The 72089-nt window shown below is 35.6% G+C and overlaps 6 protein-coding genes across 11 annotated transcripts in view; 4 read left to right on the forward strand and 2 right to left on the reverse strand.

Annotated features, from left to right (window-relative positions):
- vstm2b (V-set and transmembrane domain containing 2B) overlaps window positions 1-4424 on the forward strand; it is a 15407-nt gene extending 10983 nt beyond the window's left edge. For all 3 annotated transcript variants that reach the window (XM_088938933.1, XM_088938934.1, XM_088938935.1), the window contains one exon: window positions 3600-4424. In XM_088938933.1, the coding sequence (XP_088795059.1) occupies window positions 3600-3688 (89 nt within the window). In that variant the 3' untranslated portion in view covers window positions 3689-4424. The remainder of the gene's footprint in view (window positions 1-3599) is intronic.
- A 31170-nt stretch (window positions 4425-35594) lies between these two features.
- Window positions 35595-39419, forward strand: pop4 (POP4 homolog, ribonuclease P/MRP subunit). Of its 2 annotated transcripts, none has more exons than XM_088939218.1 (7): window positions 35595-35674; window positions 36102-36154; window positions 36520-36743; window positions 37211-37300; window positions 38130-38191; window positions 38363-38464; window positions 38562-39419. In XM_088939218.1, the coding sequence occupies exons 1-7, from the start codon at window positions 35668-35670 to the stop codon at window positions 38696-38698; spliced, it is 675 nt and encodes a 224-aa protein (XP_088795344.1). In that variant the 5' UTR covers window positions 35595-35667; the 3' UTR covers window positions 38699-39419. The 2 variants fall into 2 exon arrangements, with proteins under 2 accessions (XP_088795344.1, XP_088795345.1); XM_088939219.1 differs by having other exon boundaries at window positions 37223-37300.
- A 6914-nt stretch (window positions 39420-46333) lies between these two features.
- On the forward strand, window positions 46334-48248 carry plekhf1 (pleckstrin homology and FYVE domain containing 1). Its single transcript, XM_088938731.1, has 2 exons — window positions 46334-46479; window positions 46845-48248. The coding sequence occupies exon 2, from the start codon at window positions 46866-46868 to the stop codon at window positions 47682-47684; it is 819 nt and encodes a 272-aa protein (XP_088794857.1). The 5' UTR covers window positions 46334-46479; window positions 46845-46865; the 3' UTR covers window positions 47685-48248.
- A 13054-nt stretch (window positions 48249-61302) lies between these two features.
- LOC148817202 (protein C19orf12 homolog) lies at window positions 61303-65188 on the reverse strand. Of its 2 annotated transcripts, none has more exons than XM_088939164.1 (3): window positions 64551-65188; window positions 63260-63448; window positions 61303-62484 (listed from the first exon to the last, which is right to left on the reverse strand). In XM_088939164.1, the coding sequence occupies exons 2-3, from the start codon at window positions 63417-63419 to the stop codon at window positions 62219-62221; spliced, it is 426 nt and encodes a 141-aa protein (XP_088795290.1). In that variant the 5' UTR covers window positions 63420-63448; window positions 64551-65188; the 3' UTR covers window positions 61303-62218. The 2 variants fall into 2 exon arrangements, with proteins under 2 accessions (XP_088795290.1, XP_088795289.1); XM_088939163.1 differs by having other exon boundaries at window positions 63260-63455; window positions 64551-65186.
- A 111-nt stretch (window positions 65189-65299) lies between these two features.
- LOC148817203 (tumor protein p53-inducible nuclear protein 2) lies at window positions 65300-71800 on the forward strand. Of its 2 annotated transcripts, none has more exons than XM_088938648.1 (4): window positions 65300-65430; window positions 67667-67835; window positions 68914-69058; window positions 69702-71800. In XM_088938648.1, exons 2-4 carry the CDS (start codon window positions 67712-67714, stop codon window positions 69928-69930), a joined length of 498 nt encoding a protein of 165 aa, XP_088794774.1. In that variant the 5' UTR covers window positions 65300-65430; window positions 67667-67711; the 3' UTR covers window positions 69931-71800. The 2 variants fall into 2 exon arrangements, with proteins under 2 accessions (XP_088794774.1, XP_088794775.1); XM_088938649.1 differs by having other exon boundaries at window positions 65322-65477.
- Window positions 71801-71837: 37 nt separating this feature from the next.
- Window positions 71838-72089, reverse strand: part of LOC148817204 (uncharacterized protein F13E9.13, mitochondrial) — a 7931-nt gene continuing 7679 nt past the window's right edge. Inside the window, exon 6 of the mRNA XM_088938650.1 lies at window positions 71838-72089. This exon is cut by the window's right edge and continues 985 nt beyond it. The gene's annotated coding sequence lies outside the window, so the exon portion shown is untranslated.

Below are 72089 nucleotides of genomic sequence, written 5' to 3' on the forward strand. Positions count from 1 at the left end.
TGTGAGCCAAGTAATTCATGGGAAAAACAAAACTGACAGAATTATATCAAGCAATACAACTCTTACACCCGAAGAAGGCTCCAAACCCAAAATGTAGTGTTTTCTTTCTTTTCTTTTCAGCATGGAATACACCTACTGTATAACTTATTATTTTATGTAATTGGAATGATATTCTTACATTTTTCATACTTCTTTGGCATCATATTTTAAAATATTAGCACATTTTAAAGTGACAGGTTAACCAGTATCTTCAAATTCCTTTGCTGCTTTATAGTTATATAAAATATAGGAAAAGACAGTATTTTGAAAAGCCAAAGTCAATGCATTTCCCTTTGAGCAGAAAAAATGTTAAATTAAAAGTCTTTAATGTAAAATTCAGCTGATACAGTATACTTATTTTTTCTTGTATAGAATATAGGATATGTCAATATTTTTGGACAGTTAAATAAAAATGTCACATTTCAAGGTTGCATGTAAACTTAATTAATGTGGAATAGCTAGGAAATACAATTCCCCAAGTGATTGAACTTTCAATAACAGTATAATATTGTTCAAGTTATCAGGAGTCAGCAACTTTTGCAAAAAGTGTTTTTGATAAATTCGTAAGACTCTCAAGTGTTTTTGCAACATACCCTGCAAATTTCATTTAATGTATTCAGCAAAGCAATGGTTCAGGTCACTTAATCCCACTTACTACATACATAATTTCAACACCCACTACTAATTTGATAATCAATAACAAGAACACTCCATGAATGGATGGCAAGGAAGGGATTTTGAAAGGTATCCCAAGAGCTGGTATTTACTGCATGCGTTCACAAAGCATACCTCACACAACAGAATTAAATCAGGTTTGAATCCACCTCCAGCTGCCCAGGCTCAACCTCCTTCTTTGACTTTATCTGGTGAAGGCAGTGGCACCACCGACCACCCCACCCAGGGTGTGCAACTGAACAGTCAAGCACACCTTTGACAATGGCATGGAGTGCAGGTTCTTGAAGGTTAAAGGTCAGAACATTACAGCTGGACAATCAAAGAAGCATGGGTTCCCCTGACTAAATTATAGAACTGTATGTTCAATCATAATATGTCCTGCAATAGGTAAGAATTAGAAATTGCCTATCAGCAATGGACAGGACCTATATTAAATTGCAAAAAACGAAGCTCAAAGTTAGGGTTTATTTAGATCCTCGAAGATTTTGTTCTCCCCCTTCTGCTTTGCTTTTTTCTGTATTTTCTTTAATTTTGGGTTTTCTGTATGAATCTCAAACATGCTATACACCGACATACTGTATCAATGCAACAATGAAGTTTAATAATGAATAATGAACTTTTTACAAGAAATGATCAATAAATAACTCAAAAGTCCCTAAAAGCAGTACAGTATAAGAGGAGGTGGGCTTGGCATCCCAAAAGGAATGATTGTATCTGCCCAGTGAAGCTGAAGATTGAGTGCATCACCAGGGCTAAATGATAGACATAGGCCATCAGTTTTGACTGTCTCAGGGCTCCTCAAATAAACACCTGTCATCTCCGTCTTAGGGAAGCGTTTCAAATTAGCTTCTGCATTGAGTGCAGTCATCACCACGAGCCTCCCCTGCATTTCTGTAGCTGGAGGTCAGATCAGCGGAGCAGTGAAGAAAACGAGAGTGTATTCTGGGCTGTTGCATTCAGTTCCATTTCTCTGAGGCCTCCAGAGAGTTTCTTTGTAACATTTAAAGAGCCATTAAAGATTTTGACATGGTCCCAATCTTGGCATAGTAAAGACAACATCGCTTATCATGCAATTGTGGATATTTACTGCAAGGCTTAAAAAGCACAACAAATGATAACTGGAGTGCACAGATATGCGTAACACGTATCAGAAGAGACTGTAATGTTTACTCTTTTGTGACTTTGAGCAGTCCAAACACCGAATGTTAGTTCACTTAATGTCAGGAACAGAAAAGCTCTAGGTTTGTTGTAAAATTACAATTAAATGTCTCAGAATGGCTCCATCTGTTTCTTTTTCAATTTAAGTGAAAAGCTTTTTATTTACTAGAAATGTTCCAAGCATTTTTAAGCATCTTCAGAGACAGAAATCTGACATACAGTACCTACAATTCTTTAATTCATTTTTTGCATTGATACATCCCAAAGGGTCCCAAATCACTGTAATATACTGTGGGAGGAGGCTGACATCATCCACTACTGAAGTGCAGCTTCACCTAGGTGACATACAGCAGCCATTATGGGCCAGCAGTCCAAGAGCAACACAGCAGATTCAATGAGAAATGACTGCACCAGGTGTGTTTAGGGGTAGCTTCAGAAAGGACGAATTATGCAAACCCAGAGGGGAATTTAACACCCTTACTCTTCTATCTCTGAAAATAAAGGCATGTTTTTGGTTTTTAATTTTTAAATCTGACGTTAATTAGGAATTTTGACCAAGTCATCCTGCTCTTTAGGTATTTTAAGTTACTATTTTTCAACTACTAAAACATTGTACTGAGTTAAGTAATTTATCACCTTTTTTTTTTTACTTTTGTGGGGTACGAAACAGTGAATATTTTACATTTTAGCACGAAGCTATTAAAAGACATTTGTGATGTTTAGTTTGAACATGTAATTAATACTTTTCTCAAAATAAATATGAATTTCACAGTTGTATATATAATTCATATGACATTCATTTTTGATTATATAACTGAACTAAAGATAACTATGAAAAAAAGGTTGTGAGTCTTAAATTAAATCTTGGATTGATTTCAGAGCAGCAGACTTCATTGTGAAAAGATGTGCAGTGAGACAAGTTTTAAATATTGCGTGTATTAAAATAAGGACTTCTGATTGTAACATATTTTGTAATATCCATCCATTTTCTAACCACTTCTTTCAGTTCAAGGTTAAGGGGGAGCCGGAGCCTATCCTAGCATGCAACGAGTGCAAGACACAGTACAGCCCTCCAGCGCAGTGCAGACACACAGACACACACTCACACCTAGGGCCAATTTTCCCAGAAGCTGATTAACCTACCAGTATGTTTTTGGGACTCTAGGAGAAAACCAGAGCATCCGGAGGAAACATAGGCAATCACAGGGAGAGCATACAGACTCCACACAGATAGCCTCCTGGTCTGGGATTGAACCCAGGGCCCCAGTGCTGCAGGGCAGCTGCAGCACCATGCTGCCCACAATACTGTCCTATAAACATAAAAACGCATTGAATGCCAATCAGCAGTTTCTGAATGCCGATTGCTCTGTAAGCAGTCTCCCCCAAAAAACTTTGCATCGTTACCGATAAAACAGTTTTGTTTTGTAACTGAAAAACTGAATTACGTAATTTCTGCTGTAACGTATGAAGCTTGTAGTGTCTCAGAATTTTCCATGTATGGGTCAAATGTAATACACATCAGATACAGACTGATGTTTTGTTTAATAATATTTGAAATTGTGCAAATAAAACCTAATGAAACTTTCAATTTGGAGAGCTGTGACAGTGTCCCTTGGTTGATTAGTAATGCTTGATTCCACCTTCTTCAGCCTTCTTCAGGTGTCTACTTGTTCCCAGTGAAGTGGTGAATGATATGTTCATTGTTTGTTTCTTTTTTGTTTTTACAGGTTGTGGAACCATTGCGACCACAGAGCCCTTCTTGTATTTTTCCCTTCTGATCTTGCATAGGCTTCTTCCCTTACTGGTGAATCACTGATAGACTTCAGCAAACAACAGTCTTCAACCTTCTCACTTAATGTACCAAACAAAAAGGGAAATACTGTATACTCATATGGCACACCACTGAGGAAGTTAACCATAAAATTAAAAAGTAAGTGAATAAATAAATAAGAAACAATCTCCTAACTTGGACTGATTGAAGACCCTACCGTCTTAAAGCTGGATGTAAATGGATTTTATGAAGCATGACAAAAAAAAAAATAAAGGAATCTATGTGAATACAAGCTTCACAATTGTTGGAAATCTAGTGTTACACACAACCAACATCCACAAAAAGATGCATCGAGTTTCCAAATAACAGTGTCTGGCCCTGCAGTGTGCATGGCGTTCATTATTTATGTTATTGTATTTTTTCTCCTTTGTAAAATCGATCCTTCTGCTTTATCTTTTTTGCACGAACTGTTGAGCAGTTAGCCATTCTTTTGCGTTTCAAAGAAAATGAAGCCAGTGTTGAAAGCCCCATCAAGGAGGACAATATTTATGTAGATCAGTGTAAGAAGTTTGTTTATTTCTTTTAAAGCATTTTACATTATATATCAAAAATATGATCTTCTTATATATTTTGATTAAATGAGGCACACCTTACCATAGTTACTAGCCACCTTCAATAATGTTTATTTTTTATTAAAGATGGTGATCAAGGTATGACATTCATTTATAAACAGTATTGGTATATTGCCAACACCAGTTGAAATAAAGGTTTTTTGAAATAATCACATTTCTCCTACGTGTGTAATTTAAAGATCAAATTAAACAATGAAAATTTGAAGTTTCTTATGTTTTGTATCTACTCTTCAATTCTCAGCATCTTTATTAGCATAAGAAAGTACCAGGCAAAAGTATTCACCCCCTTCCATTGATATCACATTTTGTGGAACTACAAATAAAAAACACATTCTTTGTGTTTTTCAATTTTAATCAAAATAAATTCTTATGCTGAACAATTTTATAGTTTAAAGGAAATATATGTCAGTGCAAACAGCAAAAAATTAAAAAATTATAATATGTTGATTTCCTAAGTACTAAATCCCTTTGGTACTGTAAATCTGAATGGGTTCAGGTACACAAAACTACTTTGTTAAGTCACACAATTAGTCAAATGGCTTTTGTCTGCAATAATAATGGTTCACATTATTTCAGAATACGTACACCTGTCTCTGTAAGGTACATCAGTCAGATAGTCAAGATTCAACCATGAAGACCAAGGCTCATTCAAAACAAGTCAGGCATAAGATTGGAGAAAGGCACAGAACAGTAGTGAGAAAAAAATACAAAGACTTTGAATATTCCTTTGAGCACAATGAAGCCGATCATTAAGAAGTGGAAGCAATATTGTACCACCCAGCCAATTCTCAAAATCAAATTATCCTTCCAAACCAAGCAGCTGCACAAAAGGAAACTGACTTGGGATGCCACTATGAGGCAAACAGCACCTTTGGAAAGCTATGGAGTTCAATGTTGAAGATGGGAGAAAACCGTTTATACAGTAAGTCAACAATATCCAAGTCACTTTCACAAAGCTGGCCTGTATGGCACATTGGCACGAATCCCAAATCCTGCATGGAGTATGCAACAAAGCCTTTAAGTGATACTGCAAACATGTGGTAAAAGGTTTTATGGTCAAGCAAGAAAAAAATTAAACTTTTTGCTATACATGTGAAGCGTTAATTCTGGCAGGAACCCAACACTTTGCTTCACCCAGTCAACACAATCCCTTACTGTCAAGTTTCTTGGAGGCAACATTATGTTATGATCCTGCTTCCCATCAGTAGGGACTGGGAAAATAAATGAAGGACAAAATATAGAAAAGTCTTAGAGGACATCCTGCTTCAGTCTGCTAATGACCTAAAACTGGGAGACAAATTCACCTTTTAGAAGGACAATGACTCAAAGCATGAAGCCAAAGCTACACTGGAATGGCTTAACATGAAGAAAGTGAATGTTCCATCAGTGGCCCAGTCAGAGTACTGTCTTGAATCTGATTGATCAACCCAACCATGGCAAAAGTTGAAAATTGCCATTCATTAATGATTCCCAACCAACCTGACGGAGCTTAATCAAGTTTGCAAAGTAGAACTGGTGAAATTTGCACTATCCAAAAAGATAGCTTTAATCAGCTTTAATCACTGCCAGAGAAGCTACCGCCAAGTACTGAATCAAGGGAGTGATTACTATGCAATCTATATATTTCAGTTAGGGATTTTTCTTTGCAGTCTGTATACATCATTTGTAAACACAATGGATATTCCTCTTTGGAAGGGGGGGGAATACTTTTGTATTTATTTTCAACAACAATAATCTATTTAATCTTATTGCTAATTCTTCCAACAAACTGTTTGAATTCCTCATATGTTTGTCATATAAAATCAGGGGTGAAAAATAATTTATACTGAATAATTTAATCCAATTATTGTTGGTCATCACAGAAAAAGAAGGTTTTTTGACCATTTCAGTTTACAAAATGGCATTTGTGCAAAACACTACAGAAAAGTTATTATATAAGTTGGAAGCTATTTATTGATATAGTCACAAACTGTTAATGAAAATGTGTGACATGAACTCCCAGATAAATTCAACACTGCAGATGTTTGTCACCAAGATATCTTGCATCTACCCAATGGAAATTGTAATAGGACTAAATGGTTTATAATGTAATCTATGCTTAAGTTCATTTCAGTATTCTGTTGTCATAGTACCAAATGTAGTGTCAGAAGGATTTTCACCTATCTGCAATCACCATCTAACATGCTGTTGTTTGGTTGATTCTCAGCTTCTTGCAATTCAGGTGTCAAGTTTAGTGACTGTTATGCTCTCTACCAGCAATGCATCCACAGATGGCCCCAGTAATTTGACATAAATATGTTAGCACATGTGCTCATGTACTGTGTTTGCCAAATAATTTATTAAATGTCTATTAAATGCCAGCTATACATCCAATTTAGTGCAAATGTTTTACATGTGGTATATTACAATATTAATACTATCATTTAAGCAACTGTTTCAATGAAAACAGTTTCAAAGAACAGAATTCATACACTGTTGTGCAAAAGTATTAGACATTTTTTCTGCTCTTTTCATCCAGCTTTTTCCTTCTTTAAACAGAAAAACAAAAATCTAAGCAATCGTCTAATGGAATTTTACCAATTTTGTGTTAAGCTAACAATTCTGATACAACTGTATTTTGTAGTGCAAACGTAGCTTTCTAGCTTCATGAACATGTAGAAGGGAACAAAGCTGTTAATGACAAAACACCTGATAGCGAGTCACCAGTTAGATTTGCTCCAAGTGGGAAGCTGCATCCACACACAAGCTGCTAAAGAAGGTTAATTCCACACTAAAAAGTGAAAAGAAAATAATGTTTCAGGAGCCTTCTTTAGCTGCATGGAGACTAGGTATTTAGATTTGATTGATAATGTGATTAGCTTCTACAACACTCCATATTGGCTGTTGTTGAATGGTTTCTGTGGAATTCTAATTGTCTTGTTTTTGGAGAGTCTGATGAATGTAAATTGAAGACTTTTAAATGAAAATAACACGTTTGGTTTGTTCACCCAAACTAAAGTGGATGAAGAGCAGTCGTAGTTTTTGAAATAGGAGGAAACACTGATGGACACTTTGAATGAATTGCTGATGCTCATTATATATGTACATTTTAATTTTTGAATAAGACTTTTGCACAGTACTCAGCAATTTAAAAAGGTTAATGTAAATAAATCAGAAAGAAACCAAAGCACAGTAGTCAGTGCATCTTAATACATCATTTTTTATGCAGTGAACTGTGATATATACTTTGCTTTACACTTAAACTGGCAGAAAACATTGGAAATTGTTCTGGAACACTCAAAAGGAAGCATGTCCAACTAACCAAATAAACACAGTTTAGCATTGGTCTTAGTTTAATTTAGTTAAATGCATTTCCTTTTGGATGCACTAGAAAATAACTTTTAAGTTAATTTTATTTCCTCCCTAAATAAACTGTGCATGTTCAGATGTTTAACCCTGAATCTTGTTTCAGTCTGTATCTGTAGTAGGAATTATACAAGTAATAGGTTTATTCCATGCTGAAAAAAAGAAGAAAGAGAACACAACGTTTCGGCCGTGGAGCCTTCTTCAGGTGTGAGAGAGACAGGGCAGTAGGCAAAGGTAAAGTAGCGGGAGAACAAAGGTTGGGAGGGAGGAGGAGTGAGAGGCGGGAGCAGGGGACAGAAAGAGAGGCCAATCAAGAGGTGTGAAGTCAGAATGGGTGCAGAGAGGTGTGAAATGAAACTTCCAATGAATGGAGAAAATTTAAAAGAACAGTAGTCTGTCGTTAAGGGAAGGGAGAAGGTGTGATCCTAGCTGCAGAATAATTTTAGTTTCGGTGGTCTTTCTGATGTATGAGTTTGGAAAACCGTCTTTGAGAACACAGACGGAGAGATTAGAGTGGTCGTGGCCGTCAGAGGTGAAATGAGAAACAATGGGCTTGGAGAGATCTTTAATCTTTACAGCCCTGACGTGTTCTCTGAAACGGTCTCCGAGTCTCCTTCCTGTTTCTCCAATGTAGATGGCTGGGCATTTACTGCAAGAGATACAGTAAACAAGGTTGCTGGAGGTACAAGATGCTGTCTGGGTGATCCGGAATTGTCCTGAGGGGCCTTGAATGAGTGTGGTGGTGGCTGTGTATTTGCAGGTGATACAGCGAGCTCTGTTGCAAGGGAAAGTGCCTGGTGTGGATGGTTGTTGAGGGCGGTCAAGGGAGCTGTGAACAAGGAGGTTACGCAGATTAGGTGGTCGGCGATATGAGATGATAGGGCGATCAGAAAAGAGGGCCCCAATGGAGGGATCATCCTGTAGGATGGAAAAGTTGTGGTTAATGGTCCTGGGGATAGGAAGTGTGTTAGGGTGGTAAGGAAGCACCAGAGGAATGCGGTTGTTACGGCGGGAGTTCCTGATCAGGTTGATGGTCCGGGGGGTGTTTTTGGCTCGGGCAAGGGCCATGTCAATCACACTGCTGGGGTATCCTCTGTTGATGAAAAATGAGTACATTTCGAGGGCTTGGTTCTCGAAGTCGATGTCGTCGCTGCATAATCGTCGTAACCTAAGGAACTGTGAAAAAGGAAGAGAGTTTTTAGTGTGGTTGGGGTGAAATGAGCTGTACAGGAGGTAGCTGTGTGAATCCGTGGGATTATACTGTATGTGAAGCCACTGGTAAATGTTAAGAATCAGCATTGAGTGCTTAATGTGAAAATTGATTATTAGCTATAACTTTAAATCTCTACAAAAGGGAATTTAATTGTTTATCCGCTTTAAGCATGACTTGTGTACTCGCCCTGTCAGGCTTGTCTGGAGAAACAAAGATATGGGGAATTATTTGAAAAACAATTTTCCTCTCAGATTCCTACTGTTCATGTAGAACACATTATTGTTTTCATTAAAACACAAAAACTATTGAATAGATAAATAATAAGACTACAAAACCTTAAATGAATTGAAAAGAAAGCAATGTAAGAGTGAGGAGAGTTGTATTGCTTGATATAATTCTGTCAGTTATGTTTTTCCCATGAATTACTTGGCTCACATACTGTATATACACATAGAAGAAGGCTCCATAGCTGAAATGTTGTGTTTTCTTTCTTCTCTTTTCAGCATGGAATAAATCTATTACTTGTTCCTATATACACATATATACAAATCCTCCAAATTAAGTTCATTTAATAACACAATTGAAAAACAGTATTAGGACAGTTTTTTCTATTATTATTTATTTTTTATATATTTTTCTATTACTATTATTATTTTCTTCATTATGGTATCTAAAATCATTTTCTTGAGAAATGGCAGCCATGGAAAATAATGTATTTGATACTGGATCAAGTTTAGAAAATATAATTCAGGGAAAATACTCTAAAGTGCAAGCAAATTTCCATAATACATTAGTGGTGTCATTTGAAAAGGATGTGAAAGGAGAAAACAACTTGTTGAGTGATGATTCATCTGAATCTCTGGTTAATATATGAACACACGTTACAAATCAGTGCATTAAGTGGTCACACCGTGCATTCAAACATTTCAAAATGAGTCAGAAGTTAGGATATTTATGTCACACTTCATGAAAATATTTGTTTTATTTACTTATACATCATTAGACATGAGTTTGATACAAACAACGCTATTGCACTCCATAGAGTATAATGTTGATCTGTCCAAGTACTTTTATCTGACCACATACTGTATGAAAAGGTCAGGTCAAAAGTAGAATAGAAAGATCAAATACCTGCTAGTCTGTTTTCAGTTTCAGACTGTTAATGACACAAAATACTTGTACTATCAAGGATATTGATTAAGCATCTTGAAAGGGACTAAGAAAATAAAAACTATGCATGCAATTTAACTAGTTACTCTTTAGCATGCATGAAATATTTTATGGTTGAACTTGGTCAATCAGCAAAGAAGAAAAAAAAGATTGACCAAATCCTTATATTAAATTTAACACATGGTTATGTTTCTCCGCAACTAGTATTACATGAAAATGCCCTTATCCACAAAAAATAAAAAATGTCTTGCACCTTCCAGCCACACCATAGTTTACTATTTTTTTAAATGATGTTGTGTGATCTGGATACAGCAAACATCCTCCGCACCCCATAAAAAGGATCTGAATGGTCAAAGCCTCTCTCGGCTTTGACCATTCAGAAACAAATCAGAAACAAATCTGAACGGAGACCTACAAACCACCAGAGTTTAAACTGAAGATTAATAAATAATTCAAGTTACAGTATTTAGAGAAAATAATTACTTAAAATGTACAAATACATCACTCTGGAAACCCAGAGTAGCTTCTTTAAAATGACAACCAAGTCAAATTTTCCCTTAACATCAAAGCTTCTAATATCATAAGATGTCTTTAACACTTTGCCTCTTAAAGATTAAATTGATATGATACACAGAACAAAATACTATACTCACTAGATTGCTTAGAACAATCTGTGGTGCATAAATTAAGAAAAACATTAAAGAAAAGCAGCTTTATGTCTATTTCTTGATCAGTTCACCTCTTCAAAATGAAATCAGTCTGCAGTTTAAGGTTTGCTTAAAACCACAATCACATTAATGCAATTAGTTCCACACAGACTGCATACATATATTTTTTTATTTTCTGCTTTACATCTGTGGGTGTAAAATACTGTGTATACAGTATGTAAGGCAAGGTATAAGCAACTGATTCTGTTGACTACAGTAGAGCAGTGCTTCCCAAGCCCTGTGTCTGCTGGTTTTCGTGCCAAATGAACTCATAATCACTGGTGCTCACTGATGCATTTAATTGATCTGCTTCATTGTTTAGGCTTAGTGTTTCTGCACTCAGTCCTTGGTTTCAAACATAACCTGCTTCAAGCATATTGTTTCTAAGATCCTCACCATACTGAACATAATGCAGTCTTTCCTCAGCTTATTAAGAATTTGCGCCATATTTCTGTCTTAATAGGTGATTGGTTTATGATAAACAGACACAGGTGGGGATTTAATCAACTCAAGCATTAACACAATAAGCATTTTCCTTCTGCAGATGTCCAGGTGCTTATTTTTCAGCTAATGCACCTGAATGAGGGGAGTTCTAAAACTAAAAAATTGGAGCAGGGCTGATACCAATTGCAAATCCAATTCAGTATTTTAAAAGGTGAAAGCAGATTTAATAATATGCTTCTAACGGAAAATTGAAATCAATTATCCCACAATTAAGAATTCATCTGGAACCAAATCCAGAAGACGCAGGGGTCCCCTAGGACCAAGGCTGGGAACCACTTGAGTAGAGCATATGAATTTGCCATTAAATTCTTTGCTAAACAATTACCAAGACTAAAGACCTGCCAGATTATCCCTGTGATGTATAGACCTCCCACACCACGATATTGTGTTGTGCAAAGAGAGGGATTTTATGCAGATGTTGATTTGAAATCCAAACTGTTTTATGATTTTTTGGGAGGCCGAAAGCATCAGTTATCATGCCCAGGACCCGGCAAAGGAAGACAAACGTGCCTGGAATACGCAGTACTTCATGATTTGTTTTTCTGTAGGGCTGATGGGTAACTCAAAGACATCCATTGTTGTTTGGCCTGGCTGGTGGGTTGTCTGTGACATATGAAGTTTAATCCTTATGTTACTGATCTTGTTCTTCATATCTCAGGTTTAAAATATGGATCTTTCAAGTAAAGATAAATTACATCACAAAACTTAACTAAACATACTGTAGTTGCCTAAATTGTTATGCCAAACATATGCAGCCATGTTAGATGTAAAATGTGAGCTAAATTCATTTATGTCTCTTTGTGTTCATCAGTGACAAACTAAACCAGCATCATACAAATGAGAACCAGAAGAAATCAGTCACTCCATATCACTGTGATGGACACAGTATGACTCAATGTGTATCCATGTAGGGTCCAAGTGAAACACACAGAGAACAAGGCCGAAAAGACACCACAACAGCATACTGCATATATCAGAAAACTTCTGCTTCATTAGTCAATGTGAACTTTGAAAGAAATAAAGAAAAACAGTAAAGGTCTGTTTACCGTTATTATTGTTTACTGGTCCTGTTTTGTCATGAAACTGTATTTTAAACAATAACTTCAACTCTTTTTGCATAGCCTTGAACACATATATAGTATATTATATTCATTGCATAATTTTTATTGTGCTTGAAAATGCAGAGACTCGCAGACAAACAATGATTTGATTTTACTTACAATAAAATACAGAAGAACTGTCTAGTTGTTTAAAGATCACCTCCTATCACAGACAATGAGCTGTGTGTGTAGAGTGAAGTAAATGCAAAGCCACAATCAAATTCACACATCAGTTTTATGAAGACCTTGCAAGCTTTCTATGACAGACCAATGACCAGTATTAAATTCAGTGAGCTTGAGCCCTTCATAAGTTCTTTTATAACCATCTGATACTTCCTTTGCACCATCCACTATAGATGAAACATGCATCATTTGAAAGATCAAAGAATATCTCCAACCATCCCTCAAAAATACTTTCTCTTCTACATGCATATTCAATATAATGAGCATCAAAGGAACTTTACTTCTCAAAAGAAACTTCTAACTGAAATAAAATTATAAATTGTTACCAGGAAAATGATAAAAACAAAACGTAGCATGTGCACTGACATTTTACTGAATCTACAGGATCTACAGGATATCTGCTGTGAAAGTCACAGGCAAGTAGTGTACGGCCATCACTGGAAGAAATACAAGCTGTACATCAGCAACACCTTCTTTGCACTAGGTCTCAGGTGCTGTCCTGTAGAATTCTGTCCTCTCAAAGATCCTGGCCAAGTATGTGCCTTCTTCAATCATGAAAGATAAAGCAAATTAAAATGACAACAATAAAATAATTAATAAATATCCAAGTTTTTCAAACTTGTTTTTAGAGAAACATACATGTGTAACTAAAGGGATAGCTCAGTGTATATTCAAGCTATAGCCAGCAGGAACAAGAGCTGTGGAACAAAACACATGAATCTACCCACATAAAAATTTAAGGCTCTATGCACCATCAGTGAAAGTTTAATTATATGCAATTAAAAGTGGGAGTCTAGAAAACAATTCACTTGCATATAAATATGTATATTTTGTTCTCTGAAACATTCATTTGTATAATTTATGCAACCAGTGCAGGCATTATACACATTCATTGATCTCAATTGCAAATCTACTGGAATCCAGACAAACTCATTTCCAACTGTTATTACACAGGACATTTGGTTGGCAAAATGATATCTTCTTCTTCTCAGATGTGAAAGGACATTAGTGTGTTTCATGATTTGTAGTTAATTTACATCTAAATCTCTAGCAATTTCTTTCTTTTATTCAGTTAGTTTGCTTGTGTTTTACATTTATGTACTTGGTACGATTTCTCCAGATCTCCAAAGACCTCTCAAGATCTCAGAAAATACCACTTGCTGAAAGAAAAAATGGTGTACTAAAATTATAGTTAACTGTCACTATATTTTGTATATGGTGCATATGATGTGTTTCTAGGGCAGAGCATCAATAGATATACTGCTATGTGAATAACCACTTATAACTGTGTTTGATTAAAATGAATTTGAGCACATTGTGCACTGTTTACATTAATGCTTGTATGAAATCAATACTTCAACCTATATGGCAATTACAGACCACAATGATTAAATCCATATCTAACTGTGTCATTATTTGTACAGTTTATTAAGAACATAAATATGGAAGAAAGGTTGCAATCCAGAGCAAGACGCTCAGTCCATCTACCTTGACCTGGCTTGTTCATCTGAAGATCTCATTTTTTCATGTTTCAACTTCAGCAGCATGGCTGGGTGACTTGATCCAAACCCCCACAAACATTTATGTAAAACCTTCGTCTCATTTTTAAAACATTTCTTTTTTTTTGTTGAGTCCTCCAGTTGTCTCACTGTGTTACTTTGTCAATGCCTTTAAGGACATTTTATACTTGAATGAGGTCACCTCATACTCTCCTCTCTTCAAATGAGCTTTTTTGTAAAGAACATTTCTTTAAACTCAGTGCTGTATTTTTTTGTTCGTCTTTGAACTGATTTCAGAGCAGCAATATATTTTTATAACACATATATTATTAATAGCTTTTAGAACACAACTTTTCTGAAGGATTTGCATGTTTCAATGAGCATTTTCCTAAAGAACTTCATAACACTTAGCTGAAGGCTTTTGTATAATATTAAAAAGAAACAACTTATTTGTGTTTGCAAAATGTCATTCTTTTTTATTTTTTCAGCAGCCTCACAAATTCATAAATAAACAATCAAAACATTTAATCAAGTACAGACCTGTTTTGCCCAGATTGGAGCTTATTACTGCAGTACAGCCCTTTCTGAAAACTAAAGTGGTGCACAACGTTAAATACATTGAAGCATAAAGTATATGCTTGTTTCTCAGCTGGTATTTTGGGCAGTTTTGACAGTTTAAGATTTATATTTTATTATACTCCTGAACTAGCATAGTGAAATAATAATTATTTTAATTTTCTTTATTTAACATTGGGTATCAATAAGCATTTTGTAGTTTTTTTAACTTGCATAGACACTATATAGAATATTTTGTCAAATAATTATGTGGTGGTCTTGATATCACTTTCTCAGTACGAGATAGTACTGAAAACGTACAATGAAACCTTTTCTGACCTAAGTTTTAGTTTGTATATAGATTTTGAACTTTTTGATTTCTCTAAAGAAAGGAAACTGTAGAATTTCATGTCAAGGATTTTCTTCTATCACAATTTTCAGTAACGAGCAGATGTGTTATCCTTTATGGTTTGTTAGCTATAAGCTAACATGCTTCTATAAGAAAGAAACGTGGTCTGGATTCTTCAGGAACATAATAAGCTCCAGAGATTTAACTCCCTAGCTCCTCCACCAATTAGTTTATTTTCATCCTTCTCCTTTATATCCTTACTCTAATATCACCTATTGTTTTCTAATGAAATATATCAATCTAGACTAAATCAGTATTTTTTTTTCTTATCGCAAGTGTTTTCATTTTCTAGGCAAAAGAACTATATGCAGTTTTCTTTATCTAGTACATTTTTTCTTCTAGGTTCTTATGTTATTTTAGATAGGAGGTATAACATTTTAAAAATTGTTAAACGTTATTTAGATTGTAATCTGTCATTTTCTCTATTCAGTATGATAATATAATTCTGAAAAGAATAAATAATGAATAATGTGTTTAACATTAAACAAAGAAAGGAGTTTTGAGAAAATTAAATCACAATAATACACCATATAATAATATTTAAACTTGTATTAACTATCTTTATATGAATGTTTAGGATGTTTGAACCTTGCCACTGGTTATAGCACTGTATTTTATGTATCATTGTACCACTAATCTTTTTGAGAGCGGATAATTTTGTGTATTAATACCAATATTGTATATGCATAGCTATAATGCTTTTTTATTTATCACTACTGTCTTCAGGACTTGCTTCTTTAACGTTTCCTGGAAGGAAAAGCAGAGGATTGCAATAAAGTCAATTTCTATTTAAAAACAAAAAATATGGAGCAGCTTCACCAGCACGCAGCTGATGTGCTTGCCCACACACACCACCCCTTTAAAGAAATGATTATAATCTTCCTTACTTCAAGCTGAATAGCAGTTTGATTCAGGAAATGGGTTACATAGGCAACCATTTTCTGATTTTACTGCATCATTTTGAAAATGCATTTCAAATTATCTGTAGCTAGTTATCTATAGAAGTGACTTCCTAGGTAATCAGAGAAATTAATTTGGCAAGGAGAGGAATGCGAATGAGTCACTAATCAAAAGGTCGATTTATATAATGCTGGAGTTCACTATAGCATGACAATATCATTCTAATGCCAATGAGAAGCCTAAGGGAAGGGTAATGCTTAAAAAGCATTTTTCATTTCAAAACTGCAGAATATCTCTTACTCTGGTGTAGGCTTTTGTGGTATCTGCCATGCTCTCTTTAAGGTGCTTTAGTGCATATTTTAGTAATCCCAGATGATATTTGATATCACAGCTTGATTTTACTAAAAAATGAAATATAAAAAATATGGATATAACATTGAAGACCAATCCTGTTATGCTAAAACCCTTGGATAAAATGAAGCTGTGGATCAAAACGATTACAGTACCCCAATCTAATGTCACCTTTGGTCAAGCATTAGCACTGCTTTCACACAAAGAGATTTACTGACCTTCAAAGGGGCAGCAAAACAACAATATATGCAAACACAAGCAATGATGCAAATATTGTGTGCAAAAAATGAAAAGGGGTGTATTTTTTTAATTAATAATTTTTTTTTAACATTCTCTGAATTTGTGACACTGCAGCAGAAATCCAGAAATCAGTGTTTTTAATCTGTTTCATTAAGAAATCTTTGCCTTTTTAAAAATATATGGCTTTTTAATTGATTTGTCAAGCAATGCCAATAATCTAATGTAGTAACTACATATTACTGAGTGGTTTGTGGGACTCTGTTATTTACAGAAGCAAAGCTCTTATTCACAAAGTGGCCACAGTGGTGGATGGAAAGTATGTAAATTACCTGACTTTTTGTCTCTGCAGATTTGTTTTTACCTTTTCAAATTCCAACTCAACTATTGCATTTTTCAAAACTACAACACGGTTAAATGAAAAAAAAATACGCAGTTTACTATTCCATGACTTTGTTATTTTATCATATTTGTAACTTCAACATTTTAGCTAGACAACAAAGATCCACTCTTTATTTATTATTTGAAAATTCCCAAGTGGAACAAGAATTCTGAAAACAGTCAGCATTGATAGATCTAACCAGGCTCTTTTTGGAAGCAAAAATATTGACCACCGCTTAAAACACTAAGACACACTTAAACTTTGAATATATTTTGTTATTGTTTCCACTATTTCACACTATTGTTAAACACCTCACAAATCCTCAATAGTATTTTGGTATTTATATTATTGTTAAATTTAACAACATTCCCCTGTCTGACTCTTAAATTAACATTTATCGAGGAACACTGGTAATTTGCAGTCTGTATGGGTGAATTTTCCAAGCATGGGTTTTGAGGATTGGCTTTTTATACATCCATCTATTTTCTAACTTCTAACTTCATCCAATTCAGGGTCATGGGTAAGCCAGATCTCAGCAAGCAACAGATGTAAGGCAGGGTACACCCTGGGCACACACAGACACATACAAGCACACATTCACAACAGCTCCAATTTTCTCATATGCCAACTAACCTACTGTACCAACGTGTCTTTGGATTGTTGAAGGAAACAAGAGCACCAGTTTGAACCCAGGGCACCAGCACTGCAAGGTAGCAATGCTAACCACTGCACAACCCACGTTTTATATAACATTCAATTTCACACTTTGACCTGACACATATAAGATTTATACCACAAATCTTTGCAAATGCCAAGTGAAATGAGCTCACAATAGCATGAACAATATGAGCAAGTCAGAAGAAATGTACCTTCATTAAAGAAAACATGGTTCCTCATGAGAGGCAAAGCCTTGTTTGACTGCAAGAGCTGTTGAAGTTCCTAATTTCTTTAGGAAGCCAACCTGGAGAAAACAAAACTGCTTTGCTTAAAAAATGTATTTCAGATAGTTCACTTTAGACAGTAAGTATTATCCAACTAAGTTGACTTGTTGTAACGAAGCATTCTTTCAGGAGCGGGATCCGACGGAGGGGTATAAAAGGGGGTAACGGGACCAGGCACTCCGGTCCCGGACCCAGAAGGTCAGGACGCCGTAGAAGCCGATGCCGCCGAGTCGCTCCTGGACTCGCAGGTAGGCGGGCATCGGGGAGTCCATCATCCAAAGCTGAGCCCAGATTGGCAGGAACGCCTGGCTTCTATAAGACGGGGGGCAGGAACCGGAGGCAGGTGCGGGGGATGAGTATAGAACAAGGAAGGGCTGGAGCCTCCTTAAGAGGAGGGGATTACGAGTGTGACACTTGTAAAGGATAATCAAATGTTTTCCAATTCTGCAAGTCTTGTGGAAAAAAATAAAATATTTACTTTCGATTTCTCTTTAATGCAACTGTCCAGTTTTTTCCAAGTCCTCTTTAAGCCACTATCAGCATAGCTGTTTAAGGACAAATACATACCATAGTGATAAGAGTCTAATGACAGTAGTACCAGAAGTACAATCTAGATTTAAATAGAACAAAGGGTTGGTCTTATTTAAATATTTAATGGAAACTTTACCTAATAAGAGTTTAAGAGCTGTCCACAAGTGCTAATTTTGACTTTACATGCAAAGAAGATACAGTCCTTTATTTATAGGATTCTGTTTTTTAGCATTGTGAAACTGTGAGAAGTTATCGTTATTAATGAAAATAATTAACATGCATGCCCACAATACATATCTACAATATAAACATAGAGCACCCAAGAGTTTCCAATGTTTGTCTGCATTAGATAATTAGATAATGTAATTATCTAAGATTTTTCAAAATACTTTCTTCCCTGTTTGAAATGTGAGCATAGTTGTAACCAGTGTGGTATTATAAAGAAAGAAATATACACTCCCTTGAAATGGTTTTTGGATTGACTTCAGAGTTAATGCTACATAGTTCTTGGTTGTGAAAGTCAATATCAAAAGGAAAACAGTTTACAAATTAAGAAAAGAAGCTTTGGAAGCTTCAAAAGAAAGCAGATATATCAAATTCATCGGTTAAGAAAAAAAGTATACATTAACAAAAGCATGCAAACAAACTACAATAATATCAAGAAGGCTTTAAACCATACAGTTCCCCTTTATTACCTTTCAAGCAATAATGCATACGAAGAAAGAGGCTTTGTCTGGACTTAACTGTCAAGGATCTCCGAGACAGTAAGTTATGCAGAAAACAATTAAAGCTAAATTGGGCTCTGTAGGGTTGTTCTTACAAAAGCACTGTTCAGACCTAATCAACACTCATGAAAGCTCTGCCTTTCTTTTCTCCTGTACTTTCTCATCAGCAGGAACAACATGCCACCTACCAAAGCATATAATGAGATCTAATACGAAAGGAGCATTAATTTGTTTTCATTTTTATGCTTCTATTAAAATCCCAAGTCAGCCTGTAAAGGTTTAAACAAAGCTTGTTTCAATTTCCTCTAGCCCTGTGCAGAATTCATTTAGTCCCTTTAACAATATTATCACTGTTAGAAATATCTTGATTTTCTTACACTGTCATAGTTACAAATGCTCTCATAAGGGAAGAAAATAGGTTGAGGGTGAATTTTCACTTTCTACATCATGTCTAGTTAAGACCACAAAATGAGTGACTGCTCACGATTAAAACATGTTAATCAAAGGTGTAATGTGAGCAAATGAAGAGTTCCAAAGGAATAGATGTGTTATTCACACTCGTTTATCATGAAAATGTGACACAGACATCTATTAGCAGGTGTTACTTTAAAACAGAAAATGCATTTTTATCTTAAAAAAACAATTTCTTTGATGGTGTATTTTACATTTCATAACGAAGCAGTTATTTCTATCGGAGAATAGGAAAATGTGCAAATTAAATTTTTACATGAAATATGAGGGGGTTTGTAGAAGATGCTTTGATTTAGATTTGAGATACTTGGCATGAACAATTGCTGATAACAAGGACACAAAGGATAATAACATCCCAGACTTAATCAGATGACTTAACCTTGTCAAAAATTCTCTGAATTTTCAATTTATCAAGGTTGAGAACCATGCCAGAAGTACTTCAGCTGATAGCTGTGTGCAGAAAATCAGTTTTCTCCATTCCCACCCAGAACCAGAACATCAGAAAAGCTGATTTATCAAAAATCACAAACTAGATGAGACCATTTGGTTTATTGATCTTAACGTCTGTTTCTCTATAGCTGATTCTACTGGGAGGAAACTCCAAAGAATCCTCCCTTGAAAATATACAATCTCCTGTAATCTAATCAACCATAACATTCACATTTTCATTAGGTGGGAGGAAACCAAAGAGCACGGAGGAAACCTCTGTCGGGTACCCCATCCTGAAATGGAATGAAAGACCCTGGGGCTGTAAGGAAGTAGTTAACTACTATGCCGCCCACAAAAAGATGAGACTCAGCCTTTTCTCTATTCCTCTTCAGCAAATGAAATGACAGTCAGAGCTAGCTTGTATTGCAGTAATCCAAAACATTTTATGCCACAATTGGTTTGCAGCTCAGACCTTCCAAAGATTTTTTTTTATTTATGAGCAGATCTCTGTTTCATTTCCCAAATAAACTTGAGTCAATGAGGTAAATATGAAACAACAATAACAGAAGAAAGCTCTTCTAATTTCTCATCTGTCCCTTAAGCCTCAGAAAAGCAGCTGAGATTGGTGAGTCCTTGTCCTAATGAGGATGAAAAACCACAAATGTGCCTTGTGTTCAGTCAATGACAATAAATCTGAAATCCATAATAATTTGTATACCCGCTTCACAAACACCAGAGCATGTTTATATGACATTTATCTCATATCCATTGATTCTCTGTTTGCTTCTCCATCTGGCCTTCATAAACTTTTCAATTACATCTCTTACACTGGGCTGAAGAGACATGTGTCATTCTCCAACATTACCCTTATTAGGAATGTCATTGTCATAATCTATTAAACAGTCCCAGGAGGATTTGGAATCATGCTTGTATATCAAGGTACAAATTCCTTTTTCAAGTGCTGCTGGGACAGTCTTCACTAAAAATGAACTAAAGTCAGTTTCTTAATACCAGATTAAAAAGTGAGGAAAGCAGCATCAAGCATTTAAATCTGCATTTGGCACAAAGGCAGTGCACAATATATATTTTTTATTAAATTATTATTTCTACTTTCTGCTTTCTTTTAAATTAATGCAAAGCCTTGCAAAATATTTAATATAACCATCAGCATTAACATCACAAAATAAATTAAACAGAAAATAAACAACAACGTTTCTCATAGCTTGTCTGCAATTTAACATAATAGCATGACATTTTCCAGAAACTTTACGATATGTTCTGTTGTTACTCATGCTTGCTATTGACTATGTGCCTCATATTACTAGAGATAGATTACGTACTACAGCATCTGAAAGCCCAAATAAAACCAACTGACTTTAAAGTGAGCATTTTACCAATCTTCTACAAAAGGTCTTGATGTGCCAAACTACTTTTTTTTTTCATTTTCCTTCAATCGTGCATGAAGTCACCATCAACTGTATCTACGTTATACTAACATAATCTATCTTTGAGCGCTCAATTTAAAATATGGATCTAAACAGTCTCCTTCATTTTTGCCAAAAATATAAAAAGTATCTCACACTCCATGGACCATACTTTTTTTTCCATTGTACACATTTCAATACAAATGAACATAAATAAATGCCACACCTGCAGAATCAGCTGGAAAACCTGATTGCAGTATGTAGACAAAGATAAATGATCTGTGAAATGTGAACCACAGTGGTGTTATTTAGATTGTAATCCCATTTCCCATTATTATACTGTGTGGGCTCTTCCCCTCCTTTGGAAATCCTTATCCTTCCAAGGTGCTAATCTCTTTACAGCTCATTATATCTTCTTTGCCTTTGCTTATCACTATTCACCTGTGTCTACAGACAATACTCATCAGCTCTTGGTCACTTCCAAAGCTCACCTAATCTAGTTGTGAAGAAAAGATGTAATATGAAGCATTAAAGTACTTCGTATTTAATTGAAATTGATTGTTACTATTCCTTACATTTTGACAATTAGAATGGCAGTCTTAACTGAATTTAAGATCACTGTGGTAATATGGTTGCATTGCACAAGTGTGGACTGGGAGTTTCAAAAGCATACATTATTGGTGCATTCATTTGAAGGGATTTGAAGGGATTATTTGGTTGCTTTGTGTAAACAACAGAAAAATAAGGTTCATTGCCCAACAAATAAGCCGTAACATGAAGCAAATTTAGTTGTTTCTACTGGCCACTGCAAGTGATCTGTAGACCACTGGATTCCCTTGAGTTTCTTTCTAAGAGATCATGAATCACTGAGCACCTGGACAGGTGAATAAGAACAGATGTGACACAGCTGGAAATTGTTTATTTTGAGTCAGAGGTGTACAAAAAACATTAAACCTTTGTGAAAGGATGTCATGGCAAATGATTTCTAGAGCTAATAATTTCTAGAGCTTTTCAGTGCTACAATAATTGAGCTGGATGCCTTATAACCTCTGCTTTGAACTTTGGATTCCAAGAGCACTTTCAGTCTGCAAACAGATGGCCTTACTGTGGAAATATGCACAGACAAGAGATAACTGGTCAGTTCACCATCAGTTTTACAGGTGAAAACAATGTGTCATACTGTATTTCTTTGCTGTTTCAACCTTATTTTTTTAAACACCAAGATTTAGCTTTATACCAATTAAAACATTCCCATATCTGTAGATATTTAAAAACCAGGTTTCAGTTAAGAGTGCCTAAATGTCCTTCACTTTCGGAACAAGGTTGTGGTGGCATTGAATTGGCATCTGTGCTACTTTCTATTCTCCATGAACTTCTTTTAAAGAGAAATTCAATTGACAGAATTAAAAGTGATTTGCTGTTTTAGGATGCACAATTCATTCTATTTTCATAGGCTCTGCTTTTCTTTTTTGCCTTCTTTTATATAACTACGGTCATGAATTTTAGGTGCAGAAACAGTCATGGTCAAGTAATTCTTTCAGCAAATTGCTTTGCAATTTGATTTTATTTATTGCCTCTGTTGTGTCTCAGTCATGTTCTCTCATGCATATCCACTAGGGTTTATCAGATGAATACCTGTTTGATTGCTTTCTATGAAAATACAGCTTTTGTTCCTTTTTTGTCATCTGAGTTGATATCTAATGTCATATATGTAGTGTGCAAACCCCTAGTTATAATTTTGGCTAGAACATACATAAGCATTTATAAAAGGAGTGCAGTGGATACACAGAGAATTAAGTATCTTAATGAATCATTGTTGTTTTATTCCTTTGTGATCTTATGATTGATTAATTGTACTGCATTTTTACAATTGTGACTAAAATGTTTGATTTCATTCAGTATGCTGTTAACCACAGAGGAAGGGTATGGAATGAATCATAAAGAAAATTAGAAATATATGGGATCAAAAAATAGAAAGGTAATAATTTTAACACTTAGCTAATTCCAAGAATGAATAAACAAGACAAAGGCCTTCAATTAATTTTGACTGACCTTAAGATGCAACCACTTTCATTTTCTTTCAAAATGGATTTACAAAGTGAATTTAGCTGGAGCTAATAGCTTTATTAAATAAAGATCCTATGTTGTATGTAAGAGAAAGGCAGTGGAAAAGCTATCCTTTGCCTTGGGTCCACTAAAAGTAGGTCATTCCTTCGTGGTAGGATCATGCTGCAAAGAAATACTGGAATTTTATTGAGAGAGAAGTGCTTTTGTCCATTTGACAGCAGAGAACCAGTAAATGCTGAGAACTAAATGATGGGCCATCTGCTTAAAATATGGATATAGAAATTGAAGCTTTCCTAACAAATCTAAAAAAAAAAAATCTTTCTTTTTGTCTAAGATTTAGGCTTATCTGCTGAGGATTTTTATGCTAAGCCAGCTCCACAGTGCCATGCATTTGTATGAAAATCATAATCCAGCGACTTATCTATCGCTATGTATTTTCAAAGAAACCAGCTGGCATGTTGGTTGTCTTTTTATATGTGTTTGGCTTCTGAAAAATTCTAAAAATATATCATTCACAAATTCACAATAGACATTTGCTATGCTCAGTCTGTAATTAACATATACACATTACTCCGTCTATGATAATCTGTCACAAAAAACAAAAAAATTTTCTAATTATTCTTAATATTATGGTATTACAGTATTGGAAAAAGCAGCATTAATAATACAGCTCACTCTAAATATCTACTCTAAATATCCTGCTTTGTACCTCACATAAGAGTCACCAAAATATATATTCAGGTATACCATTTTTATCTCTTATTTAACTAAAGTGCATTGATTGTTGTGCATTGATATCTAGCTTTAGAAAACAGTAAACTGCACTGGCATATACTGGTCAACAATCTGAGGTAAGATGAACCAGATGCTTTAGTTTATTCCCATTATGATATACAGGGATTTAGGAGGAGATGTGAGAATCACTTTGGCATCTGTGATAAATTGACATTATGAAATGAAAAAAAAACTTTTTGAAGATACCGCCTACTAACATCACATAGAGTTAGCCAGACTAAAAGAACCAGTACCTTACATGCAAACAGAGTGAAAAGCTGAAACTGTCCTTATACTGAGACTAAGATAAAACTTCCTGGAAGGGAAGTAAGACAGAGAGAAACACTTTCATATCCTTGTTCTTTAAAGAATTTAAGTGCCACACAAAACAAAATGGAAAACAAATTCACCTGTTCATCAACAAATAAAAACATACACAGATAAAACCCTATTTATGATAACCCTCTCTCTAAATTCATTGGTTACAGGAATATGAACAAAAGAATGAGATAACAGTATGACAATAAGTAAGAATAAGAGAGAATCAAATATTTCATTGTCTCCTGGAGATTTATTTCTCAAGAGATACACTACATAAAATTCTACTTGTTCTTGAATCTTGAATCAAGGATTTAGGATTGCAAATAAATCTCAGTGACTGCCTCCATCAATACAATCCTCCATTCAACAGGTTTTATTCTTTCTGTCTAGTACATAAGAAAAGCCAGGCACCCAGACAACACGAACACATAACATATAACATTTAAATGCGTTAATTGCTTGAAATGCTTCAAGACATGCTTCACAGAGCAGAGAATAAAAAAAAGATTATTTGTGAGGTTGAACTGTGGGCATGTTCAGAAAAGATCACACACTTTGTCGGAGAGCCTGGATCAGCACATATTTGCACCTGATTGTTTGCAGTTAAATGCATTGTTTTTTTCTTTTTTCTGTCATTTAACAAGCACTGAAAGAGTCTCATGGACTTACATTATCTGGATAAAGATTATCCTGAATATAGGCTAATCCTGATAAATTTAACAAAGAACACACTCTCTGTTTTCACTCTTAACAGTAATGGAATATTAATGATTACAATCTAGTCTGGGTAGTGCTTAGTATCTAATTATTTTGTTTGATATTGGACAGATTGAATTTTGAACTATAAAACTCAACATGAAATCCATTGTGTCCGTTATTAAATGTATGTTTTTTTTTCTCTGTAAACCTAAGGGCGAAACTTAAAGTACACACAGTAAGAACACAAGAATGTGTATAAACTGTAGAAGGTCATTTTGGCAGGTCTAGTGTATTTAGCTTTTAGCAATTAATGGGAACCAACAATCTCCAACAATGGAACTATTGCTGGGTAGCCTGTTCTCGATTTTCATATTAGTAATACATATGTAACCCAAGCATTAAAATAAGGGAGACTTTCACTCTTAAAACCTATATAACAGAACACAGTACCTTAATAAACTTAATAAACGACTCAATAAATACATCTACTGGAGTCCAGTTTACATAGACAGCCTGTAGTAACAAGCAGATTTCAGAAAACCATTTAATGAATTGAGTCCTCAGTGTGAAAATCATTTTTATTCTCTCCAATTAATCAAATCTCCTCAGTGTAAGTTAAAGCCTTCCGCATCAAAACCACTCTTTCAGCTTTAACAGAGGAAATATTGGAAATCCTCACAAGGACTCCAAAAGGGGCATGATCTTATAAACCTTCTGTTTACAAGTCATAAATCAAGTGGCAGTGTTTGCTATAGATGGCAACTTTCCCATTTCAGCACAAAGGGCATTAAAACAATATCTTTGTCAAAACAAACACATTATGCTTTCTTACTTTGTAATGCTTTTTATTTTAAAATAAAATAGAAATTAAAATAAAGGAACTACATTTTGTCTGTGGAAAGTTTTGTGACAAACGCTTCAAAATCAATGTGACCAGCACAACCATAAGGGTGTGATCATTAGATTGCTACTCAATGCCCTGCAGTGTCTAGACATCAAGGTTAAGGTTATTATAATTCAATATGGGTAAGCCTGGAATATGGCCCTGCCAGGAGAAAAACAACAGGTTATGTAGCTTTAATCAGGTAAATGAAACTGTGGGCTTTAGATTCTTTTTTTTCCCTTAAATCTAAGCATACCTACAGTATGCACATCAATGAAAATGCTCACTTCTGTAAATCTTTTTATGATGATTACATTCTCAAAACAATTTACACAGTTTACACAGTGTTAGTGTAGCATGATGGGGGTACTTTGGAAAATGGTTAAGTGAATGCAAATCAGTGTGCAGATTTAAAATAATATATGTGAATCTCGAAAACAAAGATAAAAGGTATCTCATGTGTTTCTTCTCTGAGGAACTGTTCCCTCTTCAGTGGGTGTACAATGTGGTTCAGAAAAAGAAAAACAGTCTTTTTTCCATTCCTGAAATACTGTATATACCAAGGCATTTTTTCCTTGGAAGAATAAAACATTAAACCTGGATGTATGTGAATACACTGACTCCTGTATTAGGTTAAACTCCTTACTGTCAATAGTAAATATAATCTAAGTTTTTTTAATTATAATATAAAATCAATTTGATAAATTTAGTACTTTAGTTTAAACATAAAAAATTAATCCAATTGTATTTTGCATGTTTCCTACGTAGTGACTTGTTCATGTGAATACTTTTAATTACAGCCAGTCGCTACATTTTATTGAACTCACCAAAGAATTATCTTGGTTTGCCCCTGTTGCCTCATAAACTGCCTGAAACACATACAATTCTGTAGCATACACCTCACCTGGACCTATTTCTTCCAAATTGTACTGCAAAGTAAAAATGTTTCAAATTCTCTGCAGAGCAAGAATCTTTAGAAAATATTTGTCATGAGAGAAATACCCAAAGATATCTCATTTCAATACTGCTAAAGGAGATATTTACTGTATATCAGCCATTACCAATTAAGGTAGAAAAAAACACAATTGTCTAATCTGATTTTTGAGCTAATTAAATGGTTAACAGCCAGCTGAGTGATACTGGGTGGGTATATAGGCCAGGTACCAGTCAATATTTACCATCAACTAATGCAGTGTTCACTGCCATATACAGTATTTAACATTCAATATTTGCCAAGCTTTTTGTAACTCACTCTGATCCAGTATACTGGTGTAGAAGAAATTCCACGGGGAGCCAGGTGTGAGTTATGACAAGTAGAGCCTTCTTTCAGTTTGAAAAGTTGATGCAGAGGCAGCCAGAAGAGCTCAGCTTATCCAAGGACAAAAGGAGCGCCAGCAGATTGTCTATTAAATATTGATATGCATATCTTCTATTAATGAAACATCCCCTTCAAGAGGGAAAGAAGTGGCGTTTGGTAAGCATCCCCTGTCTGACAAGCAGGCTCTTACAGAAGGTCAGGTCACATCATTGCGTTTTTGCTGCTTTCCTTGCAGTTTTAATGCACATGCTCTTAAAAGCTCACAGAGACAGGCAGGGGTTTCAATTAGCTGGATCCATCTAAAAAAAAAAATTGAAATAATTCTCTTTGGTTTTCCACTTCCTTGCCCCAGAATGAACTTCGGCATTACATGGTGAATTGGTATTCGGAACATGAGTGTTCGAGCTACAGGACCAACTTTAAGTATTTGAAAAGCCGTGAAGCAAACTGCCCTTTCTACCTTGCCATCGAAATGCTACAAAAATGACCCATCCATCCCGTTTTTTGTATTATCCAGATGTTATTGAACGGTGTGCTGAAATGTTACGGCACTTAATATGTTTGAAGGAGGTGAGGCAAACGGAAAGTGAGAAATGTTTCAGTGAACTGCTTGTTACACAGCTTGTTAGTGATGTTATTAAGCTGATATCCAGTAATTTCCGAATGCAGCAGCTGTGTTTGGTCAAGCCTTGGTAAACAGAAACCTTGACTAACCTTTTAGTGCGCATTATATGGCACCCTGTGAACATCTTCATTGCTTTTGGAATAAATGCTGAATGTGTTTTATAGAGGGAAGAGAATTTTACACTTACTAGTTATGTTCTTTTTCTAGTTCAATAGCTCTCCCAAAACTAAGGATGGATCATTTACAACATAAATGTCAAGACCCTGCAGGGGATTTTTCTGGTCACAGACTAAATGCATCTTTCCAGAAATGCATCTATATTAGCGGAGAGAGTACAGCTATAGGTCAGGGATAGAAAATGACTTACATTAAAAAGCCCTAACCTACCTGCCTAGGAATGCAGCTAACCTGACACTTAGCCATCAGGAAAGGCTGCATAGATGTAGTATTGTGACAGAACTTTTTTTCTTCCTGATTATTCTGTGCAATACATTCCCACAGAATGTTGTGGGAAATGGGATCTTTGAGCATATACGTCAGGGTAGTGAGCTATGACTGGAAGAGGAACGCAGACTTTTTATATATCAACTGAGCCATTAAACTGCTGTAGGCTAATTTTTACAAACACCTGCTGTCTCCAGTTTGCCATCAGTACATCACAGGAAACCAGAGCAAGACAAAGTTACTGAGATCTTGTGCAGCAGCAGTGTTTTTTCCTTATAGTCTATTCCATTATCCTATCTGGGAAAATCACAATATAATTAGATATCATGATACAGTTATCGTGATGTTATTATATATTATAATGGAGGTGATAATGCAGGCTGTGAGTACAGCAGAGTGTGTCCTGGGTTTTGTATTTTAATTTACATTCTAACATTTCCAAAATCCTTATTTTCAAATATTGTAAATATTGCAACATTTGTCATTTAGTTCTTAAAATAAATTGCACATTATATAACTTGCACGATTTGTGTGAGATCACAAAATTTCAGTGAAGTCGAATATACTGTATAGAGGAGAGTGGGGCAGAGTAAAGGTTTGCTTGAAGAAACCAAAAACTTGAATGGACTTTCTTATTAGAAGATGTGTAAGGCAAGGTAATCACCTTACTATAGTGTGGCAATTGTAACCAGGTCTGCAGATAAAGTAATAGAAAATAGGAGCCTTTTTTGATAGATGTCTCATTGTGCACCATGCACATTAAGTGGGGTACAGTGACATATTCTATTTCTGATGCTTGACAGCTCAAATATAAAAGGGTCAAACGTGACTTATGAAATGTTTTAAATAGGAATACCTTTTCCCACATGATTATTTTGGCTTTTAACAGTCCTGGTTAATAGATTATGTACTTGTTACACAAACCTAAAATCCCACATTAATAAGAGGTGTATGCACTTCTTATTAATTATAAAAAATATACAAAAATCAAAACAGTAATTTCAATACATCGACCTCATCAAACACAGTAAGTGACAGATCTGTGCTTTGTGTGTGGAATGTAAGCAAAATGCTTTTGCTTTTTTTGAATAGCATACAAATGTCAATTAATGACTGCCAGTTGAACTGTATTTTAAAACCTGGGCCCAAGTGTATATTTCTAATAAGATCTGAGATATGACACCCCTTCACACTGTAACCCACTGACCTGTATTCATTATGGCAAGTCTGTGCAGGGAATCTGAACAGGGAACTCTTTAATTGGTGGGGGAAACGTACTGGGCTTTGCAAGAAACTACCAGCAAATTTCAGGTAAATATGACTGACCCCCCTGGAATAGCACAATGAAAAACTACTTCAAATACAAACAATGACCTAATAAGCCATGTTTCTGACCTAACTGCTTGCAGCAGATCCAAAACAGATAATGTGAAAGGTCATATAATTTCAATTTGCACACACGATGTCAACCCCTGTAACATATGTTCTAAGGGAATTGTGTTGTTTTTCTAATTTTGGACATCTGATATTTAGAATGTAGAATAACTGCTGATTTCAGCATAATAAAGAAATAGTGGTTTGTTTCCTCTTTTAGATTTTCTTATTCATATACTTCTAGCAATATGCCACGTACATTGTTAATTGATTGGCTCCTACTACGTAATGTAAGATCGCCCTCTTGTGGTGTTGTGATGGAATTGAATTGATACCACGAATTATACATAATTTCCTAAGTGTACTGCTGTGCTTTATGTTTCTTGAAAAATACTTCTTATGAAAACAAAAGAAACTAATGAATTAGATTAGTTTAAGTATAAAAACCTACCAAAGTGCATTGTTTTGGGATTATTATATAATGGATATGTTGAAAATGACACCATTCTTTGTAATGATGATCAGGTAACAGTTTTACCAAGAAGTGACAGAGGTGCTTTAGTACAATCACAAGAGCCAAAAGAACACGTTTAATTTTGGAGCATACATTGCACCACACTATATTGTTAACCAAGTATCATCACATCTGTTTACCTCTATGTAAAGTTTGGTGTTAAACACAAATAGGAGGCAGGTGATGAAATACCTTCCAGATAAAATGGACAAAAAGTAGAAGAAAATATTTTTTATACCTTTCCATTTGGACCAAAGAAACAGGGCATGGTATTGAAGTAGAATACTGAAATAATGTTCTGTACACAAGCAGCAACAAATACCAAGTATGCTTGACAGAAATATTTAATGGGTTACATTTCTGGTCTCTATTATTAAAATAAGAAGGTGGATATTTTGCTCCTACTCAGATAAAGCAAATCAATTAAAAATATCCCTGTCAATATACATATTCATACATACGCATTCCAATTGTTCAAGTTACACAATTAGAGATGTATATATGAAACCTGGGAGCCTATTTGTCAAAATGTTTGAAGTTGTATGAGCTATTACTGTCTTACAAAATCAGATCAAAAGTAGCCAAAGTCAATTACAGCTACTATGTCATTCCTTTTGTCTGTGTGCACAGGAGGTAACACCAGTTCACTCGAGTTTAGCTGCAGAGTGAGGCAAAGTTGTTAATGGAGAGTGATGACAATTTTAAAATGATTTTGACTGGCTGTAGGACAAAGCCTAGTTCTTCGAATTTGAAATGCATTTTATGCAGAAGCAAACCTTTACTTGGGGAATGTTTAACAAGAAAGTTTAGTATTATCAGCTAGCATTTAGCTACCAGACACATACATTAATGTCAAGCTCATTTCACCACAAATGTTCAGACAAAGCAAGAAATATTTGCTTTAAATAATCACTTTAAATACTTGGAAAGTTCAATGTAAGAACATTGTAATGTGGGATTGACGTACAAATATATACACATTGAGCCCATTTGTTTTTTTTTAAGATGAAGGCATAAGAAAAGAGGAGAAAATTATTGTTCCCAATTTGCTTTTCTTTAGAGGAACTGTAATAAACACTCTAAAGTTTGTGATAATTTGTTCCATTGTTTGTATCAAATCCACAGGATTTCCTTTAATAAGTTTAAATATAGTAATTCTTCACTGGTAATAATTTTTAAGGATAAATCTTTTTGCTTTTATTCTGTAAGTAGGTATATCTTCACAGTTCGTTCTGAAAGCCACATGTAATTGTTCATTTTCTTCAATACACATTGAAAAGGCAGATTTTTCTTCCTGTTCTTAGGTATTGGTGCAGTGTTTGGTTGGTACAGAAAGAAACGGAAAGGTCAGACAAGCCTAGAGGTGATTCAGAAAAGCTGAACAAGTATCATGTGAATTAGACTTGGTCCATGACCTTTCGAACAATCAGAGTTACCATTCCCTGTTAGCTCTTCTAATTCAGAGTTTTTCTTAAGCCATGAGAGCTCTTGTGCCATAAAACACAGATAATGTCATTCATGAAAGACATATCAGTTGCTTTCTCTTGAGCCCAGTAAGACCTCAATGCAAGAGAAAAACAAGTTGAAGTCTGCCAACGACTGACAAGAAAGGGACAAGATGTTAGACTTCCTTTAAAAAATTTGATTCACACATGCTTTAAAATATAAATAAAATATATAATATAAAAATATATAATATAAAAAATATAAACAAAGCAAATCTTGTAAGTATGAATCGTGTAAGGAAAGGATATCTTTTTTTTAAGTCTGTACTGCTGGAAACAGTTTTTATTTCAGCAAATACTCCACATTTTAGTGGAACAAATAACTGATAACATTTGCAGGCTCAATGTATAGTATATCATCTAATTTTATTACACACAACACAAAGCATTGCCCATTTATTCTTAGCACTATTTAAACCATAAAAATCTTTCTTTTTATTTCTAAATCAAAGTTTTAGCTCAGGGCTGTCCAATCCTGGTGCTGAAGGGTAGGTGTGACTGTAGATTTTCCAGGTGTATTTAAAGCACCAACACCCGAAGAGATTGAAGAAGCCGACAAATTAGTCCAATTAAGACAATAACAAGCTGATTAAGGTCGTTCAAAGCCCAGCTGGACTGAAAACCTATAAACACACCAGCCCTCTAGGACCAGGATGGGGATCCCTGCTTTAACCTTTATGTTTCATAATTTAGAAATAAAAGCTGGGCAGACCATCAACTCTCTTGATACTATGTAACTTAAAATTTTAAACCAAGACCAGCCGTTCAATGCTTTCACCAAGCTGGTGTACAAGAGTTCAGAGCAAAAAAGTTTATTCTACGATAAGCTTTTAAGCCTGGTGCTTTCATTGTGTCTATTGTATTCACAAGACTTGTGTTACCTTTATGTATTATAAACACTTAAGCATTCTTATCTTTTATTTATAGGCATTTCACGTCTTTTAATAGAAACTCAACAACCTCCACTCTGTCTCTATGTTTCTTCCTGACCTTTTCCTCCTGTCTTTACATGGTATTATGAACACCCATGCCATACACAACACTGCCTACACTAGCTCAAGATCATGTGGGCCATTGCTATGGCTTTATGCAGACTATTTCTTCTGAGCTGTCAGACCTGTATTCATTCCATATCCATGCTGAAAGGCAGACGGGAAGACAGACAAAGACAGGCAGTAGTCATGAGATCAGAGTGAAATCGTCCCCAAAACACAAATGTTTGTATTCAAAGTCAAAAAGCAATTCTCTCAGCAAATCGTCTAATACATTTCCAGTCATGACCCATCCTGCTTCCAAAAACATTTACGAGACGACAAGGCTTTGGTGCGAATTGAGTGTTGGTTCAAACACCTGCTCTCTTTTTTTTTCCCTGCTGAAGTAGGGATTATAACACATGGCAATCTGGTCACACAGTAATCCAAATACTGCAATTAATAGCTAAGTACTGTAAACGCATTTTTCTTTGGTTAAAGAAAAAAAACAAAATCCCTGTCTCTTAGAACTAAAAAATCTACCCTGCCTTTCAAGCTTTTCGTACTGTGATGTATTCCTACAGTATGTATTCTTAGGCATATTTTAAATTTATCCTTAAATCTGATTATGTATTCGTTAAAAATGAAAAGTGCACTTAATGTTGTTTGAAATGCCACAGGAGATGAAAACTGGTAGGTTTAAGTGCACTCAAGTTTGTTGTCAGCTTTCCAGTAGCTCAGATAAGTACTCATGGGAAACCCTCACTTTCAACTCACACAGGCATTGGGAAGCACTGTCCCTTTAGAAATCAATACAACATTGTTTCCCCCTGAGTACGTTCACTTTTCTCTTGCAAAATTTGCTTCCTTAAGCTTTATTTTGCTATTACTAAAGCTTGCCATTTTTTCAATAATAGTGCAGCATGGGAGGCGAAAGCAGTGTGTGACAGGATCAAACCAGGATCACCAGCACTGCAGGCATGCTTGTTACTGCGTTTCTAAGAGGTCTGGCCTGCCTGGCAAGGAGATAATAAGCTGCTACATGACTCCTACCTCTCTGGAACTATACCAAGGATGTGCATGTTGCTCTGTTCCCTGCTGAGCTGCAGTATGCCTCCTTATTGGCATGGGCTTCCTCCTGCCATTGATGTCCTGTTTAAAAGAAGGTGTTCTGGGAATTGAACTTGTATCGCTGCTGTCATGGGCAAATCTGTTGCTGCGATTCCCAAAGGTCAGGATTACCTGACATCTTGTTTTTGCTTTTCAAGAATTTTACCAAGTGAGGGCAATGATACAATTAGAATAACTTAAAAGTCACTGAGAAACATGTCAGTTTCTGGTACAGAGGCATAGTTGTTAAGCTCAACTTAAATATTCAATCCATCCATATTTTGTTATTCAGTCAGCTTTCATACCTCAACAAATTAAATGTATACTGGACCCTTCTATTATTTCATAGCCAGGGTAAATGCGTAAAAATGTTTGCCTATGTACAAAAAAAAGATAAATACCTACCTACCTGCTAATATGTTATATAAATATATTTGGGTTATAAGAGTGTGGAACAAGCTACCCACTCATGAGGTTGAAGCTGATACTTTAGCTCCATTCAAGAAATAGATGGATAAGATCCCTGGATCAATGAACCCTAATTCCCAGATGGGATAGATCTTCTTGTGTGTAGCCTTTTTTTAAGTTCTTATTTATTAAACCCAGTTCTGGACAAAATCAACATTTTTTCCACCAGGTATCTTCATCAATCAGTATGTTCAGTTTGTGTGTCCAATGAATTTAGCCTACAGTGTTATATATATATATTCAACTGAAATAATTATTGCAGAGACACATAATGGTTCAGTAATTGCTTTTTAAGGCTGTCGTGGTGCTTACAAATATTGCACTCTCAACTAGTTTTTTTTTTCCATTACTTTGAATGTGCAGACAATTATACACGTTTATCTCTGTCTGGGGAAGATTGTTTGCAGCTGAAATGTTTCCAAACAACAAGGCTTACTGTAATTCTACGAGCAATAAAAAATATTTTTTTCAAAAAACAGTTTTTGGTACACTTTTAAATTACTTTTCACCTTTGAATAAGGAATGCTTCTGGGACACAGAAACATAAAACCTGTCCTTTGCAAATAGATCAGAGTGGCACGGAGTGTTTGGAATACAGAGCAGTACAAAAAAGGGGGTTAAAGGATAATAAAACACACTTCAGATTCAGACATGAAAAATCATATGTGAATTAAATCTAATATGACATGGATGGATAGATGACATACATTTCAATATTTGTTTTACAGACGTCTAAAACGTAGCCATGATTTGTGTGAGAAAATAGACTTTGGAGTCAACACCTTTTTGTAGTACCACTGTCTTCACGGGCCCTTGAATCACACCGCGTTTAATTATATTATTAAACAGAAGAAAACAGTAGTTTAAGTTTCAGCACTTAACAGAAACTATCCCTGAACTCTTCTACCGTGGGAAAGTTCAAAGCACATGTACTGCCTACCAAAGTCACTAAACTAGCATATACCAAGCTAATGCTTATTAGCTTATAAGCTAATACACGGATCTTAAACATATAGATGCATAGTTCATAATATTCAGCTCATAATATCCGTATGTAAAATAAAAGAATTAATTTTCCTGTGGATTGCATACACGGTAATGCTTAACATTTTTAACCTACCTTGCAATCGACTAATCATGTCTATGGAACCACGTGGTGCGGAAGTACTTCATAGACGCAGACTCACGTTGTGGAGTTGAGTTTACATTTCAGTGCAGAAAGGACAACGAGAAGCACATCAGAATGGAATGTAAGTCTGGCTAATTTTGTAAAAGAAAAACACGTTTAAACCATGATCACTAGGTATAAAAGCTATTTCTGTAATCACACACCGTTTCTAGCTTCATCGAAAAAAAAAGTATTCTTCTAGTCATTTTTTCAAGCTTCAATAAAGTATTCGAGTTTTGCAATTGGATATTAATAAATTTGCTTTAGTTTACACGTACAAACGGTTGAAAGCCTATTTGTTTTCAAACTTGAAAAAATGTCAAGGTACAGTTTACAAATTTGTGACGATCAAAAGTTGAAACAGTCATATCAAACCCTTCCGTGCTTTTCATTTGTCCAGCTCGTATTTCTATGCAAATATTAAACGGGTTGTGAAGGTGTGCAAAGATATTCAGGTTATTCTTCAGTTTTTTTTATTGTTTTTGTATTATTTTGTATTATTTTTGTAGGTAGTGTTCAGTCTGCTCTACCGGCTAAACAGGCTGCAATTCTGGGCATCCAGGTAAATTTATTCTTTTCAGACGTGCTGTACTTTGCTGCCCTCTGCAGTTTTTGTGTACCAAAAAGTGGAGACTTCACACTTTTAAGCTGTTTTGCTACAGGCTGGGGTATGTGCTTTTAGAAATTGAAAATCTGATCTTTTGAGTGTTTTGATCTGTTCTCCAGAACATTGGCAGATTCAAGATTAACGTTTTCTCTCATTTCCATTCTGCTTTACATATGAATTCCACTTGCCAGTTACTACTACAAATCTCTGAATTAATTTAGATTAAAGGAAGGCATTGCTTCCAATAGGGAGGAAGCGCTGAAGTGATTTGTCTCGTTCACTGCAGCAATAAAAACATTTTCTGCTTGTCTTCATAACAGTCCCAAGATGCCAATCAAGCAGAAGCTTTCACAAACGCATTTCTGAAGAGGAGCATGCCAAGGCTCAAAGAAGAGGAAATCCAGCAGTTTTTGGTTCGCAAGGCAGTGGTACTTGAGCATGCCTTCAAGAGAGTTCAGAAGAAAAAGAGGAAGAAAGCAAAAGGCCTAAATGCCAAGCAGAGGAGGGAAATGAAAGTATTTGAGCTGAAACCCGAGCAGCAGAAGTCAGTGCAATTACAGTTTATTATTTTTATTCGGTAATGTGTGAAATGGTAGAGTGAAACTCTTCATTTTGTTTTTTAATTTGAATGCAGAACACTTCGCTTTAATGAAATGGGAAAAGGGGGCTTATCTTCCATCTGTTTGTATTAACTTTTATTAATCATCTTTAGAGAGGTGGGGAGCTGTGTCAGTATGCAAGCCGCAAAGGAAGAAGTAGAGGTTAATTGTACACTGACATGTATAAAGAGTAAAAAAGATACAGGGTTTTAGTATGAACACCTCAAGAAAGCTCCACAGCCTTCCTTCATATTTTAGTGTGGAATTAACATCTTTTTGTTCGGTACAATTTAAAAAGTATGATAGAAGTGCAGTAAATGGATTAAATGTGAATTACAATTCATTTTTGGAGTAAGGCCATAGAACAGGTCACCTGTTGACTCTAGAGATGGAAGGATGTCTTTTATTAAAGTTGTTTTGCCAGGTATGAACTCTTCTTGCCACTACATGAATTGTGGAAGCAGTACATGCGTGATCTTTGTAATGGACTCAGACCAGAAAGGTATGACTGCATGCTTAATTTAAAAATGCTGTCAAAACAATAAACCATAATGCAATCAACAGCTGTCCTGTATTTGTTAAGGGTGGAAGTAAGCAGATTTTGGCATTAGTTCACTAGCAAAACAATAAAGCTGCTGCTTAATTTGACAATGTTAACACATAGACAGGTACAACAGGTTTAAGCTTTCATTATCAGAGAGTCACCTTCTCTAAACGCCTTCAAATCCAGACTCAAAACCTTCTTCTTTAGAAGAGCCTTTACTTAACTGGTTCCATTCTTCACCCCTGTTTTTCTTAGTACCACCATCCACAGTCTCCTCTGTATATTGTAATTGTGTTTTATCTTGTGTATTTTTTTATTTATTGTTGTTGTCATTCTGTAAAGTGCTTTGAGAAGCCACCTTTAAAGGCGCTATATAAAATCGAGTTTATTGTTGTTATTATTATATGATCGATGATTACGTTTTCTAATATTTATATTTTTAATATTTTCCTGGGTCATGTTAAACTGTAAATCATTGACAAGAAGGATAAATCTGTTAAGATTAGATAACCAGTACCACAGTGAGCACTTCAGGATGATTCCTAGTATGATCATTCTTTCTTATCATTTCTTTATAATTTATATCAAGATGACACAATTGTGGCTTAAAACACTAGTATTTTAAGACCATAATTGAAACGAGGCAGGTTCTTCTATTCACCCTTTCTCCTATTAGTTCCTTTAAAACATTTTACCATTCAGAATGGATAAAGCAAATGCACTGTATAAATGAAATTCTGTCTTGCAGTTAAATCAGGTTTCTCTACCACTTTTAATTTAATCTTAGCAACCCTCAGATGATCCAGAATAAGCTATTGAAGGCAGATTTCCATGGTGCTATTATAACAGGTAATTGTATTGTTCTTTTTCTTTCATCTAACATAAAGATACATAGAATTGTTTAAGCAAAATAAGTACTGTACATTCTAGTTTTTATTTTTCTCATCAAAGCTTCCAATTGAAACAATAGTCTTAATCTTTTTTGGAAGTTGTGAATTAATATCTTCTTTTTTTTCCCAGTGGTCAAATCTAAGTGTCCTTCTTATGTGGGCACTACAGGAATTCTTTTACAAGAGATGAAGCATGTGTTCAAAATTATCACAAAAGAGGACAGGCTGAAAGGTGTGCATCAATTATCCATTAATCTAAATAATGCTTTGTTCAGAATTTATGTTGTAATGTAATTTCTGTTTTTTTGTCTTTTTTTTCCTCCCTACAGTTATCCCAAAGCGCAACAGTGTCTTTAGTGTTGAAATTGATGGATTCATTTCCTATATCTATGGCAGCAAGTTTCAGCTCAGATCAAGCGAGCGCTCAGCTAAGAAATTTAAAGTGAAAGGAACCATAGACCTTTAATTGAGAGCCAATGTAGCTGAAGCAGCCTCTTAGGAAATGTCACCAGTTGCTCCACTGAGACTAATGGAAAGAGATTTGCAGCTGCCAGGCAAGATATGAAAGAAATTCAGCTTCTCGGAAAAGGCTATTGATTAGCTTGTCTCTGGAGAAACATATTTTTTTAATGGCATTCAGTTACTTTATGCTTTTAATTTCCACAGTTTAATGCTAATCTGATTACATATAGCAACAATACACTGGCAAAAAGGTAATGTTTCTCAGACCATTTAAATTAACTCAGTCTCTTTCATAATGTACAGTCTCAAGAATTTGGAACTAAACGTGAACTGTGCTGCAGGCCACAAAAGCCTGACACTTAGTCCAGGATTAATTTTTAATATGCGCTTTTTAAATGTTAAACTCTTTAAGGATGGCAGTATATGTCAAAACTCTGTTGGAAGACATACCGTCTAGGTAACTATATCGGAGCTTTTTAATTGAGTTCTGCCATTGAATGCTGGCAAAAAGTGTAGGAAATCTTTCTGTACAAGATGTCCTTTGCTGCAGTGGTGACTTTCAAACAGAAAACAGATGTATTCTAGATAGAAACACAGTTGTATTCTAATTGATCAAAAGAAATGAAGTGTTTGAGAAACTGTGCTATGGAAAAGGTTGTTTTCATTATTGAATGTGTATAATAAATCAGTTTGTAATTATGAAGGAAATAAAGTGTATTTTACTTTGCATTGTTATTTAAATTAGTCTTGGAAACATGGATGATGGATTTTGGGAGGCGCAGTGGTTAGCATTGCTGCCTCACAACGCTGGGGCCCTAGTCTTCTAAACTCATTGTATTTATTCCTACTCATTGTCCATCGTGTCCAAGCTTCACTGATTAAAAATAGACCTTTGTGTCATATTTCTTTGTGTTTACCAGTATATACAATTGCCTGGAGTTAATTATGCGTATAAGTCTAATTCTTGTATTCTTGAAGAATACAAGGAATATATTAAAATATGTTAAAATCTGTTTTTTTTTATCTTCTTCTCCTTCGATGTTCATAAGTTCTTACTGTACTGCAAGAACCTTCTTTTCAACTGAACTGTGCTGAAATGCTTCTGTCCACCAGGTGGCATGTGGCCCTCCTTTTTTCTCTGTTCTACCACTTGGCTTTGTCATGCAGTGGCTGCTAGAGTATTCAGTTTTTTATTCTCTACTGTTGACTGGTGGATCAGTAGCTCTTATGTACAAATAGACCTGAGCTCATAATATTTTTTAACATCAATTGCTCTATAAAATGAAAAGCAAATGATAACAAATATAATCTTTGCAATTTATATACAAAAATGAAGTATAACAGTTTACGTGTTATTATTTTGAAGACCAAAATACAGTCCACAATGATTAGCATTGCTACTTGTTAACCAGAGAAACCCTACCCTGGAGAAAGCAGTGCTGGGACCCTGGGTTCAATTCCAGAGCTGGGGTGCTATCTGTGTGGAGTTTGTATATTCACCCCCTGTTCAGCTGGTTTCCTCCAGATACTCCGGTTTCCTTCCATAATCCAAAGACATACTGGTAGGTTAATCAGCTTCTGAGAAAACTGGTCCTGGAGTGTGTTTGTGTCTGTCTGCCCTGTGACTGACTAGGGTCGCAGTGCACCCTGCCTTGCACACGTCGCCTGCCAGAATTGTCTTCAATTCCCCCTTGACCCTGAATTGGATGAAACAATGAGAAAATAGATGAATGGGTGGACTATGGAGATCCTGTACCATAGGGGTTCTCTTATGTGAACTGAGCTGAGAATGCAAGTCTCTACATGGGATGGGACAGTGTTATTTTAGGTCACTGTTTTAATTTTTGTAGCACTTCTGACATGAATAAAAGTACTATTTTGAGTTATCTTTACATGAGCTCATAGACTGTTACATCATTCATTCTGTTCATTTCAGCTAGCTATAGAACACATAAACAAATATTTAGTTTGGTTAAGGTTGAATGAGCTACAACTACTTCAGTTACTTCATTACAAAGACAGGAGCATGCACAAATTGTGTATTGCTGAAGATGGAAGAATGGAATCTGAATGGGTGGAGATCTCATTGCTGGGAAAGATCTAAGCCAAACCCACTAAGATCATAATAGTATCAGGTGTTTGCTTAAGTGAACCAAAGGGCAAAGGTTTAAGAATCATGTGATTTACTCTATGTAGTTCATGTTCGCTATGAGCAAATTTCAGATTAAACATAAAATAGTTTGCATTTACTCTAACTACACAACATAACTCAAATAAAAACCCAAATGGCTTTTCTACCTCATACCTCAAATAAAAGGTTCTACCTGAAAGTTCGACTATAAAAAGAATGTTTTGATTAATCCTTTTCAATGCCAAGCTTTCTGGAACTCCTTTACAAAAATGTTAGATATAAAGAACTAGACCAATCAAATCCTTATTTAAAAAAGTTGCTTCCAAGAAAAAAAGTGTTTTGTTTTCATCACATAACATGGCACCCAGTAATAATGTTTACTCAATGTAACATTTTCTAGGTATCCTGAGTATTTCCATAATTAACTTTGAGTGAAGGAACATTGCAAAATAAAGCCATGTTATTTCACTGAGTCACAGAAACAGGAAATCTGGTGCAATCTGAGCAATTCTTTATGTTTCTTGTAACCCTCAAGAATAATGACTAGAAGATCCATTGATGAAGTTCTAGTTCAATCCAGATGAGTGAAGAAACTATTGCAAAGTATTACCAAGGAACTGTTATTTACTAACAGTCTTCTTGCCTTTTTGATTATTTATTATAAGCAGTTAACCAGACCCCAAAGTATTATATTTCTGTTATAGCATAGTATTGTTTATACTATACTAACAGCAGTATTATCTCTTACTGAGCTGTACAATTACATTAAAAAGCAGACAATTAGCTTGTAAAGAGTGTAAAAACAACAATAATAAAATTCTTACCTGCAAACAATCTTTATATTGTTCAACAATGAATGCTTTTATGCAGAAAGGATGTAAGGGCTCTCAGTCTTTATACCGGGGAACTGATACCTCCTCCTAGAGGGTAGGAGAGTATATTCTAAAAAGAGTGGATGAGAGGGATAATCTAAGATTCTATGTGAAAGATTAATAATATAATTAAAAATGTCACTCTGTTAGACATGTTATTGAGTCCAAGGATGTGCCAGTAATCTTGCCACCAGTCCTGATCACTTTTTTAAACTTGTTTTTGATCTGCAAGGACAAGACGCCTCTCCAGCTCTGAATACAAAAGTTTAGAACGGTCTGAATACAACCCTTATAAGAAAGTGTCAGCATTGTGCTGTCTACATTAAAACGTTTTCACTTCCTTAAAAAAATACAACTTTTGTTGCATCTTCAAATACCTTGCCTCCATATTGGCTATCCAAGTCAATTTACAATCACTAATAGTGCTCAGGTACTTATATTCATTTACTCTTTCAGTATCGGTTCCACTCGGAGTTACAGGGATCATAGGAATAGACCATTTTTCTATTATCTAAATTCTTTCTTAATCAAAATTATCTTTTCCTTTGTATTTTGTGTTTAAAAACAGTGAATTATCATGACATGAACATCTCTTGTTTTTTTCAGTACAATTAGTATAATATCAGTGATTCTAATATAAGCATTGCTGGCTCACAGTGCTGGGGGCCCTGGGTTCAGTTTTGCACCAGTGGTGCTATCTCCATGGAGCTTATACAGTATGTCCGACCAAAGTTTAAATATACTGTTTAATATCTCTCTTGGCCTTTCTACAATACATTTCTACCAGTGTTCTTGTTCATGTTTTAATTGATTAATAAGGTTTTTCACTTTGTCTTTATATAATCTGATTCGATCTGTTGGCTATTGCTTTCTGATTTACTTATGACTGATTTCTGATTTCATTTCCTTACTCTGGGGATAAATCTATATACGAATTAAATTATATTTTTGCCATCCTATCCCATTTTACTTCTCTTTAACTCTCTGTCAGGCTTTATCCTTGACTCAGAACAGTCCAGTTCTTAGTCCAGTACTGTTTCAATATACTGTATTTAAAAGTATAAAATGTTATGACTGAAGTTCATGGTTCTCTCACCTTGATTTCCTTCACTATGTCTTCACTGTTTGAAAAGATAAGCTCAATACAGGCATTTTCTTAAGCAGGTGTTCTGGCAAACTGATACAAATATAATTTTCTTTTCGACATTCAGATTTAAGTAATAATCCAGTTCATTATAGTCTTGCTTTATGAGGACTGTTGACAAGATTTCCTTTTGAGTGTTTTTTTAAAGCTATTCATAGGACCTAAAAAGTACCTGGACAAAATGGCGATTTTATCTCCTCCATTTTATAACTGATATACAGTATGTGCATTTTCATTTAATCCAATCTGAATCCCGTAATCAGTAAATATACCCAGATTGTAAAACCCCTTATTTTCCCTGGCTGTTCGTGACTTTGACCGAGACATTAAGCCTTATCAGTTAACAACATAGCATAAGAATCTTGAATAGCTTGTTTAGCCAGTCACATTTTTTCCACTTGGAAAAAACATCTCTCAGAATTACCGTGCTCCAGTCTCTGACCTTCTGAAAAACAAGGAAGTAAACTATTTTTATGCTTATATGTCCAGGTACCAGCAAAGCCCCAATGTATGTCGTTTTCTGAAATAAATACCAAGGGCATTATTTTTTACTTGTACATGGGTCAGTCCTTGAACTAGATAAATGAGAGGTACTGTATTAATGAATGTGGTGTGTGAGTATGATGGCATACCCAGGCAATTTCTGCATGTCTTTCTTTGTCTTATATCATGTCCCTTGTTTTAAAATGCTGTTTTGAGAATTTCTGTTGCTATATCTGTGTGTTTGTGTGCTTCCTAACACCTTGTGTTGTCATGGGATCCATATTTCCTGCAGTATCTTTTAGTGGTGAGGGGAAGTCCGAGACACTTCAATACGGATGGGGTGGGAGGCAGGGCTCAGAGCTTGTGAGTTCTCCCCCTAGCAAGGAATGGCAGTCCTAGACAATCAGACCTAGAATACCCTGGGAAAACCCATGCAAACATGGGAAGGATGCAGAAACTCCACTCAGATACACACCTGCAGCCCCAGTAACACCCAGTACCATATTAACTATCCGTCCATCCATTTTCAAACCTGCTTCTTCGAATTCAGGGTCATGGGGGAGCTGGGGCCTCTCCCTGCAAGCAACAGGCACAAGGCAGGGTACACCCTGAATAGCACGCCAGTCCATCACAGGGCAGACACACAAACACAGACACACACTTACACCTACGGGCAATTTTCCCAGAGGCTAATTAACCTAGCTTGTTATCATCTAAATAACCTATCAGTATGTTTTTGGACTATAGGGGGAAACCAGAGCACCCAGAGGAAACACACATGAACACAGGGCTCCAGTGCTGTGAGGCAGCAATGCTAACCACTGCACCACTAAGCCGCCCCAAATTAACTATGTCAAGTTAAAAAAGAGAGAGAGAAATAATAGTTTCTAAAAACCACAACTGGGTTATAGTACTTCTTGCTGTGTTTGAAAAAAAAGGAAACTATGACAAAAAGAATGACCACGTCCTCACTATTTACAGAATATTAGACATTTTGTTTTCTTCCTTACTACAGGGAACATAAATAAAATGCAAATATTTTCAGTCAAATAAAAATAAATGACAAAATTGATTTACTTGGTGGGAATTCCTGCCAATAGCAGCTTGGAATATAACAGGAGGAGATTATACTTCGCTGGAAATACCTATTTAATGCAACTTAAATGATGATATTTAAATAAAAACACAGGCACATAGATGTAAAACTGAGAACTAAAGTAGCACCTCTCATGTCAAATGACATCTGGAGAAATCAGAATCACTGTCTTGTACTATAACTGAACTAATTAAAACGGAATACCAAGTGGAACAATCATGAATAGAGTGTATTTTATCTGTCCTGTAGAATTAATTTCTTTTAATCATACATCGATTGGGCAGCAAATACACTAGAGTGGGAACCGTGCTACCCATCTCTTTCCTGGAAATGACATCTTGAACCTGACACGATCTCTGCTTTCTTTATAGAAGATAAATTGCGTCACCATATACAGACAGATTACAAACAGATGCAGTGAGAGGCAGGCGGAAAGGACTAATCATACTAATCCAAAATATATTAACAGCATTCAAATTTAAAGCAGTACTGTGACACGTGTTTGCCTCACTTGTAGTTTACTAGCAGCTTCAGTAACCATGTTTCCGCCCTACGGGATCTACTTTGCCTTTCATTCTCCACCCTAATCATACTTTTGACCTTACTGATAACCACATAAAACGATCACACTCAAGAAGGGAATAAGAGTTTACATGACAGTAAGTGTAGGTGTAAATGTGGTTTTTGTCTGCTTCATAGAGTCTTGGGAGTCTTTGATGATTGGCCTTTAGTTATAATAACCATGTTAACTGTGGTCTTTTTTTTTAAAAAAAAAAAGCCAGTTTGGCCTAAAAAGACAAAGCATTATGACATTCTATGATAAGGGCACCCTGGTTCCCTTACACTGTGCATATTATCACCTCACACCAATAAAACTGTTATGAAACATGCATTTTACCTATGTATGGGTACAATTACAAAGTACTGTACATCGGAGGGTTAACTGCAAGCACAAGCTCTGTTCTCTGATTCTCATATCTATTGCTAATACTAGACTTTGGCATTGAAACAATACTGCCATTTCAATAAGGGGACATGCAACACTGTCATGCTGTCTTGAGCTTACAGCTTAAATTATTAATGGAATCCCTAGACATACTGAATACAATACTGAATACAAACTATTTTAGAACACAACTGCTGTAAGTAAATAAAAAATTCTGTATCTTTATCTCATCTCTATAAGAAACACTGTATTCACAAGTTCTCAAAATATCAAAGAAATTCATAAGTAGCTTAGTACTTTTTAATCCTTTTTTTCCCATTTCATAATGAGGGATTTCAATCATAATTAAATGGAGCTGCATATCATTAAACAGATATTTGCTTTGAGCTTCACATCCTTGTTTTTCTTTTTAAAAATTGACTTATTTTCATGTCCTAAAGGGATCTAAAATAGCTCCTCTCCCCTGTCTACTAAAATTCATTCATCTGTCTGTGGGTTTAAAATGGATGTAAAGGAGTATCTGCAGACTTTTTCGAAATGCAAAAATATGAAAATGGTGCAGATGTTATTTTTATTTAATTTGTTTAAACTTTTTTCATAATTTGAATTTATTTTGTAATACAGTATGTGCCCCTGACGATGTTTTTGTCTTAAAATGTTATATGTACTCTTGTTTGTATTGTAAGTTTTGTTATTATTTATGCATAAATAAAAAAATAAATAAAATATAAATAAAAAAATAAAAATAAATAAAATAAAATAAAAACAATCTGTGGGATAAAATGAGTCCAGTAACACATTTTAATTCTACAGACTTCGTGGGAAATAAGAAATTAAGGGGAATTCAACATGACAGCTTTTGTATGTTTCATCATCGTCACTAGATCAAGCAAAGATTAACTGGAAGTCCCTACAACCAGGAAGTGTAACAACAGCGACATAAAAGGGCATGCTAGCCCTATCACTAGCATTTCAGCAGGAACTGAGAACGGTGCACAACGTTTCTACTAATTCTGATATACCATTATCAGTCTTATACTTTATACGGTTCTTTATTTGAAGATTCTCATAAGAACCTACAAGGATAACAGTATATGCAGACTGCCATAAAAGGTATTTTGTTTGCATTGATTGTGCTTTTTTATTCTTTTAAAGTATAAAAAAATCAGACTGCTTCAAATTTGATTTACAAAAACAATTGTAAATTAAATTGTAAAATGTATTTAGGTGTATTTTGTCACCTTTTTATACACTGGGTTTTACATCTATCATTGTATTACTTTGTATTTAAAAAGATATCTTGTGCTACTGAATATAAATACATTTATTGTCAACATGCTGTAAATTTTAGTTTTTAACTTTTTGTGCTTATGCAACTCACGTGCAGTGCACTTATATCTGTAACAGTATATGTGTAACAGTAAAGAGACTTGCGATACATTTGTTTATAATTAACATTTGGTTTTTTTCTGTTTTAGAGCTAAAGAACTAAAGTCACCATGGTAGACCACCTGGCATTTTCCGACGAAAACGCAGAGCGCATTGCTGCTGTAGAGAGCTTCTTCGGTGGATCGGGGAAGCCTCTTGCAGAATTTGGCCGGGTTCTGGTAGGAGAAGGGAGACTTCTGAAACTCTGTCGCCGCAGCCCCCAGCCTAAGATGTTCTTTCTCTTTAATGACATTTTAGTCTACGGCAGCATCATATTCCATGGACGCTGGTACAAAAACCAACACATAATCCCTCTTGAAGACATTGTTGTGGAGGACTTGGAAGACAGCCTGGATATGAAAAACCAGTGGCTCATCAGAACGCCTCGAAAGTCCTTCTACGTCTCCGCCGCATCCCCGAATGAAAAGCAGGAATGGCTCATGCACATTCAGGAGTGCAGGACAAAGCATTTGGTCAAGTCAGGACGGGCGCCTAACAATAATTTTGCCGCGACGTGGATTCCCGACCGAGCGTCTGCCATCTGCATGCGCTGTTCTGACAAGTTCTCGGTCACCCACCGGCGGCATCATTGCCGGCAGTGCGGCTTCGTGGTGTGCAGCTCGTGTTCCAAGAGCAGGTTCGTCATCCGGGACATTTCTCCCAAACCTGTCAGGGTGTGCGTGTTGTGCTTTCAGGCCCTGCAGGCTAAACACAAATGGACTCACCCTGTCGATAAAAACTGGTCCGATGAAGATGAGCTCTCCATTCCCATGTATGAGAGCTCGAGCGAAGAGGATAGTGACGAACGATATGAGGATCACCGACCTACCCAGTGGATGCAATCACAGAATCACATTGAAAACAGCTCATGGTCATCATACATTCGCTAAAAAATGACAAAAAATGACCATTCTTGAAATTCAGATGTTGGTTCAAATAAGTCTAAATCCTAAAAAACAGTCCTTAAAAAGACAGGAAAATCATGCTTAATTAAACCTTAATCTCCACTACAATTTAGAATGATATGATGTTTACAACAGGCTTTGGTAGTCTTTTGTGGACCTTTTTAATATAGGTTTGCCAAAACTTGCAATAAATGTCTTACAAATTTTATACATGGTGATACCTGTTAATATTCAAAGTAAAATTGCTAACCTGAATTTGTATGACGACGCTCTGTAACTACACTGGAATTTTTGAATGTAGACATTACCTCAGAACTTTTCTCTTCTTCATTGGTGGTGATGTAGTTATGGAATTTATTTATGCAGTGTTTAAATATATATATATATATTTGTGTTACAAAAATGTTTTATTTAATGTGTTATTTTGTATATTTATGCCACTGAATACACTGACATATATATGAATTACAGTCCTTAATCCTTTTATGAGATTATGCAAATGCACTTTAAAATATTATTAATAAAATAAATACAATAATATTAATAAAATTTGCCTTGTCTGTTCATTCAAGATTAATGTCATGTTCTGAAGTAAGAGTCCAACCTGCAATGATAAGGAACATTAATTACAGAAACCCTTATGAGATATCTCATACTTTGCCGTTTTTCCATTCCCTGAGATAGCTAAAATGCCAGCTGGTTGAGAGCAAATTAATTTAAAAATGGCTGTTTCTTTTCAGTTATTTGGACAGTCAGGGTATTAAGGGAGGCATGAGTTTATCAGCCTTAGAAATGGGGCATTTAGCATGTTTTCTGTATGTTTAATACAGAATTTACAACATCCTGAAAAGCAATGCTGCTTAAAGTGGGGTCTTTACAAACACAAGAATTAAACTCACAGAGTGAAAAAATTGAGTGTGGGACCAGAAAAGTCTGGGATTACGTTGACTTTTAAGTTTGCATCACATGGCCAGTGTATCCTTAAGGGCTGATCTGTTTCTCGCCTTGTTCTGTGAGGAGCCTCCTGTCAATCAAAGGTCCTCCTTGCGCAGACACTCCTTAATCACCTCACAGGAATACATCATTCATCGTTACACCTGTCCATGTGCATACAGCCAGTCGATTGTTTATCTCCACATCGTTAGCTCTGTCCACACCCAAGACATCACAAGGACCTTTAAACCACTCCTCCCCCCCCCCCAGAATGAGTCCTGAGCTGTGGCTAGATATGGGCTTCATAGCCCCAGTCAGGGGACATTCAGAGGATTGGGGAGAGCAGAAACTCAGAGTTCTGGGTTCTAGTCTTGTAAGGTGCTGGCCTGCGGTTGGTCAGGGTCCGGGTTCAGTTTATGTGTCACATATGCACAAGTGCTATGAAATGCTTATTTGCATGTATGTTCCAATACAAAGACATTAAATGAACATCACACTTAAACACAGAAAAACAACAACAACAAGAACAACGGCAAAGTTAAACAACACTCAAATAAATGTCAGCACAAGCACTGTGCAAAACTGTTATCAGTGTGAGCCACTGGTAGGGGTAGAATTCAATAATCTGACAGCTTGTGGGAAGAAGCTGTCTCTGAATCTGGAGGTTCGTGCCTTTAGTCTTTAGTATTTATGCTTTCTGCTATATTGTTTACCAGAGGGCAGGGGGGAGAGAAGTAAAAAACCAGGATGATTGCAAAAGTCCCTGCCTTCCTGAGACAGTGAGTTGTAAAAAGACCCACAATAGAGGGGAGCTGGACTCCAATAATGGACTGGGTCGACCTGATCAATTCCTGTGATGCCTTTCAGTCAGACATCGAGCTGCTGAAGGAACAGTTTGCACCACAACACTCAGAAGAGAACCCGAACACCAGAAGCTCCACAGAGAGCATCGGAGGGAGGCCAGGGTAAAGTGGATGCCACCACAGAAAGGCACAGTTTCATCCCTTCCTTTGGAGCAGTGGAAGGAGGTACATCAGGTCACCAGCTGGAGCTGGTTTCAGGAGATTAACTCTGCTGGACTTTTCCTTAGGAACTGTAGGGTTTTGGTAATTGGGCTCCACGGGGTTCTTGTATTTTCTATGAGTAAGTGCCTCTGGTTTGGATAGATTGTGTTATGTGTTCCGTGTGGCAATTACTGAAATTGTTGTGTTATGGGGATACTTTTGTGTGGTGGGTACTGTAACAAAATGGGATATTAAGTAGGATAGCTGTCTTGGCTGGTCTGTGGGTGCACTGTTGGTTCTGGAAGATAAAAAGAATGTCTTTTTTGGGAAAAAGGGTCCTAGCACACTTTTAAATGCTAGGTGGCATAATCGGCAGCAAAGCAAAAGCATTCCTGCATTTAGGGGTCACATCTGTGACATTAACAAGATCAATTTTTCAGTTAAGGTGCTGAATATATTAATAATAGTTCCTTAAACTTATACAGAGCTTTTCTGGACACACCACTCAATGCACTTTACCGGTAATGGGGATTCTCCTCCACCACCAATGTGTAGCTTGTTAATGTCTAGTTAATCACTCACCTGGATGATGCTATGGCAGTCAAAGCGCACCAGTATGCTCAACACACATCAGCTCTCAATGGCCAGGAGAACAGAATAAAGCAGCTAATTCATAGATGGGGTTTATTAGGAGGCCATGATTGATAAAGGACAGGGGGAAGTTTGTCCAGGACACCAGAGTCAACACCCCTACTCCTCACAAGAAGCACTCTGGGATTTTTCATGACCACAGAGAGTCAGGACCTTGGTTTTACATCTCATCCAAAGGATGGCACCTTTTTACAATATAGTATCTCCATCACTATACTGGGGCATTAGGACCCACACAGACCGCATGGTAAGCACTCCCTACTCATGTCATTAACATATCTTTCAGCAGCAATGTAGCTTTGCTGAGAAGTCTCACATCCAGCTACTTACCAGACTCTCACCTGCTTAGCTTCAGTGGGCTGCCAGCTGTGAGTTGCAAGGTGATATAGCTTCTGGTTAAATGAAAACAAAAAAAATAAACTGATCTTTTACCATGTGTATTGAATGTGTAAATAATAAAGTGACTAATGTATTTTGGCAAACCTTATAAGAAATAATTCCCAAAAGCTCTTGCTATATATACAGTCATTTCTATTGTACTGTAAATTAATGTGATTTTAATTTTGTCATTAAAACTCAATAGCCAGAGGTTCCTGTGAAATCAGATATCATTTTTACACTCTATTTATGACACTCATTTAAAGATGAATATCATTATGCTAAATACCATATGTACTTTTCAAATATGTTGTATCAAATTGTAATAAGCTTTTGGCTAACTTTTGGAAACATTTTGGTTTTGTAAACAGGTTACACCACAACCCTGTTTTGGATAAAGCAGTTAGAAAACATGCATATAATTCTTCCTCTTAAAGTAAGCTGAATTTGCAAAAGGCACCAAACAATCACTAATATATCATCTCAGCTTCTTTATTTGTTGCATGCAGGTTTCTTAAAGCATTTAACAATCAAGTTTTACATTGAAATATGATCATATCATTGTTTTTAGCTTTAAATAAACAATTCCAATCCCCCAAAATCACAGATGACTTAAATTGTAGTGAAATATGTGTCAAACAACACGTAGAGTTTTAAAATTAATTGCTCTAGCATGTAGTGCTAAATTTAAAAGTAAAATAAACTAACTGAACCAGACATCAACTGTGAGGGGGGTTAATCAATTGGTATTTAACTTATGTTAAAAACTTTTGTGACTATTCATCTAGTGTTACACACCAAGTCAACTATCCTGAAAAGCATCATTCCTGAAGTTACATTTATACAAATGTGTCTAGAACCTTCAATCTCCAGCATTTAGCTCTTTGTCATTTAAATGTGAAAGATAAAATGCTTTTATAACTTTTAGTTGACTGGAAGGACCTGTGGTCATCGACATAATTACAGGTCACTCTGTATTCTACCAGGTCAGTTCTAAGAGACATAGACTTCTGTTTGTTCAGGTTAATTGGCATCTCTAAACCCATTTCTAAATCACATGAGAGGTCATGCGTATATTTTCACTATGATGGACTATGTTCACCATTATAGATGGACTATGAGTAAATCTACTGTACCTTACACCCTGTGCTTGCTGGTTCAGGATCACATTTCACAGCTATCAGTTAAAGATTAAGTGGTATCTGAAAATGGACTGCACAGCAATGGCACTGCAAAGTATAAGAAAATAAGATTATGAACCACTGCAGTGTGGGTGAAATATGTAAATATAGAGAGGGGTTATAATGAGAAAATATTGTTCTATGTGGATAAAATTGTGGTGACTTCTCCAGATTAACAAATTTGTTTTCCACATTGATGTACTCCATGAAAGCTGGTCACATACTGTATACTGCTGTGAAATTCTGTCCCTTGATTAGTATCCATGCTTTAGAGTTGTGTTTCGCCTTTTTTTCATAGATAAAATCAACTAAACTGGTCATGAAAAACAAAAAACAAAATGTGGTAGCATTGTTTGTGATCTGATAGGTTGAAACTTTCCAATAAGTTCTGATATTTTTTTTGTTGATAAAGAAAACCATTTACTTCAAAAATTTACTTTTATTATTATTAATTCAATCAAAAAAACATTGAAACAATAATAATCTTACAAGAATTTTTCATAAAACTTGAACTCCAGAATTGTAAGAAAGCCTATAAATGAGAGAAGGCCATTTAGCCCATTTGGCCTGTTTGGTAGCAAATAATAATAATATAGAAGTTTGGGAGGCATGACCATAAGCAATCAGCGTTTCTAAATCATAATTATTTCCAATGTCATTACTTTAGAGGCATATATACAGTATGTGTAACATAAGCAAACAACTCTTTGTTTCATTTCAACTCATGCATCCCTCCTTGAGTCAATGATGTCATTATCAATACGGACAAAACCATCTCAGATTGGACTCTATGTTCACTTTTCACTCCTCATGGATGATGCTTTGCAGTGCCATGGATGTCCTACAGTAACTTTCTTGTCCCGTGGCCTGGGGGCTGGCCCTCAAACACCTGGGTTATGCCAGTAACTCAAATCTATTTCTTGAGTGTCTTTGTTCCTTGTGAACTTTAAGGAAGGACAGAAAGGAGAAAGTCCCAGGAATACCTATATCTCAGAGCCCTTTGTTTTTTTTTCTGTAAATAAATGCATGTCCACATAATTCAGCACGTAAAAGGACGACAAATAGGGGATTTCTCTAAAAATCAGGATATTCTCAAGGATGTGGTTTTTGAAATAATGATCTTCCTTCACTATTCTTTGTTACTAAAATACTCTAGCAGAACTCTCTCTGATACCGTACATTGTACAATCTGATACATTGTACTTTGTCACACCCAACTCAAGAACCACAGGAGGTTCTTTGATCCATGATAACAATGACATCATTAGAACAGCCCAAAGTGTCTAAAAGTGAGTTCAAATGCCAAAAAATTAGCACACCTGAAACTTGACCTAGCCTCAGTCTGTCTACTGGCAGGGAAAGAAAAATGAAAAATGAAGACTACACAATTACTGCTCACTAAACTTTTCAGTAAAGCTTGTGCATTATAGCTGGACAAGCCCAGTCTTCACGGGTGGGTGTGAATGTTCTGAAGTATAGGGCAATTGAGCTTCTTTTTTTTATAATAAGCCTCAGAAAGGTGACAAATGTCTGTCAAGCTGCAGTGCAATTCTAGTACACAAAATGATAATCCCAAATATTGATGATTTAAGCTTTTCCTTGAATGAGTAAGGCAAGCCCCCAACATTAAGGAGGGTTTGTACATGCAGTACTGATGATTCATACTACTGGGAAAGCTGTAAACTCTATTGGAACGCAGCAGAGAAATAGTACAGTCCCTTGAGATGATGTACGTGATGTACAATGAAAAGAAGCATTTAAAATAAAGGTTAAAATTATTGCATTACCAAACAACAGGGGACGTGCTTTGCAGACATTGATGTTTTTAATCAAACTGTCCCTCCTAGGTTTGTAATTACAGCTGCATATACTCTAGGCATTCCTTTGCAGGTGGTAGCCTGAGATAGGATTTGTAGTGTTTCACTGCCTCTTTTTGCCTGATCGCAACATTTTCCCAGAGACAATTTATTCTGGGTGCACATGTCATTTCCCTTCTCCTGTTTCTTCCATTACAACACTTCAAAGTGGTTAATACTAGGTAAATTAGGAAAGCCACCAATTCAGTTTCAAAGCTTCCTTCTCCTTTCTGACTACTGACAATGGACAGGTGGGCAGAATAGTACTATCAAGTTTACAAAGATCACATTGTGAGCGACTGTGAAATATTTAATGGTGAAATACACAAATACAAAAAGAAGAGTAATGAAAGAGAAGAAAACATATTGCTTCAGGTAGATTAAGTTTTCTTGAATTCTCTAGATTAACAAAGTTTTCTACATTAAAGTGCTCCTTGAATGCAGGTTCTGTCTCCTAATTAGTATCTGTAGTGTTGTTTCTTTAACTTTTGCTATAAATAAAACCAGACTGAAATGGTGTTGGAAAAGTCTGATGTTTGTGATCCCTATAGATTGTAACTTTCCACAGGTTTCATTTTTTCTTTTTTTATTAAGGAAATGGTCTAACTTAAAACATGCCTTGCAATTGTTTTGTTAGTTAGAGGAAGCATTGAAAGAATAATAATGTGGCACTTACTCTTACATAAAAGGTGAATTCCAGAATCCTAAGCTCTATGTTAAAGGACTGAGAGGACAGAGTCTCAGAAATACCTACACACCAGTTCCCCTTTGTTTTTTATATACAGTATATCAATAAATGTCCACAGATATAAGCACATAAATGGAATACAAAAATTGGGGGATTTCTCTTAAACTGAACTGAATCTTCTCAAAGGATGGGATTTTGTGAAATAATGAGCTTCCTTCCCTTTTCTTACCCACTAGAGATGCTTTTGTCCATGACGATAATAACGTCATTATAACATGCCATGGGACCTTGGAGTGTATTGTGATGACCCAACCAGTACACATTAAATCTTAACATTTATTTTGACTGCTTATTTAATTTCTTTATCACCCTCTTCATCTCACTTTTCTAATGGCAGACCATTAAGTTGTATAAAGAAGAGATAACTATGCAAAGGTTCATTATTTTTAACAAATCTGTTGTATATGCAACAACAAAACAGTTCTTAACCTTTGAGCTGCAAAAATCTAAATTCTGATAACCCCTGCCTTGAATTTCTGTTCATATACTGTTTGCTTTGAAAAGAAAATGACTCCCTAATTTGTGGTTTAGTGCCTATGCTTGGGTTGGTTCACAGGTGAAATTCTTCATCCAAACCAGTTTTTCAAGCTGAAACTCTGCCTCATCACATCAGCTTCACAAGAATATTTCTTTGCTTCATTGTTTGGCAACGAGAATTTATGTATAACTAAAATCTGCAAAACACTTTGTTTCTGTAACTAAAATCTGCAAAAAAAGTTTTATTCCCTTAAAGTACAAGATTTCTTTCCCTTAAAAATTTCCAAGCATATAGAATACCGCACATCCTAAACATATTTGTTGAAAATTACCACAAACAAAAAACATTTTGCTTCACAAAGATTACATTAGATGTTTAAATATTAGCATGCATAAAGAGTCCATAAATTTAAAACTGAAAAATATGTTTTGTATTGCATTGGATATATTACATGCCTGCAATATCAGTACGTAGTATTTTGATTTCCAAAATAGCCTGTAAAACATATCTTTGTCATTTGTAATCTACTCTGTTTTAGGAAGACTCTTTGAAGAAATCCTGTTATTTCAGTTTAGAAGCACACTGAAACCTATTGTCATGGATAATGAAAGAGCCCTTAAATAATAAATGTACATCAGCCTAATTTCAACAGAACACGTTGCTCTAATAATAATAATTATTAATAATAATTTGTTATTATTGTTACTATTTCAAATGAAAGAAGACTTTTGTAACTATAGGTTAAGCTGTCTCTTATTATCTTATTGTATTACACGACAGTTATCCCTGAGGGCCTCTGCATACCAACCTATGAAACCTGAAAAGTGAGAACTCTGTCTAGGTTATATTTATCTATTCATCTGTTTATACACATTGAGTAACACAATTATGGTACTGTTTAACACATGTTCACATAAACCCCTTATAAGAGTAAAAATATGCTGTTTAAAAAAAAATCCCGACATGAAATAATGTGAATTGTTCTCCTGGGGAAAAAAATGCATGGAACAAACTGCACACAACATTTCCTCCAACTCACAAGAAACAAAAGTGTGACTTTAAAATCAAAGTTGTTACCCTATAGTGCTGCATATTGCAATGTGTTACACAGATTCAGGGGTTCGTGTTTTTTTTCTTATTATAAACTAAAAAGTTGCAACAGTTCACTTTGACAGTGGGCCCTAATAACCCTTATCTGACACTGAGATATTGATATTTGGCTTTAATTAATCAAATCTACACTACTGTAACATGAAGGCATCTTCTGAAGAACTAAATAGGCTTCAAAATGTGCACAGTTATGCACTCATGGGCTGAATAAAAATATACTGCATAACTGTACTACTCCCATCCTGTGTGAATTGCACAGGCTCCCATTGACAAAGTGTCGGAGGTCTTTGAGGTTCTCCCTCTCAAGTATAATGTACTGAATGGTCTAGCTTCAAGCCCTCTTCTTACTCTGCTCCAGTCTGGCTATGAATTCACTATCCAAATGATTGTCCATGAGAGATTCTAAAATTGCAAAAACATCTTACTAAACTTACTAAAAGACCTTTCTTTTCAATAGAGCTTTTAACAAATAATTTAAGATTATTTTTGTTCCATTTCCATTTACTTCTGTTATGTATCTTATATTAGTAGTGTACATTTTCATTTAGAATATTGTGCACATTTCTGGTCATCATGTTACAAAAAAGACATTTCTGCTTTGGAATCACAGAGAAAGAAAACCAGATACATCATAGGACTTAGAAATAAAACTGTTTTTGTTTAGAATGTCAGTTTGCTCCACTTTACACCGACAAAGGGGCCAGCTAATTGTCCAGCAAATGGTATCACATCATAAGCTTTCTTGTCTTAATAGGTCATCTCATTTGTGTGACATTGTGATTTCTTGTAAGTACACAATTTAGTGGCTATGCAGCCGACCACAGCTGTGCCTTCCTCTTCTGTGGTTTCTGACGGTCACAGTTCAGTTTTCTCTCAGTAGCTCTGAAGCTTCGCAGTGTAAGAACCTTTGCTGCAAGCCTGTGGTGACGGCATGACTATTGCTGCCTTCAGAGCTGCACACACCCTTGCATCACGAGTTAGAAAGCCACCACAACCTGAAAAAGTGAGAGAACAGTAGACAAGAGGTTCTGTTATAAAGCTTTTATAAAGTACCACAAAATATGGAGGCTTTTTATTTAAAAAGGATAAACAAATCCATTATACAAATTTCTATAATCCATTTTAAAAATGTTATACTCATTGTTTGTTAATTGCTATTTTGATGTTCCTGCCACCTTTTTAAAGACAAAGACATGTTGGCTAACTTAATTGACAACTATGGACTGGTGATTTCCTCAGGGTCTAGTCCAGTAGGGTGCCTTGTAACTATGGGCCATTGCAAAGTTTTCTAAGAATAAGACATTTTCCGATGGTGGATGGTTATGCTTTTGCTTCTAAAGTTAGGTTAAAAAAAGAGAATGACTGTCAACAACATATTATTTCAGACTGGAAATGACAAAAGTTCTTTGTTTTCCTGTTGGTGTTCTTTTACAGTGGAACCAGTCATAAAACAGCCTTAAGGAATTCAAACACTGTGAACTCTTACATTGGAAAACCTGACCACTTGGAATGGTGTTCTGCAAGGAAAACCCTATACCTATACCCTAAACAGAAAATGATGAGAAGAAAAGAAAATATAAGCTTAAAAACTAGACATTTTTTCACTATTCAAATCCAATTACCAATGATCATGTTATTGTTGTACTTGAAAATGAGATTGAAGTCTGAATTTAGTGATATGTTCATTTTTCACATAGTTCAAGTAGGTAGCTGTGTCAGCATGTGTAGGCTGCAAAGGAACAAGTGAAGGTATATTCCATGCTGAAAAGAGAAGAAAAGAAACAACATTTCAGCTGTGGAGTCTTCAGGTGTGTCAGATTTTTCACATGGGCCTAGACAGTTTATACCCAAATCATGATTATTACAGAAAATCGTAATAGATTATCATGAAAAAGAATTAATAATTTATTAATTGAAATAATGGTATATTGAACACCTAGTAGTTACATCAAAATACAAAAGAACTAAAACCCTTCTAAGCCAACCAATGTTTTCTGCAGTTATTTGAATTTGCACTTGTAGTTAAATGCCATCTAGTGTTTGCTTACAATATAGCTTAATACAAGGAAAATTGTTGATGAAAAAGACTACAGCCTCCAAGCCATTTAAAAACCTAACAATATAAACCAATTAGATCAGAGATACATTAAATTCTGATTCTCTGTATATTTCTTCCATATTGTATAATCCTAATTATCAGATTGAAAATAGTAATAATATTACTTGTCGGCATTGTATTACTGTGTGTCAGCAGTAGGGGGAGGCAAGATGTTTTTGTGCAATGTATGAATGACTTTTAAAACATGCAAAAGGAATTGGACTGGTGCCCAACATTGATTTTAACACTGCTGCTAGAAAATCACCTTCAATAATGGCATCAGTCAGATATTCCCCCCACTTATTCTTCAATGTCATGCTCCACATCATACATCCATACGTTACTGGTGACTGGTTTGATAGAAATCAAGCTACACTTCTAGAGAGAGCATTAACTGTATCCTTAAACATATTTAAAATCTGATTAGATAACCTAAACATTTCAGATAAAACATAAGAATTAGCCACTAGTGCCATCTAGTGTTTGAAGAGCTGTCCAACCAAAGTCAGCAGGATGCAGGAGAAAAGACGAGACTCAGCTTGCACCAACCATTGACCCTTGCCAGATGACACAGGAAGGAGCCCTCTGGAAAGATTCAGATGGAATGTCAATATTTCGATACCTTTCCCTGGAGTGCTGGAAATAATAGTCACAGTTGTAACCACTCAGAAAAAAGTCTTCAGCGGAGTCTTTATTGGGCTATTCGGACTCATCCAACACTTATGAATGAAGCCATGTATTCATGGAGAAATACATGGTTGTCCCTGATACAACTCTTTTAAAGTTAAATGCATTATAGCATTTATGAAATTGTGCAAATAGTTTAGTCTATATCTGTCTATTAAGATCTGTTGGAATGGTGTTCAGCAAGGACTTGCAAGACAAAACGGAATACCCAATATTTGCAAGAAATAATTTTCATTATAAATTTAACATGTGAATTTTACATGACACAAATCACAATACATTTTGTCAGACTGCCAATATCTGATGAAATGTAATATTTTTACTGCATAATTCCGACATAAGACCCACAATTTCTGGACCACAAGTTAACTTTTGTAGATGCAAAATGTCTTTAACTTTTATGATTTTTAATTGCAGAATTAGTGAAATATTTAAATCATGAAACTTCTTCATGTGGCAATTCATTATTTTTTGAGAAACTACAAAGAACTAATAAACTAATAATAAAACACCAGGCTGCTTTGAGTGCTAACACAACTTTTTCAAACCTTTTTTTGCAAAAATTTGAAAACATCCATTCACCCATGTCTGCTGAACAATTAGTTAGCTTTCTTACTTTTACTTTGAATGTTAAGTTAATCATCTACAGGAAGATCTTGAAGAACCTTGAACTTACCTCTGCAACATTTCCTTTGGCCCTCTATCTTTACAGTCTTAACCCTTGTCACTTAACAGTGCTGGATTTAACAGTGCTGTGCTGACACTCTCAAAATGTACATTACAGACAGAACTGAAACATTTTAAATACAGATGCTGTACAAGAAAATAGGTACAAAAGCTACAACAAGGCATTCCAAGGCATAACATACAAAGACAAACGAGAACTGGAAATTGAAAAATAAACAATGCAAAAGAAAAAAAAGGGAATAACTTAAACCGAACCACATTTTTCCCTAATGTTCTTAATCAAAGTGATTGTTTCATAGGCCAACATTCAAATTGCTCTGACATATTTTGGGATGAAAACTGATATATAAATGCAAAGCATTATTATTATTATTATTATTATTATTATTATTGCTGTTGTTGTTAATAGTAATAAGACGTGCCTAATAATGTTACAAAGAATACTACAGAAATATGACTTGTTTATTAATATCACATATTAAATACTTTTCCATTTTAAAAGTAAAAATGCTGTTTAGGTGCGTTGCAATCCCCAGAAGATCACAACTACTTTACTAGTTCTAGTTTTATGTATATTAGTATGCATTGCATTAATGTTTGTAATTAGTATACGTACATTGGTATTAATAGATCTAAATTTATACACTACATACATGTAAAAAAACATCTTAGTCTTAAAAACAAAGGTTTTATGAAGAATTGCTCTTGTTTATGCTGCATATAGTACACTGTACATGTATCTCTATTAAACCAATTATCATGCAAGAAGATTTGTACTTACAATATAACAAAAATTAGTGCTTATTATAGCCAGACAACTGTATGGAAATTTACTGATGGTCAACCAATGAAGCCTAAACTTAATTATTTCTCCCTAGATTGAATGTATTATAGTAGTTGTACTTTCTATTTGTCGACAACTGTACTTAAATAATAATAATAAACTTTATTTTATACAGCTCCTTTAAAAGAGGCTTCTCAAAGCACTTTACAGGACAGAGCAGAGGGGTAAAGAACAGGAGCAGTTAAGTAAAGGCTCTTCTAAACAAGAAGGTTTTGAGTCTGAATTTGAAGAAATTTAGAGAAGGTGACTCTCAGACAGCCTTATGGATAGAATTCCAGAGGTTTGGGGCATAACAGGAGAAGGCCCTATCACTCACAGAGTGTAGACAGACTTGGGGGCAGAAAGCAGACCAGAACTAGAAGAGTGAAAGTTGTGAGGTGGGGAGCAGGACTATAGTAGCTCAGACAGGTACTGAGGTGCCAAGCCATGCAGAGCATTATAGGTGAGCATGAGGATTTTGAAGTCAACATGAAACCTGACAGGAAGCCAGGAGCTATTTAAGAGGCACTTTATGGATAATGGAAACATCCTGTTCAGAATTCACAGAACCATTCCCATTGCCAAAGTTTATCTCATAAGCTCTTTGGTTATGTACACCAAGAGCTATAATATTGTTGTAGGCTGCCCCATAAAGGTACTGCAGTAACCATTGGCCACTAGAGGCCGCCAAAAACCCTCCTCAAAGACTGGGGAATGATTTCCCCTGGTGTGCAATAAAGAGACTTACTGACTTACAAAATGTGTGGAATAGTTTTTGAAATGTAGTCAGAAAACTGGGGAGAGCGAATTATATAGTAGTAGCAGTATGTAGAGTAGATGAGACACCCTCCCTATATCTGAAACAGTGTATATTGTAGAAATATTTTATTTTCTTATTGAGGTCTTTGTTATATTGTTGTAATAAAACATCTTTAAAAAGCCATAAAACACATACTTTCAAAAACAGCCATGTTTGAAGTGTTTTATTTCTCCAAAGTCCCCTAAGGCACACCACCAAAAGTGGACATCTCCCATAGTACAAACTTTAAACTCATGATTACATTTACCAACTTTTTAAGACTCAAACTAGGTTATACAATTGAGTGTGTGTGTCATTAGAGGGGGCAGCAGTGTAAATATTTAATAAAGGGATTTAAACAACTGTTACCAAGTCAGTATTAAAATCTTTGAGAAAAGCAGCACTCCCTAGATGTTTTTTTTTAAATAAGATGTTCAGTTTTTCATTCAGAAGATTTAGGAACTTTTAGATATGTCAAAAGCAGCTAAGAGAGCAAATAATTTCCCCCAAGCGGGAAATACAACAAAATAGATTAAACAAACCTATTTGTATAGGTCAATTTGCTTGCTACTCAGATTCATAATAGGTATTTTCTTTCAAAAGACAAATTTCCAATGTTGTGCAGTAATTATTCACTTTTACAAAACAGTATAGGCACCAGGCTGTTAAAAAAACATATTTGATTAATGCAGAAATCACCACCATATGTAATTATTTAAGATTAACTTTTCCTTTTACAGTGCACTGTTTCCACATATAGTACACATGTGAAGTTATGTATGTATACACTGCAAAACACGTGCTCATCTAAATTCAACAATGTTGTACTGCATTAAACATGAGTCACACATTTTTAAATAATTATGATGCAAATATAATTATGCCCCTTACCATTAATGCAGAACAACCTTTTAAAGTTTTATTATTAAAGACTTCATTAACAATTCTAAAAAAAAACACTACATGAGCAAAATGATCTTAAATGGGTTTGTTGATGCTACCTCATAGCCCATATGCACTACTGCTGCATTCCACCAGGGGGCTACATTCCAATGGATGTCTTTTTACGGCTGTGCTTGCATGGAATCAGTCGCCATACTGTACTTCTGCCCTGAGCTCTCGTGTGACATAGTTGACTATGGCAGCTGCCACTTGCTGTTTCAGTGTGGCGTTCCCCATGACCAGAGCAATAAGCTGAGCCACATCTGTCCAGTTGATGTTGCCAAGGATTGTCATGACATCATTACACAGCTTTTGCTGCTGCTGGGCAGGCAGTTCCATTATAATCTGGGGAAGCGGTTTGAACTGTCCACTCGTCATCCAGCAGCCCAGCAAACCTCCCACTGCTCCACCTACAAAAGCAGGCACACAAGAAGCGTCATCCATCTCTGCAGGGAGGACTGCAACAACATCAACCATGCCTGAGCTTTTCAGACTTTTCACAAGGTTCAATTGGGTTCTAAGTGAAGCTCTTTTAAAGACTTCAAAAATACTTTTGCACTTTCACATACTTTTGCAAAATCATAGTTTTCAAGCTGATAAATTATACCAGGCACTAAAAAAATCACTACATTATTACCTTCATTGAAAAAATACTAATTCATTTAAGACTCATACTTATTATCCAGGAATACCCTGCAGGTATTTTGCTCAGATATTTTCAGGAGATCAGAATGGGTGGAGTGTGGAGTGGTTTCTGATGTCCCTTTGCACACATGCTGCTCCAAGGCAGAAATAAAAGAGAGAACTCTGGTTCTACTTTGCATGTTTCCCTTTCCCCTGGAGTGGGAATGAGGGGGCTCATTATCCTTGCGGATACTTCTGCCACAAACTAATCCAGGAGTGCAACATTTGCAACAGGCAGGAGGGGGCTCTACAGATCTGACAGAGCCCTGGGATATCTCTCAAACAGCATGAAAAACAAACATGCAAAAACTGTCTATTTCTCTAAGGTTAAATCAGGCCGCTTGTACTGATCTTTCATGCACAAAGTCATAAGGAACAAAATCCTCAATGCAATGTAATCCTAACATATAAGAGTTAGCTGTCTAGTTTCAACAGTAGAAGATGTCCAATTTGAAATTAGACTAATACTTGTGGGTAGCTCAAAATTGAAATGAATCTCACCAACAGCAATCCCCGGGGGACCACCAACCAAACCCCCGGCGAAAGCCATGGCTCCCGCCATCATCGCCCCCTTCCCAGAATTCGCCACCGCCGCCTTTATCTGCTGGTTCGCAGACAGCTCGCAGCACAGGCGCATGACGTCATCCACTTGCGCAGGCATGTTGACAAGGACGCGTCAAACTCAGCAGCCTATAATCTTGGTTAGAAACAACCAACCAAAAAAAAAAAAGAAATTAACCCTAATCATTTTCTGAACATTATTTTGGGGGCTGAGTACGCAAGTCCCTACAACAAAGCACCCAACTCTTGCTCTCCTAAATGGGTTTGTTCGGACAGGAAAAAAGGACAGGACAGGATGTCCATCTCATAACTGAAAACAAGAGTTTTAATTTTCTTCTGCTGGACCGGGAATACCAATTAATATTTAAAACAGGCTATATGCAGAAAAAACAAAACAATATTACTTAATATATCCCTTCTTGTCTCAAACATAGCCTCCTGGAGGAATCACTTGGGCTGTGAGTTTCAATTAAATTATTTTATTATTTCTTTTACAAATGATTTTACAAGAGCCTGAGGACGCGTTCTCCCCTACAACTTTTTACTGCTCGCTTTCTAGGCTACTCTAATCTATCCCACCACTCGATGATTCAGGCAATGTTAATCGAATAAGCACAACTGTGCAACAACAGTGTAGAGAGTGCTGAAACATCGATACAGCACCTGTAGTGCACACTATAATACATTGTTATGCCTTAACTATTAACACCATCGTAACTTAATATTAACTAATAATATATTGATTAAAAATATTTTATCGCTAACGTATCCATTATTTATTTTAACCCTTGCTTAAGCAGCTTCTTATTAAACGACTGATAATATAAACCCCTTCTATAGAACACTGCCAGGATGGCATTAAGAAATTAACTGATCTGGACATACTACATTGTGTACGTTTTAAAGACTACACAATCCACGTAAAATATTAGGCGCTAATTCTCTCACTAGCCAGTATATATTACAAATACAAATAACCGATCGATGTTATTGTGTTTATAACGAGACAACATTAACTTCAAGCACCGCTTTTACTACATTTAAGAATGTATATTACGTCCGTGTGTTGGTTGTAACACTACATCACATGCCCGTCATCAGTAAAGCGAGACAATATACTGTAACCTTTGATATCTGACATGACATAGGTCACAAAACCTATTAATTTTTGCTGTATATTTCAAACATTTGTATTAAACGTTACAGTAAAATTGAAGCAAATTTGTCCTACCTTATACTTGTAGTTGCAGGTGAGATTAATTTCTTGTGGGTAAAAGATTACAAACGGCAGAAATATTTGCAATCTGTCACTGCTCGTAGTTTCATTCTTTCCACTTTCGCTGCTCAGTCACCACCGCGGTGCTTCATGGGATCCAAAACACAGCGAGCGACGAATTGCACTTCCTGTCCAGAGAGTATAATCATCCTTTTCCAAGCCCTCATTTTTATATATGAAGCGCGAAATATACACATACTTGTTTTAAAATATTTTAAAAGTATTGTTTTACAATGTCCTACAACATTCATGCGCTCCTCGGCTCTGACAATATTTTGTTCTGTGTTCCCGCCGACCTTGAATTTGATTAGAGGAATAAAAAGTCCTATTTAGTCTTGTTATATACATATATGTGGACTCGACTGACCTTTTAATGCAACATTATTATTGCTGTTTTTTTTCTTCTTTTGTAAAGATACAGAGGTATTCTACGTGCTATATCAAACGTAAAAAACAATTACCATATGATTGTATTTTACTAATCGTGACTATTGGGAATAATTTATTTGTACATTACATGAGCTTCATAGCTGTTTCACTACAGTTTTACATGAAGAAAGATTGTGTCGATGTTGTAATAGAATAGTACTATATTACTGTGACAGCTCTTGAATGCAGTACACGTAGCCGGTGCGGATTTTAATATAATCAGGGGATGCTCCGCCTTTAAAGGAGGACTTTCGATTACGTATTTTAAAAATCTTGATTACGACAGGACGGAGATGAAAACAAAGTGTTCATAAACAAGCCAAAGCCTAGATCTGTCTGAAGAAAACAAGTATAGTAAAGTCGTCGTAGAGCACTGACCTGCACAAACTTTTTATCATCTTTTCAGGTACTGGAACGGGTGAAAATACGGTGATTGATATGTCTGTTTCAGAGGTATACTGCTATGTTTAAATGTTAAGTATGATTTTTATTTTTATCAAACGTCTGTACAACAACGGCTACATGTTTCCTGCAGATGGTACGCACATCAGTGCATGCACATTACTTGCAGTGATTGAATATGGGTTAATGTGAGCGTGAATTCAAACAAATGAGTTTTATTTTGGGCCAGATCTGTTGTAAAAGATAATTTGTAATATTCTGGAATACGCTTATGATTGCAATATTCGGTGATGTATGCCAGCAGACAGGCAATGGAGTCCGCATATACATAGATAGTTGATAGTCTTTTCCTGTCCCAAAAGTGACAGTAGCAGCTGCCCCTGTAAAACACATCAGCTCGTCGTAGCTAGTAACATACCCGGGCAAACGCGAAATGTAATCTGCCTGAATTAAGTATATGTTATGCATTGAAAATATAACAAGATGAAACAAAAAAAACCACCAAAATAGTTAATTGTGCATCCCGAAAACTGTGCTGATGATGTGCTGTCTGGTGTAGACATTTCGTGTAGACAGGACGTTTGCTGACAAATATGTGCTTAAGAATAGATGACATCCTACCCTCGTTTCTATCGGGAAAATCTATGCGTGGGAAAGGCAGTAACCTCTAACAGACCTTTAAACTCTTGCAGTCTTTCATTTTAATTAGAAGAGAAATGTTTTTGTAAATAGTCATTTGGGGGAAAAACATATATTTAATAAAGAGCTTTTATTTCGGTTGCTGGTGCTGTCGGTCAATATATAGGAACGTTTCCAAATGTTCCACTTGTAACTGGTTCAGGCTGTCAACAATAACTGTATTTTTTTTGTGGAAAGTGGGGAAAAACAAGCATTGAGTAATTCTGACGAAAAAAAGTACTGAACACATTATTAGGAAAGGTCGTCTTCAAATCAATTTTATGAAAATTGCGATGAAATCGAAGACCAAGAGTCTTGCAATCTCATTTAATTACTGTGAAGTCTTATTCAGATTCACAGGATTTTGTTACCAAGAATACTAAATCTTGTACATTCTCTTACTTCATTATTTGACACCTGTTTACGTGAAGGGGTATACATAACTTTATTCCTTAATGGTATGTACAATTCCTTTATTAAACATGAAGTGTTTATATGCAGTACATCTTTATGTACCTAGATCCAGAGAAAAGCAGACATAGAATACATAGATAATGAATCAGCTGAGATAAATGGGCCCACTGCAAGCCTACAATTCCAGCAGGATGTATTTTAGTTTTTTTAACTAATTTTGTATTGTAATATATGAAATCAAGTACAGAGGTGAATCTGAAAAACAAAACAGTGAAGCAAAATTAGTGGATAAATTGCCTAATGAATTTACACAAAAAATTAAAATTGTATGCGTTTTTTTCCCCTTGAAATACATTTTCTAGAAGTCTTGTACCTATATGGCTAATAAAATAAAGGGAAATTGTTTATGTGTGTCATAAAGTATTTATAATCTGCCTGAAACAAACATATATAAAAAAAGTCTGAATGTTTACTTGCTTATTATTGTTACACAGGCTATACTGGGGTTGGAGCTGAACATAGCATCTAAAATAGCTGACATGGAAGAGGAAAACAACACCATGTCCCTTTGCAAACTGGCTGCTGCCAAAAATTGCTCAGAATATCCTTACAGACCCAAAGTACAGTAAGCAGCACTGTGCCGTTATAATGTAGTTAGACACACTGGTCAGGTTACTAGCACGCTATTTTTGCCTGCACATCTTCTATCAGTCTATAACAGATGAGATGGTGGTGATAAGGACATTGTATCATCTTTTTTTTGGCCACCTTATCTAAAAAAGTGTTAACTTTTCTAAACATTTCTAAGAAGCAAAAAAAATTCTAATGTGTGGGTCTATGATACATAATGTACAATGTCATATTTTAGGGGTGGGAGTGCTTATATTATTCAGTATCATGGGTCGAGAAAAATGTATCAATTCTGTCCATTAAAGAGCCACTAGAGGGCGAGGAAAACCAGCATAAAAAATTCTCGATTTGTTCTGTGTGAACTCGTTAGTCAATTTATCCTCTAACTTTGCTGTCTTCACTTTTTTTTAAATTTCCCTCTGTATTTAAATGAGTTTTTCAGTAAATGAGTGTACAGTCTCTTCAGTACTCTGATATTTTATATTTTCAGTGAAGGTATATTCTTGTCTCTTTTAAAGGTACTATAAATTGGGAAGAAAATACAGAAGAGAGTTGTTGATACAATGATAGGAAAAATTGCCAGCCTACTTCTTGGCAATACAACGAATGAAGATGTGAGTGAAAGCAGTGATGTTGAGGAACTCTTTGAGTTTGAAGAGGGTGAATGGGTCATCATCAACATTCAAGGTGAGTCCATCGACAGCCATCCCAAATACTGTTTTTTTTAAACGCATTAATCAAAACAAGATGAGAATAAGGAAAATCTAACCTTATTTCTGCTTTAAAAACAAATTCTCAAAATGTCTCAAATTACTATAGAATACAAAACTTAAAATAAAATGCTGAGGGTGTAAAATGAAGCACACTATAAATCATACCATGATAGCCAAGGAGCAATGTACAGTTTCAGTGTAAATTTCAAAATGCTAATAGAATCGTTGGTCCTAATGACCTACAGAAAATTTTTCCATAGTGCAGAGGTGCTAGACAAGAAAAGACAATCAATGTTTTTGGCAGAATATAAGGATACTCAGGAGGGTATAAAGAAAAAGATTACAAACAAAATTGGTGTCAACCCCTCCATTTATTAAGACTTTATATTTTGCTCTGAACTCCTCTGGGTGCCAGTGCATAGAAGAGAAGCCTGCAGTCACATGATCTTTATGATTTCTTTTTTTTGACGGAGTTCATGCTGCTGAGTTCGGGACTTATTGCAACTTTTTGAGAGCATATTTTGAAAGACATCCCCTTTTATCAATAAAAAAATCACCTTCTGGCCTGTAGTTAACAGGCTATGCTACTCTTTGTCAATTGTTGGTATGGCCAAAACATTGTTTACAAGACACAGACTTCACAAATGATAAGCAAAGTCTTCCTAAAATGGCTCTTTCGCCCCAAAACAAATCTGCTTTTTTGTCAGTTGTTAAATGCTATCTGCACACTTTAAAACTCACAGAAAATTGACCTATAAAAGTAAAAGTTAAGAAAATGAATTTCTTTAATAGGTGCATTTGTGTTGTTGTGGTGCCTATTTTTCTTTAAATGTAACATTAATGCGACAAAGGTCAAAGAAAGGTTATATGTAGAGCTGCATTTCAGTATCATACCCTCCCAGCTCTTGAACAACTGTGCTCATACCAGGAAATAAAAACAAAATAGAAAATATGCATGAATGTCATACAATTGGGAGAATATGTCCAGAGATTAAGGTTGTGATGTGATGAGCATTAAAATGTATTTTCAAGAGAGCACACTTGGTTTGCAGAGAGACCTTCTTTGGCACAACCAGAGGTCGGCCTCCTGGAAAACCTACTGATTGAGCATCCCAGCATGTCCGTGTACAACTGGAGGAACCAGAGAAATGAGGAGGAGGAACCAGGCTCTGAAGAGGAAGATGAAGGTGCCCCCAGGTGTGATTCACATCTTTGAAGTGTCATGTGTAGGATGAGAAGAAGTGCGAAACATCTTTAAAATCCTGCCACTGCTCAGGTTTGGTGCCATTAAAACAAACTCTGGCCTTGACCATGGGTGAGCATAATGAATTTGAGTTTACGGAAGGATTAATGTTGTATTTCTGGTGGGTAGCTGCGTCAGCATGCGTAGGCTGCAAAGGAACAAGTAATAGGTTTATTCCATGCTGAAAAAAACAAGAACGAAAACACAACGTTTCGGCCAGGGAGCCTTTTTCAGGTGTGAGCACTACTGCTCTACTATACTACTATATTGCTCACATCTGAAGATGGCTCCATGGCCGAAACGTTGTGTTTTTTTCAGCATGGAATAAACCTATTACTTGTTCCTTTAATGTTGTATTTATTAGTAATGGTACATTTTAACCTATCTTTTTTTAAACACTATTTAATGTTCTCCTTTTGCCGTTACTGAAATTTATGTACCAATAAATAACTGAATGAAGTGCATCCCATAGTGTATTTGCTAGATAGTGTACCCTCTTGTACTTTACAGAGACAAATTAAAGGGAGTCATGACGGAAAGAGTTTTGAGTACCAGCACATGTACTTCATGTTTGGCATGTATCGTTTACCCTTGCAGGCCTGCCCAAGTGGCACGTTCAATTCCTTGGAGGCTGATGGCATGGGGGTATATACTGGAGAAGGACAGTCACCTGCACCACGTCCAGAGAACCAGACTGTGGGCTCAGAGGAGGAAGCTGGGCCGCAGTCATCTCCGCAGGCAGAATCAGGCCAAGAAGCGCTATTCACCAAAAGAGAAACGCTATGGCAACTTCAAACAACCCTGCCAGCGCATCTATAATTACTGACAAAGTGCAGAACGCTTCATTTAATTCAAAAGATGTAACGGTACAGTCTCGTTCGATATACAGTATATACATATCTTCCTTCAATAATATGTATATATTTTAAACAAAAGTCACAAGCTACTGTATGTTATTGCTTTTAATACACTGTATCAAAGCAGTCTGTACGTAGCTTTCTTGGATCTTATTTGGATTGATACTATACATGCTGTGTAGTTCAAGTCCAGAAATGGTTTTGTTACCACTGTAATTACTGTATATCACAGGTGCTACAAGCTAATTAAGAAGTAAAACTGCCTTCAGTTATTGAAGGTTTCAGCCTGGAGCCTGATTAGCTCTTCTCATGTCCTATAATTGGTATATTTTTTAAAATAAAAGCAAAACTAAATTCTGTTTGATGTACAAAGTATCCCTGCTGTTGCACGCTTAACCTGTTTTATGAAATTCCTCCTGATGAAAGAAGATGGCTTTTCCCTATCGTAGGAGGTCTCGTGTAACAGGTTTTATTATTGCAGACCACTGCAACTGGCTGAACTTGTTACAAGGACATTTTTTTTCTTTAAGTAGCTTCTTATTACAGGTGAAGAAGTGCATAATATTCTTTTTAAAAACTTGGAACACCTTGCGCACCTTTTTCCTGTGTACTTTCTCTATATAAAGTCATAGTAAAAGAGACAGCATAAATAGGACGCTTTGGACATGGTTTCACATGTAAGGTTTAAACCTTAGGGTGCCTAAACGTACTGTATATGAAAATTGTGTTGAGCACCCTACAGCTGTGCCTCCTAACGATTTACTTATATTTTCTCCTTAGTGATTGTATCAATGACATGCCAAATGTATTACACATCACATTGAAAACAATTTGATTATGGTTATTAGTCTTAGAAATGCTTCAAATTCTTTTTGTGTGTCAGAATGCAAGAAAATGAATTAGATTAATTAGATTAAGCATGTGTATAGCAATGGCTCAATGGCAGCTATGTGCGCAATTTGTTTTGAATACAGAAGGTTGTACTAAATTGCTGTTTAAAAAATGCAGGTTTTAGCTGAAATGTTCAAATTCATTTTGGCATAATCCACTTGTTACAACATATGCAGTGCCTTCTACTTCGATTAATTAAAATCTTTAGTTGATTATTCATTTGTTATATTAGTTGATTATATTTGTTATATATGTAATTCATACAGTAGCAGGTTACAAAAAGAACAAATATTTTTCTGTGCAATTTTACACCACTACCCTCAGGATTCCACTGGGACCGTATTTTAAAGTTTTTAAGGATTACAAGTGCGTTTTCCTTAGGTTGCAGTGTTTGAAATTAAAAACAAAAAATGCCTCCGTTGAATACACAATATAAAGTTGGCGTTTTGATATGAATGTGGTATTGCCTGGAAAAAAAGTTATCCAAATAGTTATAGCTCTGCAAAAACATTGACACAGTTTTGTGTATCTGAGGAAGTATGCTTCTTAGAACCTTTTAAGAGTGTTTTGCGCATGGTTAATTTTGGCAGTACAGTAACATGACTTCTGTATCTCTGTAAATTTATTAGTGTGTGACTGTTTCCTGCTTTTGTAATTCTGCCTAAACAAGAAACACTAGATCCTTTTAAACTCATTATGTATTGGTTCAACAAAAAAGTTGACATGACCTTCATCATTTTATATTTTAGTGAGCATACCACTATATGTTAATCACCTGTTCATACTGATGTATTTTGTGTTGTGTTTTATAGACTTAGATATCACCACTAAATTCAGTGTGTAAATATGACTATATTTTAGTTTTGTTTCTTATATATGTTTTATGCATACTTTGTCTTTAAAGAAACTTCAAATAAAACAAAATAAATATCAGTTTGTATAACCTTTTCACTTTGAATGAATCACAATTTCTTAAAGATGCTATGCATTGAAGAACATTTTATTTACACACTTGTGCAAGTCTTAAACATATTTGATTAAATAGTTAACTGTTACAATCACTTTTCTACTATTATCACAACTTTGGCTTATTAATAAAGCTTCGTTTGAGTGAGAATAAACCACGACAGTCCTTTAGCAATCCTTAATTCAAAGAGATTAGAATCTTCAAACACCTGATCACGTTGGTTATAAAAAGTAAACTATATATAACAAGCCAATATGAATTCTAACAATT

This window comes from Atractosteus spatula, chromosome 21 (genome assembly GCF_055471065.1).
Source record: "Atractosteus spatula isolate fAtrSpa1 chromosome 21, fAtrSpa1.hap1, whole genome shotgun sequence".
In the NCBI taxonomy this organism is placed as follows: domain Eukaryota; kingdom Metazoa; phylum Chordata; class Actinopteri; order Semionotiformes; family Lepisosteidae; genus Atractosteus; species Atractosteus spatula.

Excerpts from the sequence above, each read along its gene's own strand:
- LOC148817202 (XM_088939164.1), bottom strand. The coding sequence starts at position 63,419 with ATGCCTGCGCAAGTGGATGACGTCATGCGCCTGTGCTGCGAGCTGTCT. Across the intron at positions 62,485-63,259 it reads TCCCCCGGGGATTGCTGTTG|GTGGAGCAGTGGGAGGTTTG; the intron begins GTGAGATTCATT and ends CTGCTTTTGTAG.
- pop4 (XM_088939218.1), top strand. Across the intron at positions 36,155-36,519 it reads CTGCAATTCTGGGCATCCAG|TCCCAAGATGCCAATCAAGC; the intron begins GTAAATTTATTC and ends TCTTCATAACAG. Across the intron at positions 38,465-38,561 it reads AAAAGAGGACAGGCTGAAAG|TTATCCCAAAGCGCAACAGT; the intron begins GTGTGCATCAAT and ends TCCTCCCTACAG.
- LOC148817203 (XM_088938648.1), top strand. The coding sequence starts at position 67,712 with ATGATAGGAAAAATTGCCAGCCTACTTCTTGGCAATACAACGAATGAA. Across the intron at positions 67,836-68,913 it reads GGTCATCATCAACATTCAAG|AGAGACCTTCTTTGGCACAA; the intron begins GTGAGTCCATCG and ends CTTGGTTTGCAG. Across the intron at positions 69,059-69,701 it reads GAAGATGAAGGTGCCCCCAG|GCCTGCCCAAGTGGCACGTT; the intron begins GTGTGATTCACA and ends TTACCCTTGCAG.
- plekhf1 (XM_088938731.1), top strand. The coding sequence starts at position 46,866 with ATGGTAGACCACCTGGCATTTTCCGACGAAAACGCAGAGCGCATTGCT.